The sequence below is a fragment of the Capra hircus genome, chromosome 13 (assembly GCF_001704415.2).
Source record: "Capra hircus breed San Clemente chromosome 13, ASM170441v1, whole genome shotgun sequence".
NCBI classification, from domain to species: Eukaryota; Metazoa; Chordata; class Mammalia; order Artiodactyla; family Bovidae; genus Capra; species Capra hircus.
Genome location: NC_030820.1, coordinates 59,917,644 through 59,987,971, shown reverse-complemented (window position 1 = coordinate 59,987,971; position 70,328 = coordinate 59,917,644). Strand labels below are relative to the sequence as shown.

Sequence of the window (70,328 nt, the reverse complement as noted above, 5' to 3'; positions counted from 1 at the left end):
AGAGCTAGAAGACAGGAGAACTGGAATGTCTTTGCCGCTCAGAGCCCACCCACCTAGAAACCACCCACCACAGGTCTTGACCTCACACTGCAACAAATGTGCCTTCTGAAGGCACTGGTCCATCTCCCCAGCCAGATGCAGCATCTCTGTTCCCAACCACTAGGGGGAGCTCCAGGACAGCTGGAGAAAGAGGCCCAAGGCTCATGCCTCTACCATCCCCCCTCAGTCTCAAGGAGTCGGGGTATGGGAGGGTAGGGGGCTTTGGGGCAGGCCATCCTGGGAGGGTCCTCAGTCCTCCTCCAGCAGGCAGGCTTTCTGCTTCTCCCCATCTTTCACCCTCCCGCCCCTCCTCCTGCCTTTCAATAAACAGCTGACATGGATACTGACTTTGCTTCTCTTCTCCCTGACCACCAGGGGCTGGGAAGGGAGGAAGGAGACTTCTATGACGCCTACTGTGTGCTGGGCAATTAGGTCCATTATTTCTCATGCGCTCCTCACAATAATCTTTTGAGAAAGTGGATGATTATCATCATTTTACAGGTGAGATGGGAAATTTCTCAGCCAACTTGACAAATATCTGTCCTCATCTCTGAGAAGGATGGGAGGAGGGGGTTCTGAGAGCCAGAGCTGGAGCTAAAAGTGGGATCTTTTCCAGGAAAATAAATACAGTTAGCCTCCTCTGGCACTCACTGGAGGCCAGGCCCTGTTTTCAGGGCCTTCCAGACAGGAGCCCACTGAACCTTCATGACAACCTATGAGGTGCGTCCTAAGTCGCTGCAGTCGTGTCCGACTCTTTGCGACGCGATGGACTGTAGCCCTCCAGGCTCCTCTGTCATGGGATTCTCCAGGCAAGAATACTGGAGTGGGTTGCCATGCCTTTCTCCAGGGGATCTTCCCAACCCAGAGATCGAAACTGTGTCTCTCCCATCTCCTGCATTGGCCGGTGGGCTTTTTACCACTAGCGCCTATGAGGTGGGTCCCAAGCTGCAGGCTTAGATTTCCACATGAATTCACCTACATGGTGAATCTCAACTCTGCTATGCCAAACCAATCTCCTTGCCATCCCTCCCGCTCCAGACCTGCCCTTCTATGCCGCCCACACCTGAGGAGAGTGGTGGCTCCAGCCATAACCTTGGAGTCATCTTGACTCCTCATAGCCTGAATCCAAGGCACCAGCCAGTCCTGTCAACTCACCCTTGGAGATGCATCAGTACCTCAGTGCTCCCCATCGTCTGCAAGGCCAGTTCCCTGGATGGAGCCACGGGGAACTCTCATCTGGATTATTGCACCTGCCTCTATGCGGTCTCCCAGCTTCCTGCTTCTGTGTGCCCATACAGGTGTGCAAGTATGCAACACGCACAGAGTTTGATCTTTACAGGGCATTCACACACATCCTGCATGACATAGGCTAGGCAGTGTGCCTTCTCTGCTTGGAATCCTCTCGTGGCTTCCCCCTCATTTGGAGTAAAAGCCAAAATCTTCCCTGTGGCCTGCAAGGCCTGATGCGATTTGCTGATACTCTTCTTGCGTTGTCTTCTCCTGCAGCCTCAGCTCCCACCATCCTGTGGGGCCTCAGATCCCACGTCCTGTCCCTCTCGAGCCAGACCAGCCTCCTGGTTGTTCTTTCAACATCAAGCCCAACATCTGGCTAAGCCCTTTGCCTAGCTCTTCCTCCCTGCTGGCGTGCTCCTAGTTTAGCACTCGGCCAGTCCCTTTACCTCCTTCCAGTCTTTATGCAAATGTCACCTTCTCAGTGAGCCTTTAAAAGGTGACCACGCCCCCATTCCCTGTTCCCTGTGTACTTTGGGTGTTTGCTTTCCTATAACATTTTTTATCACTTTTCAAATACCAGATAATTTTACTTACGTGTTCTATCATCGTTTGTTACCTGTCTATCCTTGCCATAATATGAGATCCACAAGGGCAAGGATCTTTGCTTTGTTTACAGACATATCCCAAGGGCCTACAACAGTGCCTGCCACTTAGTAGATACTCAACAGAAAAGTGTTGAATAGATCCACCCTAATTTTATGAATGAGGACTGTGAGGCTTAGAGACATTAAGCCACTTCTCCAAGGCCACCAGGTAGGGGCAGAGCTGGACTCAAATGCAGGCAATCGGCCTGAGGCTGCAGCTTGGGCCCCTGCACTGTGTTGCCTTTTGGTGTGAAGGCTCAGACTTGGGGGCACAACATCAAGTGCTCGCAAGTATATCCAGATGTTTGTTGCTAGGTGGAAATGTGGACAGTGTTCAGAGATTTTTTGTTCCAGAGAAGTTGGGAATCCAAAATTTTATATGAGGTGGCATTCATTTTAAACATCTGCTTCAGAATCTGAGCACTGCACGTGACAGATTTCTGGGACAGCTTCAGACTCTGAGCTGCCATATGTGACCATTGACCTTCTGGGTTTGCTCTCACAGCTGATTAGGACCAGGGATAGAATTTCATGCGGACAAGATTGTCCAGAAAACAGAGCCACTCCACTCCAACACAGAATATCTATGTCACGTAATCTTTTGTTTCCAGCTGCCACATGGGCAGCCAGCACTTGTCTGTAACTCCAGTAAGTCTCAGGCCTCCCCATAGCCTCGTCCCTACAGAGCATCCCATTTCGGAGGAGAATCCAATAACCAGAATTCATTCCCAGAAATGCCAACTCTCTCTGGAATCCCTGAAGAATGTTGAAAGAGGTTCACTCTCATACTTTGCTTAATGGGGTGTGTGCTGGGTGAAATAGTGTTTCCCCAAAGTTCATATCCACCTGGAATCTGTGAATGTGACCTTATTTGAACATAAGATCTTTGCAGCTATAATAAAGTCAGAATGAGGCCATATTGGGTTAGGATGGGCCCAAATTCAATAACATGTGTCCTAAAAAGAAGAGGTAAACTTGGATGTGACGCAGACAGAGGGAAGACAGCCACATGAAGATGGAAGCAGAGGGTGCACTGATGTGTCTACAAGCCAAGGAACACCTAGGTTTGTTCGTGGCAGCCAGAAGCTGGAAGAGGCGAGGAAAGGTTCTTTCCCAGAGCCTTCAGAGGGGAGCAAGGCTTGCTGACACCTTGACATCAGACTTTTGGCCTCAGAACTATGCAACAATAAATTTTTGTTTTAATTTATGGTACTTTGTATGCAGCAACCCCAGGAAATTAATGTGGGGTGTGAACTGGTACAGCCCACAAGAGAGGCAGCTTAGCAACATACAAATAGAAAGTAGACCCCCTACCTCTTGAGCAGGTAAACCTGAAGTTTCAATTCTACATGTTGGAACTGCAACATTGTAACAGAGAACATTTGGAAATAACTCACCCGTGTTTATTGACAGGGACTAGTTCATAAACCCTGGTAGCCTTACATACTGGGACTCTACATAAAAGAATGAGAAAGCACTTCATGAACTGATCTGAACTGATCTCCAGGTTAAACTGTTAGGTGAAAAGGCGCCAGGTGCAGCACTATGACCACCTCTAAGCCACTTGCATAAAAAGAAGAACAGGTATGGACATTGCTGGTATATGTGTAAAATCTCTCTTGACTTCGGTTGCCTTTGGGGAGGGCACTGGGGACTGGGTGGCTGGGTGGCTGGATCGGGGTCGGAGGGACCCTAGTACCACATGCTCTTTTATCCATTTTGAATTTTGAATGGTGTGAATATTACATTTTAAAAAATAATTAATCTTAACATTTTAAAAATAATATAACTGAATACACTTAATAAGGGAGAAGGTACAGATCTTCCTTGCAGAAGAATTTTTAATTAATAAATGCAGAAGAATTGAGAGAAATAGGGAAATCACCCTGAGCACACTGCAGGAATCATTGCTGCGGGTGAAACCCACCTATGAATGCTAAAATCAGTGGGTGAAACTTGAAAGCTAAACAGTAGATCTCGCGGTCTCAAAGTATCTCCTCTCCAAATATTTATTAACTTCCATAGGTGGGATGGTAGCGGCAGTTAACATGTGTCCACAGGTCCTTTGATGTTCCACAGCCCCGACCTCCACCCCGTCCAGCAGTGAAGCTTAGTTCCCCTCCCCCTAGAGTGTGAGCCAGACTCGGCAACTTGTTTTCTGAATGTGGAAAGAGAAAAATGGTGACCTCACAGTGGAGACGTCTGCCAGGCACTACCTTAAGCAAATGATCAACATTCGTGTCTCCAATATCAAGTTTAGTTGGTTTTATATGTTACCAAGTCCAGCCTTGCTCTGCTTGCCTCACGGCAGGTCAGTAATTCAGGGGACGGTGTTGAGGTAGGGAATAAAGACTTTACAAGGAAAGCCGACAAATGGAGAAGATGGCAGACTAATGTCTCAAAATAATGCTCTTATCAGAGTCTGGATGCCAATTTCTTTTATAGAGCAGAGAGGGGTGTTGGAGCCATGAGTTCCAGGAAACAAACTCACTCAGAAGGACAGTACAGATAGTGGAGTGCCGTTTATTACACCGGCGGGCCCAAGGCAGAGTCACCTCTTAGCCAAGGACCCCGACCAGCATTTGTGAAAATCTTTTATACCCCATGTGTACGTGTCTGAACCCACCACTCCAAATTCCTTGAGACTTACAAAAACCAAGGAAAATACAATCCCAACAACCCCATCATTCACGTGCTATGTGCTCATGTGCTCAAATAGTCAAAGAATTCACCAACAATCAATAAACCCGAGGTTACACTCCGACAGATACAGAAAAATTTATGGCCTGTCTGGAGGAGGGGGTGATTAGTGTATGTTTTCTCTTAGGCGATGAATAACCTAGATATGATCTTCAAGGTTCCCCTGTCTGGAGGGGGTCTTATCCTTCTGTTGTTGTTTTCATAGGCATTAAACACAGAGTTCAGAGCGCATTGGAAAGGTGGATGAGCATGATAAGCATGAACAGGCCTAAGATGGAGTCCAGGCCCTGTGAATTCCTTCTTCAGGGGGAGGAGGTGAGGAAGTCCATAAGTCTTGCAAGTATCTCCTGGAATGGCCAGTCCTGGGAGGGGATGTGTTAATTTCTTCTCTCTGGTAGCCATTCACAGGTGGACAGGGTCAGAATGTTTTCCTGAACAAAGGCACTTTGGCTTAACCTTTAGGCAGAGGGTTAGGGTTCCCCAAAGCAGGCCATTGTATATATACAGTATACTTTTAGTGAACAAAAGCAACACAGCTTAAACAAAGTAAAAGAAACAGATCCAACATATAGTTAGATTTTTGTTCTTCCCTGTAACATATGGGCCCCTGAAATGATGCGATGAGAAGCATACTTCACCTGTGTTGGGTTCTTCTCCAAATCCAGAACTTCAGCCTAATTATGGGAAAACCCCAATTGAAGGACATTCTACAAAACATGTGACAAGCTCTCCTCAAAACTGTAAAGGTCACAAAAAACAAGGAAAGGCCAAGAAACTGTGAATGATTGCAGGAGAGCAAAGAGACATGGCTGAAGGGTATGTAGAAGCTCCCCCTGCTGAGTTTGCAAGTCTTCTGTAAATCTAAAATTATTTCAAAAAAAAAAAAACTTTAAAAAATAATATAATTGTTCTGGTTAAGATGGAGTAACAGGAATCAGGTTCACCCTTCCCACTGGATGAACCAAGGAATCCTCCAGGAAAACCAGTACATGGCAGGAGACCTATAGTCACCCCCACTGACCTCCCTGAGAGAGTTTCAAAGCCATGGCATAGATTTCTATTCTCTGTCTCAATATGAACAAGTAGACAATCAGTAAGGATATGGAAGACTTGAACACTATCAACCACCTTGACCTGATTGGCCTTTGTAGGGGGTGCCACCCAACAGCACTAGAATACTCAAGGCTTTGGGCCTCAGTGGCTCCTGGAAACCCAAGGAGCCCATGCTGCTGCTGGTAAGTTGCTTCAGTCACGTCCGACTTTGTGCGACCCCATAGACGGCAGCCCACCAGGCTCCCCCGTCCCTGAGATTCTCCAGGCAAGAAGACTGGAGTGGGTTGCCATTGCCTTCTCCAATGCATGAAAGTGAAAAGTGAAAGTGAAGTCACTCAGTTGTGTCTGACTGTTCGCGACCCCATGGACTGTAGCCTACCAGGCTCCTCTGTCCATGGGATTTTCCAGGCAAGAGTACTGGAGTGGGGTGCCAGCGCCTTCTCCACGGGGACGCTAAATAGACTTACAGCTTATAGCTGCCTCAAGGGTGCCCTCTAGTGTTCCTGAAAGGTGATGGCGACTCAGCAGTTAGACAGCTTCCTTGCACCTGAGGGAAGCTGTTTCCACCAGCCTCAGCTCAGTTCAGTAGCTCAGTCGTTGTCCGACTCTTTGCGACTCCATGGACTGCAGCACGCCAAGTCTCCCTGTCCATCATCAACTCCCAGAGTTTACTCAAACTCAGGTCCATTGAGTCAGTGATGCCAACCAACCATCTCATCTTCTGTCGCGTCCCCTTCTCCCCCCTTCCCCCGTCTCCTCCCGCCTTCAATCATTCCCAGCGTCAGTCTTTTCCAGTGACTCAGTTCTTCACATCAGGTGGCCAAAGTATTGGAGTTTCAGCTTCAACATCAGTCCTTCCAATGAATATTCAGGTCTGATTTCCTTTAGGATGGACTGGTTGGATCTCCTTGCAGTCCAAGGGACTCTCAAGAGTCTTCTCCAGCACCACAGTTCAAAAGCATCAATTCTTCAGCACTCAGCTTTCTTCACAGTCCCACTCTCATATCCATACATGATGACTGGAAAACCCATAGCCTTGACTAGATGGACCTTTGTTGGTAAAGTAATGTCTCTGCTTCTTAATATGCTGTCTAGGTTGGTCATAACTTTTCTTCCAAGGAATGTGTTTTTTAATTTCATGGCTTCAGTCATCATCTACAGTGATTTTGGAGCCCCCCAAAATAAAGTTTGTCACTGTTTCCACTGTTTCCCCATCTATTTGCCATGAAGTGATGGGACCAGATGCCATGATCTTCATTTTCTGAATGTTGAGCTTTAAGCCAACTTTTTCACTCTTCTCTTTCACTTTCATCAAGAGGCTCTTTAGCTCTTCTTCTCTTTCTGCCATCAGGGTGGTGTCATATGCATATCTGAGGTTACTGATATTTCTCCTGGAAATCTTGATTCCAGCTTGTGCTTCATCCAGCCCAGTGTTTCTTATGATATACTCTGCATCTAAGTTAAATAAGCGGGGTGACAATATACAGCCTTGATGTACTCCTTTCCCTATTTGGAACCAGTCTGTTGTTCCATGTCCAGCTGTAACTGTTGCTTCCTGACCTGCATACAGATTTCTCAAGAGGCAGGTCAGGTGGTTTGGTATTCCCATCTCTTCCCACCAGCCTACGTGCCCTCTTATCTCTGAGATGGGAAGACCTGGGAGAGGCAGGGAGGCTAATGGGCAGCGTCCAAAGCCCAAACACCAAACACATCACCACCCAGAGGCTGTCCCTCCCTCCTGCGGGCTTGCACCTCCTCCCTTATTCCTGCTGGGGTGGTGGGGGGCATGTGTGTGTTTATTTCTCAAGTCCAGATTCAAGGGAGCTCCTCCACCTCACCCCTTACTGGATCAAAGAAGGGGTGACCTGGAGATACCGTCTGCCTCTAGGGGCGCTGTGCCAGGGCAGGGAGCTGAGATGCCCTAGGGTGTGAGAGAGAAACAAAGGATATTCACATGGGTGGGGAGGTATTAGCAGAGGTGGAGTGAGAGCCTGCTGAGGAGTCCAGGAGCCAGGAATTCAGCAACATTCATGCCCCAAACTCTTCATCCCAAATGAGAGCGGGCTGAGAGTGAGGCAGTCTACTGGGGTTCAAGTCTCTGTGTGAGCCTGGGCGTTTCTTAACCTCTCAGTTTCTTTGTCTCTGAAATAGGAACAACAAGGATACCAATCCCTTGAGACTGTTTGAAGACGTGAGTTTTCAGCCATGCCTGACACCCAGAAATGCCTAATATTAAATAAATGCCAGTTATTGTCGAGGAAGAACAGAAATCTGTGGTTCAGAATTAGCTGGCAATGCACAGGTTCTAATTGGAGATAACTCAGGCAAGGTCCTGCCCTCCAAGGCTTCACAGTTTAGAGGACAGGACAGCTTTGTAGGCAGACAGCAGAGCCATTGCTGTCACTGAAGGACGGGGCAATGTGGCATCACAGAGGACAGACTCGGGGAGACTGAGGGAGAAGCACACACCGCGCTTGTCTGCAGCGGACTGTGTGCTCACCACTTCTCATTATCTAACTCTTCTGGCCCTCAGACATCCATAAGGTAGTTGCCATGATTTCCAACTCCCAAAAAAGAAAACTGGCCCAGAGAGTTGAAGCATCCTGCCCAAGTTCACACAGATGAGATCAGAACCCACACAGCCCAGCTCTAGAATGTTCCATAACACTGGCATCTATAACTGTAGAAATAACCCAATCAGCACAGATTCTACCAGCTAATCGGCCTAATAAGGGATAGGTTTGTACTCAGAATCCCTCACAGGTCCACACAGACAAAGGCAAACATATATGGGTCTACCCAAATAAACACCAATTCCTGCAGTGGCAGATGCTGAGAAAATCCTCTGGAAAACCACCCCAGGGATGGTGTGCACTGTTAGAAAAAAAATGACTTCACAGACACATATATCCATACGCATATTGATGGGACCATACACAAGCCTTCTGATAAGCATGTTACATGAGTGGGTGTACACCAATATATATTCACGTGTACTCCAGTGGGGGAGTGATGACATTCTGTAGACATACCGACACAGTGTGTATTTGCACTTACGTTACTATTGATTTTTTTTTTTTTTTTGGCTGCCACATGTATTGACTATCTACAGTGTGTAAGTAAGTAAAGATAAGGCTCAGAGAAGTGAAATGTCCTTCCCAGGGTCACACGGCTACTAAATAGGTGATACTGAAGCTCTGGTCCTGTGATATTAGGAAGTGGAGTCTCTCTCTTCTGTTGTGCAGATGTGTTCATGAGTGAACACTCTGCACGACTGTGTTCATGGTTCCCACGCTGACATCCTCTATGACCTTGAACATATCACCTGTTGTTCCCAGCCACATCCTCACGTGTCCGTTCACAGGTGTGCTCCGTGGGTGTGTGTGTTGATGGGACCATTGACTGGTTCCGCTCCAAGTCTCAGCTTGGGTTGGCATCAACTGAGGGCTTCAAACTTCCTGTCTCAGCCTCACCAAGCCCCAGAGCACATGATTCAAAGCCAGGCCCTGGGCATCAGGCCATCAGGAGCCTGCTGATGGAAGAACTCACAAGGTTTCATAAGTATCTGGCCCAGGACATATGATCAGGGCAGGGACAAGGAGGGAGGAAACCAGGCTGTCCACTGGGTGTGCATCCGGGGAGTGTCCAGGACCGGGTTTGGCAGAAGAGCTGCCAGGACCTGGAATCGAAAGGGCACTTTGAGGATGCAGGCTGTGTGAGGGAGGGAGAGAGCAGGGCAGCCCCATCCTGGAGGCCCTGAGTGAATGGTGAGTGAAGGAAGGGGTAATACGTTAATGATGGAAAGAGGAAGGGAGTGAATTTATCTTCTCTACAAGCCTTGAGCGTCTCCCCTGGGCTGGCCCGGGGCTGGGCCTGGGGATGCTCGGTGAACAGGATGGACACAGTCCTGCTGAGAGCTGAGAGCTCCAGGGAGACCAGTCAGGCTGGAGGCCTGGGAGGACCTTTGACCCACAAAGTGGCTCAGACAGTGTGAGCAATCCTCAGCATGCTACAATGTGTGTGTGTGTGTGTGTGTGTGTGTGTGTGTGCGCACATGCGCTCACAGCCTGGTATCTGCCAATGCCTGTGAACACCAGTGCAGCCTCCTCCTTCCTCTTCCAGCCCCCACCTGCCCCTGCCCTGCCCTACATCGAAGCTGCTCCTTCCTATCAGCCCACACGCTGGACCCCAGGGCTAAAGACCTCCCAGCAGAGAGGCCCCCGGTGCTCTCAACGCCCACCTCTCCACCAGGAGCCCCAAGAGTTATGAGGAACACATGCAACCCAAAGTCACCTTCCTAGTCCTGTGTGCAAGGGGTGTGCCCAGGCATGTGCCCCGCATCCCAAGCACTGGAAACATTCTAGGGAGGCCCAAACAGGTGTGTAAATGGCACTGTGGCCACTGAGTCCCCACTCTGGGCACAGGCACTGTGCTAAGTGCTTTGGAGATACCCTGACCAGCCAGGCAACCTTAGGCATGGCCTTCAGCTTCTAATCTAAAAACTGGATTGATAATAACCACTTCCAATCTTGCTGTTCGAATAACTCAAAGCATCATGATCTCAATACATGACAATTATTTTTCCTCAGTCCTTGTCTTCCCAGCTATATCACCTATTCCTCAACAGCATCCACTGGGTCTCATATCTCTGTTTCTCCCAAGACATAACATCACGCGGGACTCACTGTAAGCACTGCTGAGCAAAGTTGCTTATTTTTCATATATAATCATATTGGCCCCTAGCCTTTATATAATCATACAATTTTGAGCTTTTATTATATGTCAGGCATGTGCCGAGCACTTTGCATTCATTCATTCAACAGTTATTAATTGGATACGTAGAAGGTGCTCCGTGTTCTAGACACGGAGAGGCAGCACCTCTGCCCTCAGGGTTTCTTCCTTCCAGTGAGGGCAGGAGGGACAGGCAACAGCAATTTGATTCACAGAGATCATTTCAAACCTTGACAAGTACTATGAATAAAATAAGACGGAGTTATGGTTTAGAAAGGGCTTCCCAGGTTGCTCAGTGGTAAAGAAACTGCCTGCCAATGCAAGAGACACAGCAGATGCGGGTCCAATCCCAGGGTTAGGAAGATACCCTGGAGACGGAAACGGCAATCCACTCCAGTATTTTTGCTTGAGAAATCCCACGGACAGAGAAGCCTGGCGGACTGCAGTCCAGGGGGTCACAGAGTCAGACACAACTGAACATGCATGCATGCAGACCTCAGGGACTGGGGTGGGGCACCGTGCTTCCAGAGTGCTCAAGGAGGGCCTCTCTGAGGAAGTGATACTTGACCTGCAACCTGGAGGAGGAGGAGCCTGAAGAAGTTCCAGACAGATGGAACAGCCAAAGCGAAGGCCCTGGGGCAGGAAAAAGTTGGTTTGTTCAAGGAGTAGAGAAAAGGACAAATGGCTGGAGTGGAAGGAATGAGGTAGGTGGAGAAGGAGATGACTCAGCAAGCCAGGCAGGGGTCTGAAACTGCTCCTGGGAACTGTGCAGATTCCTGGCTGATTCCAATCGGCTAGGCAGGGCGCTGATTGGAGGCTGAGTAGGGATTCCAGCCCAGGTCTGTCCATGCTGCCTCAGAGACACATCCATATGACTTACACCAACGTATGCACATCAGCACACACTCACTCTGCACTCTGACCCACAATGAGGCGTGTGGGCTTGACCATCGCTAAGTACCCAAATACAGAGTGACTAGCTGAGACAGCCTGAGATTCTAGTGTTTTCCCTATCTTTTTTTTTTTTTTTTTTTGCTGCACTGGGTCTTTACTGAAGTTCTCATACTTAGTTGCCCCGAGGCATCTGGGATCCTGGTTCTCTGCCCAGGGATCGAACCCATGTCCCCTGCATTGCAAGGCAAATTCTTAACCACTGGACCACCAGGGAAATCCTTCCCTGATGTCTTAAGGGACCAGGCAGGAGGGCTGGATGTTACCTTCACCCAGCCTTCGAAAAGCTCTGGGCCAAGGAAAGGTTAAATGGCAGGAAGAGGGGAAGGGCTTCCTGAGGAAGGGGTGTGGGAGATTTGGGGTGACCTATAGGGGTGCAGAGATGGGAGAAGATGATAGAGACAGCCCATCTGGGAGGAGAAGGAGAACCAGGATCAGACGGAGCAGAGGGAGTTGAGCATTTTCAGAAGCACAGCCCCTGACAAACTGACCTCTGGGCCTCCTTGCACCTCCCTAGGGTCACCTCCCAAGATGGGTCACTCACTGCCCACCACGGAGACAGCCAGGGCAAGACAAAATTTGGGGACTTCCTCTTCAACTTCTGCTTCATAGGCAGCTATAAAATGTGAAAAGATTCACCTGTCAGAGCGAGAGAAACATACAAATCTGCATGAAGTCACTTTCATTTTTTTTGAATCAGATAGATAAAGATCAAAAATTTCGATAACACCCTGTGCTGCCCAAGTTGCGGGGAAAAAAGCTCTCACACGCTTCGCATCAGGAGGTAGATTGGCACAATCTTAATGGAGTATCATCCAGAAATTTGCACCAAGAGTGCAAATGGACAAATTTTTTGAAAAAATAATTTTATTTATTTATTTTGGGCTTTTTTCTAGCTGTGGCAGGTGGGGGCTGCTCTCTAGTTGTGGTATATGGGCTTCTCATTGTGATGGCTTCTCTTATTGCATAGCATGGGCTTTAGGGCTCTATGGTTTGTACTAGATGACATGCAGACAAAGCCCTAGCCCTGAAATTCTGTGTCCTCCTGCTAGACCAAGCACCTAGAGAGCAGACACCGTGTCTTTTTGCTCTTTAATTTGATCAGTTCGCTTAAACTGAGTAGCTACCACTGCCAGACTCTGGGTTCTTCATTTCTTTCCCTCCACCCCACATTCCAGTGCCTGGCATGGGAGTTGGTGCACTGTAGGGATTCAGGACAAACTTCTCGCAAGCAGGTGGATTCTTTACCAGTGAGCCTCTAGGGAAGCCCTGCACAAACTTTTGATTTAGCTTCTGGGAAATTACCTCTGCCTTTCTCTCTACTCCCACATGGATGAACATCACAGCATTGTTTGTAACAGTGAAAGACTGGAAATAATGACATGTTCAATCACAAGGGATGGTTGCAATAAACCAGTACATCCCCACAAGGAAATATTACAAAGCTGGAAAAAAAAAATCAGGGAATGCTTTTCTGAACTGATGTGGAATAATCCACAAGACAAACTGTTAGATAAATAGGAAGAAAAAAGCAACCTGAAGGACTGTATGTATGACCCCATTTGCATAAAAAGGGGGAAATAGTCATAACTTATGTCTTAAAGGAAACACATGAGATTGATTGCCTCCAAAAAGAGGAACGAAGGGGCTGGAGACAGAAATGAGAGGGAGATTTTTAACCCCCTGTACCTTCTGAGTGCCTGAAGATCTATGGGTGGAGGTTTGTGACATTGTACGAGAGACAAGGATCAAGACCATCCCCAAGAAAAAGAAATGCAAAAAAGCAAAATGGCTTTCTGAGGAAGCCTTACAAATGGCTGTGAAAAGAAGAGAAACAAAAGGCAAAGGAGAAAAGGAAAGATATACCTGTTTGAATGCAGAGTCCAAAGAATAGCAAGGAGAGGTAAGAAAGCCTTCCTCAGTGATCAGTGGAAAGAAATAGAGGAAAACAATAAAATGGGAAAGACTAGAGATCTCTTCAAGAAAATTAGAGATACCAGGGGAACATTTCATGCAAAGATGGGCAAAATAAAGGACAGAAATGGTATGGACCTAACAGAAGCAGAAGATATTAAGAAGAGGTGGCAAGAATATACAGAAGAACTATACAAAAAACAGCTTCACAACCCAGATAATCACGATGGTGTGATCACTCACTAGAGCCAGACATCCTGGAATGTGAAGTCAAGTGGGCCTTAGGAAGCATCACTATGAACAAAGCTAGTGGAGGTGATGGAATTCCAGTGGAGCTATTTCAAATCCTAAAGGATGATGCTGTGAAAGTGCTGCACTCAATATGTCAGCAAAGTTGGAAAACTCAGCAGTGGCCACAGGACTGGAAAAGATCAGTTTTCATTCCAATCCCAAAGAAAGGCAATGCCAAAGAATGCTCAAACTACCACACAATTGCACCCATCTCACACACTAATAAATTAATGCTTAAAATTCTCCAAGCCAGGCTTCAACAGTACATGAACTGTGAACTTTCAGATGTTCAAGCTGGATTTAGAAAATACAGAGGAACCAGAGACCAAGTTGCCAACATCTGCTGGATCATCGATAAAGCAAGAGAGTTCCAGAAAAACATCTATTTCTGCTTTATTGACTATGCCAAAGCCTTTGACTGTGTGAATCACAACAGACTGTGGAAAATTCTGAAAGAGATGGGAATACCAGAACTCCTGACCTACCTCTTGAGAAATCTGAATGCAGGTCAGGAAGCAACAGTTAGAACTGGACATGGAACAACAGACTGGTTCCAAATCAGGAAAGGAGTACGTCAAGGTTGTATATTGTCACCCTGCTTATTTAACTTAGATGCAGAGTACATCATAAGAAAAGGTGGGCTGTGTGATGCACAAGCTGGAATCAAGATTGCCAGGAGAAATATCAATAACTTCAGATATGTATATGACACCATCCTTATGGCAGAAAGCAAAGAAGAACCAAAGAGCCTCTTGATGAAAGTGAAAGAGGAGAGTGAAAAAGTTGGCTTAAACCTCAACATTCAGAAAACTAAGATCATGACATCTGGTCCCATCACTTCATGGCAAATAGATGGGGAAACATTGGAAATAGTGGCTGACTTTATTTTGGGGGGCTCCGAAATCATTGCAGATGGTGACTGCAGCCATGAAATTAAAAGACGCTTACTCCTTAGAGACTTCCCTGGTGGCTCAGACGGTAAAGTGTCTGCCTACAATGCGGGAGACCTGGGTTCAATCCCTGGGTCAGGAAGATCTCCTGGAGAAGGAAATGGCAACCCACTCCAGTATTCTTGCCTGGAAAATCCCATGGATGGAGGAGCCTGGTAGGCTACAGTTCATGGGGTCACAAAGAGTCGGACACGACTGAGTGACTTAACTTTCAACTTTTACTCCTTAGAAGAAAAGTTAGAACCAACCTAGACAGCTTATTAAAAGGCAGAGACGTTACTTTGCCAACAAAGGTCCATCTAGTCAAAGCTATGGTTTTTCCAGTAGTCATGTATGGATGTGAGAGTTGGACTATAAAGGATGCTAAGTGCCGAAGAATTGATGCTTTGGGGCTGTGGTGTTGGAGAAGACTCTTGAGAGTCCCTTGGACTGCAAGGAGATCCAACCAGTCCATTCTAAAGGAAATCAGTCCTGAATATTCATCGGAAGGACTGATGCTGACACTGAAACTCCAAAACTTTGGCCACCTGATTCGAAGAACTGACTCATTGGAAAAGACCTTGATGCTAGGAAAAATTGAAGGCGGGAGGAGAGGGGGACAACAGAGGATGAGATGGTTGGATGGCATCACCGACTCAATGGACATGAGTTTGAGTAGACTCCGGGAATTGGTGATGGACAGGGAGGCCTAGCGTGCTGTGGTTCATGGGGTGGCAAAGAGTCAGACATGACTGAACTGAACTGAACCTTTTGAATTTTGTACCAAAACATAAATAAAAATACTTTCAAATCTGCCCTCTTGAAAATATTGTATTCTCACACATTTCCTGCTCCGAGTTAAGTTCTGTCCCCCTGGACAGAACGTCCTGGGAGAGAAAAAATACCTGTCTGCCAGGACAGGCGACCCAGGTGTGAATCCTGGTTCTTTTGTGGGCCCTTCAGATGACCTCAGGCAAGACATTTTCCTCTCTGGTTTGTACTAGATGACATGCATACAATGCCCCAGCTCTGACATCCTGTGTCCTCTTGCTAGACCAAAGACCTGGAAAGCAGACACCCTGTTTTCTCGCTCTTTTATTCATTCAATTCACTTAAACTGAATAGCCACCATCACCAGATTCTGGGTTCTCCATTTCTTTCCCTCCACTCAGCATGGCAGTGCCTGGCACGGGAGTTGGTCTCCTGTAGAGGTTCAGGAAAAACTTCTTAGCTTATGAATGAGAAATGGATGTTTGGGCAGATGTGTGGTGAATAGTGGATGGACAGTTTGATGGTAAACGATGGTTGAATGGATTCATCAATATACAGTAAATGGATCGATCTTTAAGACAACAGGCTTCCCTTGACTATGCAACCTTGCCCACAGCTACCATTCATTTTTGTACTCCATTTTGTAGCAAAAGTCTTTGAAAAAGTTGTTTGTACTCACTGTCTCTGATTCTTAGTCTCTCTTAAATCCATTCGGATCATATTTCTACCTTCCCATTCCACCTTCATTGAAACTGCTCATGTCAGAGTCACTAAGTTGCTATAAGCTCTTTTTTGTTATTACATCATCTGTTACATCAGATGTATACATGTTATTTTCCCTGCAGTATTTCCAGCCTTTAGCACAATGACTGGCAAGTAGTAAGTACTCAATATATATTTCTTGAATTAATATATAAATGGTTTGATTGATGCTGGAAAGATATATAGGTGGTGGTTAGTTGGATGGATGAGGGCTGAATGGCAGGTAGATGGAAGAATAAAGCTACAGTCGGAGAAAATTGAATGGATAAGCAATGGGGAATGGATTACAGGTGAATAGTAAATGGATGGATGAATGATGAATAAATAGGTGGAGGGATTTAATTCATTCAGCTACTATTCACTGAGTACTTACCTTGTGTCAGGCACTATACCAGGTACTGGAGATATACTGGTGAGCCGAATTAGCAGGTGCCTGCCCCAGGGGAGCTTACAGCTTAGCAGGGGAGACAGATACGTGCATAAATAATATATAATAATTATATATAATTAAACTGTACAAAAAAGATCTTCATGACCCAGATAATCATGATGGTGTGATCACTCATCTAGAGCCAGACATCCTGGAATGTGAAGTCAAGTGGGCCTTAGAAAGCATCACTACGAACAAAGCTAGTGGAGGTGATGGAGTTCCAGTTGAGTTGTTTCAAATCCTGAAAGATGATGCTGTGAAAGTGCTGCACTCAATATGCCAGAAAATTTGGAAAACTCAGCAGTGGCCACAGAACTGGAAAAGATCAGTTTTCATTCCAATTCCAAAGAAAGGCAATGCCAAGGAATGCTCAAACTACTGCACAATTGCACTCATCTCACATGCTAGTAAAGTAATGCTCAAAATTCTCCAAGCCAGGCTTCAGCAATACATGAACCGTGAACTTCCTGATGTTCAAGCTGGTTTTAGAAAAGGCAGAGGAACCAGAGATCAAATTGCCAACATCTGCTGGATCATCAAAAAAGCAAGAGAGTTCCAGAAAAACATCTATTTCTGCTTTATTGACTATGCCAAAGCCTTTGACTGTGTGGATCACAATAAACTGTGGAAAATTCTGAGAGAGATGGGAATACCAGACCACCTGACCTGCCTCTTGAGAAATCTGTATGCAGGTCAGGAAGCAACAGTTAGAACTGGACATGGAACAACAGACTGGTTCCAAATAGGAAAAGGAGTACATCAAGGCTGTATATTGTCACCCTGCTTATTTAACTTCTATGCAGAGTACATCATGAGAAACACTGAACTGGAAGAAACACAAGCTGGAATCAAGATTGCCGGGAGAAATATCAATCACCTCAGATATGCAGATGACACCACCCTTATGGCAGAAAGTGAAGAGGAGCTAAAAAGCCTCTTGATGAAAGTGAAAGAGGAGAGTGAAAAAGTTGGCTTAAAGCTCAACATTCAGAAAACTAAGATCATGGCATCTGGTCCCATCACTTCATGGGAAATAGATGGGGAAACAGTGGAAACAGTGTCAGACTTTATTTTTTGGGGCTCTGAAATCACTGCAGATGGTGATTGCAGCCATGAAATTAAAAGATGCTTACTCCTTGGAAGAAAAGTTATGACCAGCCTAGATAGCATATTCAAAAGCAGAGACATTACTTTGCCGACTAAGGTCCATCTAGTCAAGGCTTTGGTTTTTCCTGTGGTCATGTATGGATGTGAGAGTTGGACTGTGAAGAAGGCAGAGCGCCGAAGAATTGATGCTTTTGAACAGTGGTGTTGGAGAAAACTCTTGAGAGTCCCTTGGACTGCAAGGAGATCCAACCAGTCCATTCTGAAGGAGATCAGCCCTGGGATTCCTTTGGAAGGAATGATGCTAAAGCTGAAACTCCAGTACTTTGGCCACCTCATGTGAAGAATTGACTCATTGGAAAAGACTCTGATGCTGGGAGGGATTGGGGGCAGGAGGAAAAGGGGACGACAGAGGATGAGATGGCTGGATGGCATCAATGACTCGATGGACGTGAGTCTGAGTGAACTCCGGGAGTTGGTAATGGACAGGGAGGCCTGGCGTGCTGAGATTCATGGGGTCACAAAGAGTCGGACGCAACTGAGTGACTGAACTGAACTGAAACACATGTATAATTTCAAATTGTAACATGTGCTATGAAGGAAAAAACAGGGTGCTCTGAGTGAGAAAAACATAGATGCTGTTGTGGTTGAGTCATGTCAGACTCTTTGGGACCCCATGAACTGTAGCAGGCCAGGCTTCCCTGTCCTTCACTATCTCCCTTTCCTTGAAAAATGGCAATAAATGGGAAGATGGAGGTAGATAGGACTTGGACTGAGCTGCTTAATCTTAATGGTCTCAGCTAGCCACATACACCACCTGTTTCCAGACACAGGGCCCCCCTCACTGCCACCCGTATCTCTAACCTCAGGGACATCATCCTTTCTCTCCCTGCACTGACTCAGCACCTGCCTCAGCCCCAGGCCCCCTCCCCTGCATCGCTCCCCTCCCACCCACCCCAGCCCCACAGTGGCCCTGCCTGACTCTCTGTCCAGCCCCCACCCTGCTGAGTCACAGTCCTGGGGTAATCAGAGGACAGCTCCATGGGGCCCCAGCTCAAGCCAGCCCCTTGGCCATCCTCATCCTAGGAAGGCGTAAGATGCTCAGAAAGGAGGCCAGCAGATGCCAACCTATCGATGCTTGTGCCTGAGTGCAGTTCCTGATTCTCTGGGCCTGAAATAAAAGTTTCGGCTTAGCTGAGACTGGGGTCAAGGGTAATGGATTAGAGCTAAGTCTGTCTGCAGGACTGTAGCTCTGTCAGGAGCTGGCACTGGAATTTAGGTCAGGGGTCAAGATGGGAGGTGGGTGCCCCATCTACTTTCAGCACTCAGCCTGGGACCAGAGTCAGGATCTAGCCATGACTGGGGACAGTGATCAGGGCTTAGGCCACATCTGAAGGTTTAGGTCAAGATTTAGTCAGAGTCCACAGTCAGGGAATAAGGCTTGGTCTATGACCCGGGGTCAGTCCAGGGTACCGGACTAGTCTCCTCTTTCTCCAGGGAGGGGCTGAATGGGTGGGTTGGCCTGGACTGGTTGAGAAGCATCTTCTAGTCTAAGTTTCCGTGCCTCTGCCACTGGCAGACAGATGAACAGCACGAGCCACAACCCTCCCCTCCATCTCTGGCCCGGGCTAAGTCATGCCCCAGGGTCCAAGCCTGGCTCAGCGTCCCCAACAATACCTAACCATCCCCACTGTTACCCCAGGGTATGGGGTAGGGGTAACGTGGGGTGGGGCTAGGGCTGTGGGACAGGGCTCTGTGCCTGACCCAGGAGGGTGCCTTGCGCAAGGCTCTCTGATGCAACAGGCTGCTGGCTGAACACCTCAGCACCCTCCACCCCACACTCTGCAAGCTTTTCTCAGAAAGGGAAGGCCAGGCAGTGGCCTGGATTGAACACTCATAATCTCTTTCCTTTCCTGACCCTGGTGGTTTCAGGACAGGGAGGAGGCAGGTCAGAAAGAAGGCAGGACAGGGATCAGATGAGTCAGCAACTCAACGGGGCAGGACTCCAGGATAGCGAGGGGGCGGAGCCGGGGCTTCCTCCGCCCCCAGGGGTTAGGTAAAGGTGGGAGTGGGGATCCCCGGAAGTCCGGAGAGTGCCACCTCAACACACATAAAACCGTAATTATGTGACTGAACCCTGAGCCAAACAAGGTCACCAACTGTCCCAGGCAAGGTCAGAACCAGAAACGAGCTTTCCTCCTGGGTTCCCGGCTCCACCCACTTTCACTTGAAGAGGGCGTGGGGCTTCCCAGGGAATTTTCGCTCTTTCTTGTTGAGACTCCTGAATTGGTGGACTGACGTGAGCTTTTTGTTCAGTTGCTCAGTCGTGTTCTACTCTTTGCGACCCCATGGACTGTGGCAGGCCAGGCTTCCCTGCCCTTCACCATCTCTCGGAGCTTGCTCAAATTCATGTCCATGGAATTGGTGATGTCATCCAACCATCTTGTCCTCTGTCATCCCCTTCTCCTGCTTTCAATCTTTCCCAGCATCAGGGTCTTTTCTAATGAGTCAGCTCTTCCCATCAGCCAAAGTATTGGAGCTTCAGCTTCAGCATCAGTCCTTCCAATGAATATTCAGGACTGATTTCCTTTAGGATTGACTGGTTTGATCTCCTTGCAGTCTAAGGGACTCTCAAGAGTCTTCTCCAACACCACAGTTCTAAAGCATTAATTCCTCGACCCTCAGCCTTCTTTATGGTCCAACATGACTACTGGAAAAAACAGAGCTTTTCCAAAGACATGAGCTTTGGAGCCATACAAATCTGGGTTCAACACTCCCGCTTTACTGTGTGAACTTGGGCGGGTTACTTCCTCTCTCTGATACTTGGTTTCTCACTTATAATATGGGCATAAGCTTACTTTTAGCTCACAGGGTTGTAGTCAGGATTCCATGAGAAAGCAGATGGAAGGCACAGCTCAAGCATGCCACAGGGGGATGCTCAGCTCTCAAGGGCTGTCTGTTTGGGGGCAGAGATAGCAGCCTGGGCCCCATGGAAATAATATTAATCACATATCATCAAGTGCTTACCATGTGCCAGGAACTCTTCTAAGCTCTTTACCTGAATGAACTCACTCATATAACTCTCCATTTAATCCAATAATAGCTCTCCATAATGGTATGCAGTCCAGTAACCCTACCAGGAGGAATCTATCCTCAGTTCGATTTATAGATGAGGGCTCTGGGTCTCGGAGTAGTTAAGTGACTTGCTCAGTGTCATCCAACTGGGACCGGCCAAGGAGGCTGTGCATCCAAAGACCATCTGGCTCCAAATCCCGGTGCCTAGCCCCTCCCTTAGGCCAGTGATGTCACATCTCTGAGCCCCGGTTTCCTCACCTGCCTCTAGGGATGAAAATAGCAAGCTGGTGGAGAAGTTTGTGGAGGCAGAGATGTTGGATCCATGGGCACAAGAATCACATTTCTCATGAAGAAAACCCAGGCCCATGGGGTAGAGGTGGATCACCCAGCAAAGCCGTTGTCACCACAGGGCCCCCACTAGGCTAGTGCTCTGCCCAAGCGCTGGTTTTCCTGCCTTTCCTGGCGCCCAGCCTGAGCCAGATCCTGATGCTGAGGGATTTCTGCCGAGCCCCTGGGAAACCCTAGAGGAGGGGGAGGTGCCCAGTCTCCTAATAAATGCTCCCCAAGAGGAGCCCAGGGACCGAGTTGTAACTCTTGAATAATCCACAGTTTCTCCCAAATTGATTGGCCCAAATCCATTTACCCATCTGTATCATATAGTTTCATAGTATTTTTCTTTCAGTCAGGTCATTTAAAAAACAAACAAACCCGTAGGTAAAGTTATGTAAAAAGGAAAATTTCAATCACTGACCTCAACTGGAAAACTGCTATCATTTGCCATAAAGAGGAAGTAACTGTATAATTAAATATGAGGAAAGCAAAACAAAATTCTTAAATCCCAGCCAGACCTCATTTCTTGCTGAAGGTTCTGAACTGAGCTCTGCTCTCCCTTCCTTGCCAGTGAGGTGTTAAAAAGACAGATGCTGTTAAATGAGACTTTCTTCCCCAGTAGTTGCAAGAACTAGAAGAAAATCAGAAGGAAATACGCGTATCACAATATGATTCAATGTTATTTAACAGTCTTGAGACCCTAAAACCTCCTGGCATTGTATGCGTGTAACATATTGGGGAAAACCCTGACCTAATACAACTCTCTTCCTATTTTACACATGAGAAAATTAAGGCTCCCAAGGAGAGGAGGTGACTTGCCCACCATCTCACAAGGCAAATGACTTCAGCCAGACCTGGAATGCAACCAGAACTCTTCCTAAGCCATCATTTCACTTTTGTGGGGAAAAACCTAAAGAGGAACGTTTGAAGGACACCAATGGTGGAATTTCAGGCTTGGAGCAGGAACCAGGGAGGTCTGGGTGCAGAGGAAGGAAGCAGGAGTGGCTACTATGACAGCCATTCACGATCCTTTCTCCCTTCCTCCCTAGAGTTCCTCCTGGAGGCACCGAGCATCCTCAGAACTACAGTAAACAGAAATGCAGCCTGCTTGGCTCAGGCATCTAGGTAGAGGGATGTTCTGAGCCTGGAGAGAAGGAAATTCATGAAAGCCAAACTCTCTTTTCAGAAAAGTGCACATATTTTGCATTTAATTTGAGGAGGGAGTGTTGGTTACCATCTATTTTCTCACTTTTTAACAAATGCGTATATCAGATTTATATTCCAGGCACTTCACAAACACTGTCATTTAATCCTCACAACAAACCAATATTCATGTGTTAGTCATTCAGTTGTATCTGGCTCTTTGTGACCGCATGGACTGTAGCCCCGCCAGATTTCTCTGTTCATGGAATTCTGCAGGCAGGAATACTGGAGCGGGCTGCCATTCCCTTCTTCAGGGGATCTTCCCCACCCAGGGATTGAACTCAGGTCTCCTGCATTGCCATCTGAACCACCAGGGAAGCCTGACAAAATAATGAAGTAGGTACTATTATTATCTTCATTTTACAGATGAGGAAACTAAGACACAGAGAGCTTAAGTAGCTTACCCCAATCTCCCTACTCAGGAGTGGTGAGATTTGAACCCAGAAAATGTGGTTTGACTATGAACATAAGGATGCTTCAGTGCATTTAATCCTCAGGACCACAATGCGAGGAAGGTATCATTAATTTCATGTTATAGATGCAGAAACTGAGGCTCAAGATGGTTTGGCATCTTTGTTGTAGACTCAACAGGCTCTTCACATTTTGCTATACTCCTTGGATTCTGAGCCAAGGATTCTTAGTCTCAGTATGACAGCATTTGCTGCAGGTAACTATTGACCATTTAATGGGGCTAGAGTGACTGACAGGCTTCCTAGGTGGCTTCATGGTAAAGAATCCACCTACCAGTGCAGGACCCACAGGAGACACAGGCTCAACCCCTGGGTCAGGAAGATCCCCCGGAGGAGGAAATGGCAACCCCCTCCAGTATTCTTGCAGGAAAAATTCCACGGACAGAGGAACCTGGAGGGCTACAGTCCTTGGGGTCACAAAGAGTCAGACACGACTTAGTGACTGAGCATGCACACAGGCGCAGGGTGACAGAGGAACTGAACTTTTCATTTTTTTGAATTTTAAGTTTAAAACGAGTGAAACAGTTTCTCCATTAAACACTACTTAACTGTTTTGATACTTTAACTTACTATAACCACTGACAATTTTACTTTAGTCACTGACAGTTAGCTTCCATGTTGATTTGTATCCAAACTAAGTGTAAAATATATGCCAGATTTTAAAGTTTTATTTATTTTTGTGCATGCTGGGTCTTTGTTGCTGTACACGGGCTTCCTCTGGTTGCGGCGCTTGGGGCTACTCTTCATCGCAGAGCGCCAACTCCTCACTGCTATGGTTTCTCTTGCTGCGGAGCACTGGCTCTGGGCTTGCAGGGTCAGTAGTTGTGATGCATGGGCTTAGTTGCTCCACGGCATGTGGAATCTTCCCACATCAGGGATCGAACCTATATCCCTTGCATTGGCAGGTGGATTCTTTACCACTGAGCCATCAGGGAAGTCCTGTACCAGATTTTGAAGACATTACTATGAAAAAAAATTCAGGTTATCTCGCTAACAATTTTTTACCATCTGTTGAAATGATCATAAACTATATATATATATATATATATATATATATATATATATATATATACATACACAAATAGGATCAAATAGACTATATTATGCATAATTGAAAATTTGAAACTACATATTCGGTTCATGCTGTGTTCTATTGAAAAGTCCTGGTCTAGAGAATTGGGATTTGATACCCCTAACTGTAGGTCCCCAGACCTGGGGTCCATGCCCAAGGTACAATTCCAGTGACCATACCACAAGTGTTAGAGGAGGCTGTCAGGTTGCAAAGATTGTGAAATGTCCCTGGACACTGTGGGGACTGGAGTCAGTTGCCCCAGATTCAAATCTCAGATCTGCCTCTTATAATAAGCTGGGTGGTCTTGACTCATCTATAGACTAGAAGTGACACTGCCCATTTTACAGTTCTGTAAGTGCCCCAGGGCCATTGCACATACTTTTTCCTCTGTCTCTTCTCACATGCTTCCACTCCCTATCTTTTTTAAGATCTTAGTTTAAATATCACCTTCCTGATAAGTCTTACTAAAAATAGCCACCTCTCAGTCTTATCTGATAGAGAATAAATCTATGCTATTTATTTAAGAAAACACATGATGCATAATCTATTTTAAATGATTCTGGTTTATTGATTTTATTTTCCTGAGAGATGTCTGTCTCCTCCACTGATTTATAAGATCAGTGAGGGCAGGGATGAGTTGGTCTTGTCATTGCTGAGTTCCCAGCACTTGGATCAGGGTCTGACACAGCATGAAACAAAAGTTATGACTGTATAAGCAAACCCAGCCACAGCTTGGTTTCAGAGAGGTGTTGGGAAAACAATATGCCAATCTTTCCTTGCCCCCTAGAGCTGTGGATGTGTCCATAGGAGTCTAGGTCCTGGTGTAGAAGATGAGTTCATTCATTCCTCCCAGGTTTGGGAGTCTCCAGGGTTAAATGGAGAAGGCAATGGCAACCCACTCCAGTACTCTTGCCTGGAAAATCCCATGGAGGGAGGAGCCTGGTGGGCTGCAGTCCATGGGGTCGCTAAGAGTCGGATACGACTGAGCGTCTTCACTTTCACTTTTCACTCTCATGCATTGGAGAAGGAAATGGCAACCCACTCCAGTGTTCTTGCCTGGAGAATCCCAGGGACAGGGGAGCCTGGTGGGCTGCCGTCTATGGGGTTGCACAGAGTCGGACACGACTGAAATGACTTAGCAGCAGCAGCAGGATTAAATGAGACCTGAGAACAGCCTCCTGCTGTGCCCTGAAGACTCTGAGACACAGGTGAGCTGGTCCCTGGAGGTCTGCAACCAGGGAAACAAAGGTGACTCCACTTGCCTCCCATTAACCTCTGCCTGCAGGAGTTTTTTTTTTTTTTTTGACATTGGTGAATTCAAACATCATGGCCTTAAGGAGACTGGACTCTCTGGGGCTGCATAGGGATGCTTCACCAAACAGCAAGTGGCACCAGGGCTTCCCAGCCTGGGGTGCAAGTCCTATTATAGGTACCATTCCTCTCTAAGCCTCTACAGTCTCCCACTCTGTTTACTGAGCTTCCACCATTCGGTGGTAAAGAATCTGCCTGTGATGCAGGAGACACAGGTTTGATCCCTGGGTCGGGAAGATCCCCTGGAGAAGAAACTGGCAACCCATTCCAGTATTCTTGGCCGGGGAAATCCCATGGACAGAGGAGCCTGGTGGACTACAGTCCTTGGGACAGCAAGAGTCAGACACGACTTAGCGACTGAACAGCAGCAGCAGTACTGCGTGCCACAGAGTTCAAAGCATTTGACACGTGTTAACTTATTTAATCCATTTCCTGACGTAGCACAGTGGGTTTGGCAGAGTTAGAGTCTGGGCTCACTTACGCAGACTGGTTCCAGGGTTTTGTTGTTGTTGCTCAGTCGCTCAGTTGTTCATCTGACTCTTTACGACCCCATGGACGGCAGTATGCCAGGCTTCCCTGTCCTTCACCATCTCCCGGAGTTTGCTCAAACTCATGTCCATTGAATTGGTGATGCCATCCAACCACCTCATCCTCTCTCGTCCCCTTCTCCTCCTGTCTTCAATCTTTCCCACAAGGGTCTTTTCCAACAAGTTGGCTCTTCACACCAGGTGGCCAAAGTATTGGTGCTTCAGCATCTGACCTTCCAGTGAATATTCAGGGTTGATTTCCTTTAGGAGGGACTGGTTTGATATCTTTGCAGTCCAAGGGACTCTCAAGAGTCTTCTCCAACACCACAGTTTGAAAACATCAGATTCCAGGGTACTTCCTCTTAACTTCCAGGCTACAGTGCCTGCATCAAGTGAGTGCTGTGAAGCCCACTGGACCCCAGGCCTCTCCAGGGCACCACAATGGTTCTGTTGAGCCGGGAGTCAGCCCCTAAAGTCTGTGGTCTTTGCAAAGCTCCTGGGTTGTTTTCTCATAGCTGGGCCTCAGGCTGCCCTAGAATGGGGGAGAATGGAGCTTCCTGCTGGCCCAGGGTTCTCCTAAACATTCAATAAAGCACTGGTGGGAAAGTGCTTTATTACCAGGGAAGTACCCAGGGAACTGTTAAGGTTTGCTTTTTTTCTCCTCCACTCATCCTGAGAAAGGGTGTTCTTCCTTCCATTTAACAGATGGGAAGACTGAGACTCAGAAAAGCAAAATGCTTTTTCCAAGGTGATAGGGAGAGCCAGCCTCTGGCATCGCTTTCAATCTTCGACCGCTGAGCGGGAGGGGTCGGGGGTGGAGGCAAAACACCCCTAGAGGGCCATGGGGCGGGGTTCCGGGACTGCTAGCTGTTCGCGGAGGGGCGGGGCGCGCTTGGAGGTGACAGGCGGTGGGGGCGGGGCTCGGGGGGAGGGATGGTGCAATCCCCGGCCTGAGGGCATCAGGCGGTGGCTGATTAACTCAGGTTTACATCACCCGGGCCGGAGCTGGAGCCCTGCTCTCCGCGCTCCCGAGACACTCGCAGCGGAAGCGGCGGCGGCTCCGCACACGTCCGGCTGCTGGGGACCGAGGCCAGAGCCGCACCCGGAGCCGAGCTCGGCGGCGGCGGAGCAGCACGGGCCACCGAGGGGTGCCAGGCGACCCTGAGCTCTTTCTGCGCCAGGACCCCGCCGCGTGCTAGGGCAAGGTACTCGGTGGGGGCGGGAGGGGCGGGCAGGCGGGGCGGCTGAAGTTGCCGCGAGTGACACACACACACACAGACACACACAACTTTTAAGGAAGCCCGCCATCCAGGGAGCGACGCTGGCTGAGTGTTCCCGCTGGGTCCAGGTGACGCGGCTCCGCAGGGCGCGGGGTCGCCAAGTGTGGCCGATCTGGCTGCGGGACGGTGGATCCCCTCGGGGCGGGGAGGCGTGTCCCGGGGAGGAGGGTGTGCGCGGTCCGAGTCTGTCTGAGTGTGGGGCGGGCAGGAGAGGTGTGTGGTTGGGTGCGGGGAGGTCCGTGGTTGGGTGCGAGGAGGTCTGTGGGGTCCCTGGGTGTCGGGTGGTCCCGAATACCTGTGAGAGTGTTCGTGAGGATTTGCCGGAGTCCGCGTGGGCCGGTGGGTTCCGGGTGGGGCCGTGTGTCCGAGGACCATGCGGAGGCCTGGGCACTGGGCGGCAGGTACTGGCCGTGCCGGGACGCACTGGGGTGCCTGTGGGCGGGGCTGGTGCGGGGTCAAGGGCGGCCTGGACGCTGTGCGAGCGCACAGATGTGCCGGGTCTGATGACCACCGGTTCGCCAGCTGTAGGATGCGCGCGTATTCTGTTTCTGCCAATGGTGTGTGGTATGCCTGTTGATTCTGGGGTGTGCGGGCAAGGCCGCTTATCTCAGCGCCAGGGCCCAGCCTCCTTCCCTTTGCCGGTCCCCTCCCAGTCCTCTAGCAGCCCCTCGGTTTCCGCTCAACCTTCTGCTGGGGGTCGCGGGCGGGGACCTAGCGGTACTCCTGCCGCCGCGCCGCTTCCGCTCCCAAGGGAGGAGCCCAGCTGCTGAGGGTGTGGCGAGTCCGCCCACTGCCTTCTCGGTGGGAACTTGGGGTGGGGGTGGGGGGTACAGACTGAGCGTGTGGCCTTGTTGGTATCCGTCCTACAGTCGTGAGTATAGTTGGGAGAGCTCTCGGTGCGTGTGCTTGCACCCTTGCCGGTGGAGGGCCAGCTGTGTGTCCCGTGGCGGGCCGGTTTGGACGAATGTGCCTGGGAGGGGCGCGTGTACACCTGTCTGCCCTGGATTATGTGACTATGTGTGTTTGGTGTGACCCACCCTATTCCCCTGAGAGGGTCAGGGACCAGCAAGAGGTAGAAACTAGGGGCTGCCTGCATCCTACTGCAGAGATTCTAATCTTGCCCTGTGGCCTGCAAATTCCTATATTCATCTATAAACTCAGTTACCCCATCTGTCCAGGCCTCCGCAATGGTCCTCGGACACACGGCCCCACCCGGAACCCACCGGCCCACGCGGACTAGATAAGGCCACAGCAGCCTGGGGTACAGATGTAGCCATGGGAGAGTCACTCCAGAGAGTCTCGCTTTGCAGGACACAAAACATCTACACACCTAGAGATCATCTTGCTTTACTCTTGGAAGAACCAGTGCAGTAAAGAGTGCTATCCTAGCCTCAACCCTGAGGAAGTTTCTGAGACTCCCAAAGGTAGCACTTCAGCATCTTCAGCTGTGAATAATAATAGTAATGAGGCAATGGTAGTGACCATTTCCTGAATTAACAGTGCCTGGCAGTGACAAGCGGAGAAGGCAATGGCACCCCACTCCAGTACTCTTGCCTGGAAGATCCCGTGGATGGAGGTCCCTGGTAGGCTGCAGTTCATGGGGTCACTAAGAGTCGGACACGACTGAGAGGCTCCACTTTCACTTTCACCCTGCAACAGGGCCATGTTAATTTATTTGTATTTTCATTTCATCATCACAAAATCTTACGGGCTTTGCATCCTGTTTCCACTTTACAGATGAGGCACAGAAAGTCTGAAAAACTTGCCTAGGGCTATCCAGCCAGGAAGGGTCAGAGACAGGATGAGATCCAGGGACTATCTGATGACAGCCACCCCCTACTGCATTCTCACCAAAACGGGATTATGCCTTTTCATTCAAGACGGTGGCTCCCTCCCTCCCAAGGCAGCCCATGCATTTGGGAGCAGCAAGACTGGAGAGGTGGGCATCAGCCTGAGAACTGTCTCTGAGTGATGTTCCCGCTAATCCTACCTGGGACTGTTGGGAAGGTCTTTACTTGGCTGCAGTCCACTGTCCTTAACACCTCATACCTGAGCTCCTTGTTCCTCCCCTGGAGCCTGGATGGGTGGGCAGATGGGTCCTGGAGAGAACCTTTCTGCCCTAACATGCCATTGCCCTCTCCTCTTGGCACCACACTGGCACACAGTGACATAGCTGTGTGGGGGCGCGGTGGGGGGAGGTGCTTCCTGTGCAGTTGAGTAACTGGATCCTGGGGCTTCCAGCCACCTTGCCTCCCTGCCTCATTCTCACCTGATGGTAAAACTGAGCTGGCTGGTGGACTAACTCCGCACGCAGATCCTGTGATCCTGGTAGCTCTTTGGCCATCGGTTGATTGCAGACGAAGTTCACATTTGAGAAAAGAAATAAACTCCATCTGTTTTGAAGTACCCAAGCACTAAGTAAATGTAGAATCTTTATTTTAAAATACTGAAATTGAACATTCCCTTGCCTCCCTACTAAATCCCTTCCACTCCTGGAGTCTCCCAGAAGGCCAGAAGCTGCTGTGGCCAATTTAGCCTGGATTCTTCTAGACCTTTTCCTGTGCATTTACACACTTGTGTATACAAATAGGGCTTCTCTGATGGCTCAGATGGTAAAGAACCTGCGTGCAATGCAGGAAACCCACATTCAACCCTGGGTTAGGAAGATCCGCTGGAGAAGGGAACGGCTATCCACTCCAGTATTATTGCCTGGAGAATTCCATGGACAGAGGAGCCTGGAGGGCTACAGTCCATGGGGTCACAGAGAGTCAGACACGACTGAGCTACTAACACTTTCACACATATCATATTACACACTTGTGGGGTTTTTAAACAAATGAGATCATTTCATGTATTTCAGAGCTAGCTCTGTTCACTTGACAATACGTTTAGTCATTCCAGAAACATCCATTCATATGTACATTCAGTATATACCTCATTCATGCATCATCCTTCATCATCCATTCTCTTCCTCTCCCTCCTCCCATTCCTCCCTCCCTTTCAGGGGTAATAACTGCCTGTGCTACAGCACTCAACAGAGACAGTTCAAAGTCTTTCTTTCTCTTCTCACCAATCATCAAGTCCATCTCTCCTCTGTACTTTTTTTTTCACTTAACAGTTCACTCTGGAGATTTTTCCAATTAGCACATAAAGGATTTCCTCAATCTCTTAAATGGCTACAACTATTTTACGTATGGTGAAATATAATGTATTTAACCAGTCCTAACAATGGATGTTTAATTGATTCTATCATATGGGCTGTAGGAATAACTTTGTACTAGCACCATTGCATCAGTATATAGAGAGTTCTTGAGCATTTTTTAGAGCTGTATGGTATTCCACTATGTGGCTGTATCATGATGGCTTGACCAACCTCCAACTGCTCAACATGTGGGAGAGTGTCCTACTTTTTGCTGTTAGACACAAGACACTGATGAGCAGTCTTTCATGTATTTAATTTTTTTGGTGAGCATTTTATTTGGAAGATAAATTCTCAAAAGTGGGACACCGAGTCAAGGGTATATGCTTTTGTTTATTTAATGCACACTGCCAAGTCACCCTTCATAAAGGCTGTGCCAGTGTAACCTCCCACCAGCAGAGGAAGAGAGGAGCCGCCGAGTAGCCTGACTTCAGTGCCTTTCTCCCCTTCTCTCTAGATGCGAGCAAGCCCTCTGGCTGTTCCAGCAAATGCCCCCTCCAGAAAGAAGCGGTTGGAGCTGGATGATGACCTAGACACTGAGTGTCCCAGCCGGAAACAAGCTCGAAGTGGGCCCCAGCCCAGGCTACCCTTGTGCCCGCTGACCCTGAACCCACCACCAGCTCCTGTTCATGCTCCCAATGTGACCACTCCCTCCAGGCTTGGACCCTATGTTCTCCTGGAGCCCGAGGAGGGGAGCCAGACCTATCGCGCCTTGCACTGCCCCACAGGCATGGAGTACATCTGCAAGGTATATGTCCCAGAGGCCATCTCCATGAGCATCACCAGGGCTGGGAAAAGGCTTTGGCTCCAAAGAATTGCCAGGGCTGAGGGCCCCTTATATTAATTTAGTTTGTGTTTACTGGGGAAGCACGCAGTGAATACCCAGGCCAAGCCAACACCAGAAAGGTAAACCAGATGGTCCCAGCCCTGGGGGAATACAGAGCTTAGGCTGTATAGTGTGATAAATGTTGTTGGGGTGAGGCTTAGGGGCCAGAAGTGCAAAGAGAAACCTCTAGTATGTTAGAAAGCAGAGTCAGAAAAGGCTGAGGAGGAGTCAGCCAAGGAGAAGTGGGAAAAAGGGGTTGCAGGAAGGGGAAATAGCTGTCAGAGGCCAAGAGGAGTGAACATGGCACTTCAGAGCATGAAAAGGACTTCATTATGGCTAGAGCAGGAAAGGGATGCAGACAGGGCTGACAGACGAGAGCTGGCAGCCGCGGATTGTGAAAGCATTACGAAGAAGCCCCGTGAGGCTGTGGGGAGCCATTGAAGGTATTTGCACCAGGGAAGGATGAGATATGGTAGACATTAGAACTCCTGGGACCATGGAGGTCATTGGGCCTACTTGTGACCATTTTATAGATGGAAAAACTGAGGTCAAGAGAGAAGGGCCGTGTATAAAGCCGCATGGCATCAGACGTGGATCCTAGGGCAAGATCCAGGGTTCCTGACAGAAATCAGGGTTCTTGACAGAATTCAGGCAATAGGCAGAGCCTCGTGACCCCTACAGGACACTGCCAGGTCTCAGCCCACAAGGACAGAGATGAGAAAGCATTTGTTGCTGTTGTTTTAGTTGCTAAGTCATGTCCAATTCTTTTGCAACCCCATGGACTGTAGCCTGCCAGTCTCCTCTGTCCGTGGGATTTCCCAGGAAAGAATACTGGAGTGGGTTGCCATTGCCTTCTCCAGGGGATCTTCCCAACCCAGGGATCAAACCTGCATTTCCTGCACTGGCAGGCGGATGCTTTACCACTGAGCCACCGGGGAAGGCCCTGAGAAAGCATAATCGTAGGTATTTACTGTGCACGAGGTAGTCTATTGATCGTGCAGTCTGCATCCTCTCTAATATTCACACAGTCTATGAGGTAGTTACTATTATAGGGCCCATTCTACAGAGAGAGGACAGGTTCTGAGGCTCAGAAAGCTGTGGTTACTCGAAAGTGAAAGTGTTAGTCAGTCAGTTGTGTCTGACTTTTTTCGACCTCTTGGACTCTAACTCACCAGGCTCCTCTGTCCATGGAATTCTCCAGGCAAGAATACTGGAGCGGGTAGCCACTCCCTCCTACAGGGGATCTTCCCAACCCAGGGATCAAACCTAGGTCTCCTGCATTGCAGGCAGATTCTTTACTGTCTGAGCCACCCAGGAAGCCCGGGGGTTACTTGCCACCTCACAAAGCCAGGAGGTGTCAGAGCTGAAATTGGGCTAAGGCAGGTTCAACCCAGAGCCTTGGACCTCATGCTAGGACAGGCGGTTCAGATACAAGCAGGGCAGGTTTGCTCTGGCTGGCAGAGGTAAGGAGGATAGGGGAGACCCAGGTACACAGGGAGGGGTGGAAGGGAGCTGGGACTCCTTGGGAAGGCACAGAGAGGCAGGGGGACTGACGCCTCCATCCAGTTGGCCGGGGGATGAGAGGAAGCAGCAGCAGTGGCTCCAGTTCCTGCTCATGGGGGTGCAGTGGGTGGGGCCACATCTGGACATCAGACACCAGCTTACCTGGGCTCTGGCTGCTTGATGCAGGTTCCGAGGTCTACCCCAGGTATTCTAGGGAACCCATGAACTCTGGGTCCCCTTCCTGTAGCATCACAGGTTTTTTCTGGTCCATACTGAAAGGCATGACCATGGCAAGCTGAAGTCATGACCCCAGACACTCAGGAACATTTAGGGCAATCTACTGGGAGTGCCTGTCCCTACACCCAGCATGAACTGTGGGAGCTGACCTTCTGTTTCCACATTGCCTAGGCTTTTCTGGTCGGCATGTAGAAAGATCAACATCCTGTCTTTCTAGGCTATCGCCTTATTCATTAATTCAACAAACCCTCAGTGAGCACTTATATACTCCGTGCATCATGCAATATGCACCACATATGGCTAAAAAGTGGGCCAAGCTGTGCCACCACAGTTCATGCTGCAGGTGAATGAGTAACATATGTATCAGGTGATCTTAACTGCTACGGAGAAAAACTAGGAGCTAGGAGAAAGGGGAGAGAGAAGGCGAGAAGGTGCAGGTGATCTTAGGTGGGAAGTCCACCTTGGAGGAGGTGACTTGAATAGTGTCTTGAACTGGGGGAGCCAGCCCTGTGGGTATCTAGAGGAGAATGCTCAGGTAGCAGGAAAAGCAAGTGTAAATGCTCAGAGGCAGGGACGCGCTTGCCTCTCTGATTTTTAAAAAAGTCTCCGTCTGTGAATTGTCTACTCAAAGCCACCCCAATTGCTTTAAGACATGTACTTACATCTTTTCATGGATTAAATGTGTATATGCTTTATTTATTTTTATTGGCTATATGTCCTAGACAAAATGACAAGCAAAGGGTTTAAAGGCAGATAAACCAAAGTGCATAGACTGCTCTGCCAGTGATGAGCCATGTGGCTTCCAAGTCACCATCCTCTGAACATCCTTTCAGGACTATGGAATGGCTTCCATCTAATGTCCATAAGCCCCTAGCATCTTTCCCCATAACTTCACCATGCTCACCACAGGCCCCACCTTCCTTCACATTCCAGCCACACTGAGCTTTGGCTGGGTTTCTGGAGCAGCTCAGTTTCTTTCCTACTTCAGGGCCTTGGCACTGCCTGTGCCTCCCACCCGGAAATCTTACTCCTTGGGCATCTCAGTCACTCAGGTCACTTCCCCAGAGTCCCTTCTGGACTATACTCTCTAAAATAGGTGTCTCCTGCCAAAATAGTCTTGATTCCAGCATTCCTTTGCAATGCTCATCAGAATTTGTAAGTATTTAGTTTTTTGGCCTGTTTAACTGTCTCATGTATTGGACTGTGGGCACCAGGAGGGCAGGGACCGTGGCTGTCAGTCAAGTTATAGTCCCAGTGGCAGGCACAGGTGGGCATTCAATGCCTGCTTGTGGGATGAAGGAAAGGGTGGGTGGGAAGTGAATGCTAGAGAATGGTAGCCACGATGGATGATGAGGACATAACGTTACTTCTGTATTGTCTGCTCTTCCAGATTCCTCTTGTTTTAGTTACTTTTGTTCTGGTTACCTGATATCTTTTTGAATTATCTCAAGTTTAAGAGCACATGAGCTTGTAGCTAAGAGCACAGATGATGGAGAACAGGGATTTAAATCCCAGCTCTGCTCCTTGCTGGTCACGCAGCCCTCAGCTTGGTCAGTATTGAGTGACATGCAGTGGAAGCGCTGGGCACAGGGCCCAGCCCACAGTCGTGCCTAAGGGATGGGCTGTGACCTGCTGCACCCTGCCCCCTGGAGTCCCCACCCATGCTCACACCACGCTCTGCCCACAGGTGTACCCGGCCTGCGAGAGCCTGGCGGTGCTGGAGCCCTATCGGAGGCTGCCCCATCACGGCCACGTGGCCCGGCCGGCGGAGGTCCTGGCCGGCCCGCAGCACCTCTACGCCTTCTTCCCGCGGCCGCACGGGGACATGCACAGCCTGGTGCGCCGCCGGCGTCGCCTCCCGGAGCCCGAGGCCGCCGCGCTCTTCCGCCAGATGGCCGCCGCCCTGGCGCACTGCCACCAGCACGGGCTGGTCCTCCGCGACCTCAAGCTACGGCGCTTCGTCTTCACCGACCGGGAGAGGTGAGTGTGGTGGCCGAGGAGGCCCCTCAGTTTGGCCTTGACTGATGTTCTGGTCACACTTAGATTGAGGTGATGCATTTTTTGGCAAGAATACCACAGAAGCCATGGGGCCTTCTCAGCCGGTTCTATCAGGAGATTCAGGCTGTTGAGGGGAACTGCTGTGATGTTAACCTTGGTCTTTGGTTCCAGTGGCTTCTGCCAAGTTGTCTATTGGAAGGCTCCTAATTTACCCTTTGTGTACCTTGGGTAATTTTTTGTCATTGTTATTAAAAACCTTGAGGGTTTTTTTTTTTTTTCTTTACCTTGAGGGTTTTTAAGGCTTTGTGTGTGAATATCCTGTTTCTGCTCACACTTTTGCCCACTAATTTCACCTGCCATCCATTCTATAGCAGTTACGCTTATGATATTTGCCTAAGGGTGGTTTTCTTTTCTTTTTAAAAATTTTACTATTTATCTGGCTGCACCGAGTCTTAGTTGCAACATGTGTGATCTAGTTCCCTGATCAGAGATTGAACTCTGGGCCCCCTGCATTGGGAGCTGGAGTCTTAGCCACTAGACCACCAGGGAAGTCCATGAAGGTGGTTTTTCCTTTTACAGATGGTATTTCCTTTTACATTTTATACCAAAATGACCATGCTTTGAGTAACAATTAGAATGTAAGTTTTATAATGATTTTTAAGCTAATATGCAGCTTTTCAAATAATTTCAAGCTTAAGGTGAGTACAACACCCCCAGACCTCCCAGAAGTGAGAAAAGTGCTTTCTTCCTTTTTCAAGGCAAAAGTTTGAGAAGCACCATCAGTAAATGATAGATAATGGAATCATCCTGGGGCCAAATTCTGGCTCTACTTCTTTAACCTGCAGTTTTGCCTTGAGCAATAGCTTCATCTGCCTGAGCCTTGACTTCTTTATCTGTAAATGGGCCAATAATGCTGTCATCTCTGCTCACCCTCAGTGCAGTGATTGACAGGACTGGTCAGCATTTTCAGACCAGCACCCAGGAAGTAGTGCCACAGGAATAAGATTAGTAGCGATGGCAATGCTATGCTTAGTATTAAAGTAATCTAGAGCACTCTGTGGGAGTTACTTAAAGCAGAAGTTGCTAAGGTTGGTCCACACACACTTTTTTTTTCCTTTGCATCCCATACCTGTTCATTAGTGGGTTTATTTGTTTTGTTTTTTGCTTGTTTCCTTTTCTTTCTTTCTTTCTTTCTTTTTAGTTGAAGGATAATTACAGTGGTGTTGGTTTCTGCCATACATCAATATGGGTCATGTTTGTTTGTGTTTTTAATTGAAATTGGTTGCCAACTTTTTAAAACCTGTTTTTTTTTTTTTTCTTTAAAATATGATTTCTGGGTTCTTTTGTGGAAAAGGGGTTCCATGGAGGCACCCTGGGAACCATATGAGCAGCTTATAGCACTGGCTCTGGGCAGGAGAGAGCCAAGGTTCAGTCTCAGTCCTGCTCCTTTGGCTGCAAAATGGCATCGTCCTCACAGGCTGCATGAGGGTGAAATGAGGTGTGATAGATACAACCTTAGCTCAGGGTGAGGTACGCTGTGGACACTCCCAAATATTAACTGTAGGTTTGTGCTGAGACGGTTAGCACAGTCCCCACTTCCTGTTTCTCATTCTGTTTCCTGCCTAGACCCCAAGTTTCATCTGGCTTCAGAGAGTTTTAATGCCCTCAGCCCCTCAGCACAGCCCCACTTCCCCAGCCCCCAAGTCAAGGTTCAGGCAAGTGAAGCCATCGCTCAAGGCCAAATTGCAAGTTAACAAGTAGAACCTGAATTTGACCCCAGAGACATTTGGAAAAATGTGTTCCTCTCAGAGTCCTAGTTCAGATTTAATTGCTGTGTGACCTTGAGAAATGAATAAACCTCTCTGAGCCTAGACTTCCTCATCTGTAAAATGAGATCAGCCAACCAGCCTCACAGGACTGACTCATGTCTGACAAATGCCAGCTGGTACTGGGGAACTGTGTGCCACTCAGGTGGAAGTGTGGGGTGGTAAAGGAGGGGTGTCCCACTAGCTGACTCCCTGTCTCTCTGCCCGTGTAGGACGAAACTGGTGCTGGAGAACCTGGAAGATGCCTGTGTGCTGACTGGGCCTGACGACTCCCTGTGGGACAAGCACGCATGCCCAGCCTATGTAGGCCCCGAGATCCTCAGTTCCCGAGCATCCTACTCAGGCAAGGCGGCAGATGTCTGGAGCCTGGGTGTGGCACTCTTTACCATGCTGGCCGGCCGCTACCCCTTCCAGGACTCAGAGCCTGCCCTGCTCTTTGGCAAGATCCGCCGTGGCGCCTTTGCCCTGCCTGAGGGCCTCTCGGCCCCCGCCCGCTGCCTGGTCCGCTGTCTCCTCCGAAGGGAGCCAACTGAGCGGCTCACGGCCTCGGGTATCCTGCTGCACCCTTGGCTGCGGGAGAATGCCATCCCTGCAGCCCCACCTCGGTCCCGCCACTGTGAGGCTGACCAGGTGGTCCCCGAAGGGCCGGGGCTGGAGGAAGCAGAGGAGGAGGGAGAAAGAGAGATGGGTCTCTATGGCTGATGTCACCTAACTGGACTCTCAGCTGCAGACAGCGGGTTGAGTCTGGGGTATCTCTAAGCTCTCTTCTGCCTCTTTGAGCTGAGCCAAACCTTAAGTGCCTTCTGGGAGGGAGAGAGAAGGAGGTGTGTGCAGAACATGCTGGACACACACACCTGTGCAGATGAGCTCGTGCCCCACCGAGTCCTCCTCAGGAGCTCCCTGTGCCAAGCCCTGTTCTGGATGCTGGGAACACAGCAGTGAATGACAGAGACAAAGTCCTGCTCAGAGCTGACAATACTTTCCATGCCCATGAGTCAGTGTCTGCACTGAGCACCCGCAGTGCAGGGGTTGGCATCCACTCGTGCTGATGCCCAGGCACCTCTGACGTGGGACAGACCCTGTCACAAACAACCCAGCTGCCTTTGTATCTCATGCCTTTTCAGAGGAATGGAAGCATCCCTGTGCCAAAGGCTCCAGGCCTCTCCCCTGTGATTCAGGACCCTAGAACCCAGACCAGGCTGGGAATTGTCCTCCCAGCAGCTCTGTCCTCTTGGCCAAGGGCTTCTCCATCCAGGCTTGAGTGAAGGATTTGGGCTGGAAGATCAGGAGTGCAAACTGTGAGGCTGGTCCTCATCTTACTGAAAGAGTAATTTGGAGTGAGGGTCCAGGCCTGTCCACCTCTGTGGACCAAGCACCAAGGCCAGGCAAGTTCTGTCCCCTGGCCTCCTGGAAAGTCTCAGGTTCAGGACCCTACTTTAACACTATGGGTTTATATGCCATGAGTGTGTATTTTTTATCTTGTGCCTCATAAAGAAATTATGAAATGCTGTCATCTCTCTTGGATATTTCATCCATCTTCTCCTCCCCATCTCTTATGAGTTTTCCGTGCATCTGAAACCAGCTTCAGGGTGAAAGGTCAGAGGCCTTGTGTGTCAATCTCAGCTGAGTGGTTTGTGAGAATAGAAGACCCAGTTGGTCTTCTCTCATTCACTCTGTTCTTTCTGGATGTTCTGATGTCTCAGGGTACTGTTTGACTGCAAGTCACTGAAATCTTGAGTTAAAGTGGAAAGAAAGAAGGAGATGAACGAGGAAGTCAACAGGCAGGGAGGGGATAGGCTTCAGAGCTCATTTATTCATCTGGTACAGTTGGTAAATAATCTGCCTGCAATATAGGAGAACTGGGTTCAATCTCTGGGTCAAGAAGATTCCCTGGAGAAGGAAATGGCAACCTACTCCAGTACTCTTGCCTGGAAAATCCCATGGAAAGAGGAGTCTGGTGGGCTACAGTCCCTGGGGTCACAAGAGTCGGATACAACTTGATGACTAAACCATCACGGAGCTGTTAGAAAGGAGCCTGGCTCCCCATGTTCATTCTGTCTTGGCTCTGTTGTCCCAGGTAACTGCTGGCACAATGGCTACAACCATCTGTGGGGTCACCTAAGGCAGACCCAAGACCAGAGGAAGGGGGAGGGTGGTACCTGAGAACTCTTTACTCTGGAGTTAGGCTGCCTGGAATTCAATCTTGGCTCCAACACTCACTAGTTGTTTGACCCTTGACAAGTTTCTTAACCACTCTATACTGCAGAGACTTCATCTGTAAAATGAGAGATAATAGTACCTAACTCAAGAAAGTTGAATGGGTTATTTTATTTAAAGCACTTAGAATTAACAGTGCCTGGCAATGGCAAGTGGAGAAGGCAATGGCACCCCACTCCAGTACTTTTGCCTGGAAAATCCCATGGACGGAGGTGCCTGGTAGGCTGCAGTCCATGGGGTCACGAAGAGTCAGACACGACTGAGTGGCTTCACTTTCACTTTCCACTTTCATGCATTGGAGAAGGAAATGGCAACCCACTCCAGTGTTCTTGCCTGGAGAATCCCAGGGATGGGGGAGCCTGGTGGGCTGCCATCTCTGGGATCGCACAGAGTCGGACACGACTGAAGCAACTTAGCAGCAGCAGCAGCAGCAGCAGGCATAACAGGCCCTCAATCAGAGTCAGGTATTTCTCTCTATAGCTTTTCTATGGGATGAGGAAAGCTTTCCTAGGAGCATTCTGAACAGACTTGCCCACATTCCTCATTGGCCAGACCTGGGCCATGTGCCTTCTCCTGATCAATCACCAGCAAGGGAAATGCAGTTATGCTAATTATCATGTCAATTCTCCAGCAGTTTCCCTGGGGCTCATGCTACATATAGGGAGTTGGGATGGTGGGGGAAAGATGCTTGCACAAAACCAAATTCTGAGAGGGAGGAGGAATGGGAAAAAGTGCAGAGGAAGAGAACTGCAGAAGCTCCCTCAATAGCTTGCTAACTGCAGACAGGTGAGGGAGGCTATCCTAGATTGCCCAGCCATCAGTTGACCCTCCAACTGACTGAAAATGCAGAGTTCAGTTAGGTTGACCCAGACCAGAAAATTTCCCCAACTGACCCACAGGATCATGGGCTAAATAAAATGATGATTGTTTTAAGCCATTGAGTTTTAGTGTTTTGTTACACAGCAAATGCTGATATAGACAGGGACAAATCAGCCTCCTCTCTGTGCACCCACCATCACCCAGAAGAGGGCCCAGCTGTATCTAGGGTCTCATGGAGCTGCCTCCAACCTTTACCCTTCCATCCAGCCTCCAAAAGACCCTGCCCCAGCTGATGGCTGGGCAATCTAGGATAGCCTCCCTCACTTGTCTGCAGTTAGCAAGCTGTGCCCAAGTAGCAAGGGCAAGAGGGGACAGTTCATATAAAACGGGGGCTGCCAAGTGGCAGGTCTTTATCTATATTACACAGAGACTCATCACCATCTCACAGCAACCCTATGAAGCAAATGCTTTTGTCATGTCACTGACAAGAAAAATGAGGTTCAGAGAGAGCAGAAGATTCATCCCAAACCACACAACAGAGAAAAACTCACCTGGTTTTTGTCTTGAAGCAGGAGATTTTGCCAAGTCCACTCTGAGGCAGCTGTATGAGAACTATCACATAAAAATGTAAATCCTCTCTCACCAAGCAATGCACATAGCCACACACCTGGCTGCAACTAGTAGGGACTTTCATGTTCTGTTTGTATTCTTTGGATGATCACTGTGTAAGAGATTTACAATATCAAAGGTAACGCATATGTGTTACTGGGAGGGAGGAACTGTTAGACATTTAATTGGGGATTTTCTCTGCAACTGGGAGCTAAACACAAAAGATCACACCGTGACCTGCCCAATTATTCATTCAACTAGCAATTCAACAACTATTCCTAATGCCAGTTGTAAGGTAGGCCCCAGAGAGATGGATGCAACATGGTCATGCCCTCATGGACTTCAGTCCAACAGAGAAGACAGATGTTAAACAGGTAACCACACAAATGAAGAAGTTAATTCTATCTGTGGTATGTTCTTTGAGGCAAAGACAGGCATCCCCACTGTATCCCGTGCTCCCATACATGCCCTGTCTTCCCTTTCAGCCAACGGGACAAGTTCTGACCAATAATGTGTGTGTAGAAGTGACATAAGGGTGGTCACTTCTGGGCTGAATCAATTGAGAGCTGGTAGGCCTCCATACCAGTCTTTCCCTTCCACCTTAGGCCTCATGTTCCCTTAGCTATAAGACAGAGGAGATCCAACCAGTCTATCCTAAAGGAAATCAGTCCTGCATATTCACTGAAAGGACTGAAGCTGAAACTCCAATACTTTGGCCACCTGATGCAAAGAACTGACTCATTTGAAAAGACCCTGATGCTGGGAAAGATTGAAGGCGGGAGGAGAAAGGGACAACAGCGGATGAGATGGTTGGATGGCATCACCGACTCAATGGACATGAGTTTGAGTAAACTCCGGGAGTTGGCGATGGACAGAGAGGGCTGGTGTGCTGCAGTCCATGTGGTCACAGAAAGTCGGACACGACTGAATGACTGAACTGAACTGAACCAAGAGGAGGACTACCAGATTCACACTGGATTTTACTGAGCAAGAAACGAAGCTTCCTGTGTTAAGTCTACAATTTGGAGTTTGTCTGTTGGGCACTTAGTATTAATTACCAAAAATAAGAAAAACTTGCTACAAGAGAAGGAAGGAGAATTCTCTTCCCCGGTAACTAGGCTGTATCAGTCTTTGCTGCTTTACAACTCCCTAAACGTCATGGTTTGTGATTGTCTGGGTGAACAATCAATGTGATGCTGGTCACTCCTGCAATTGCAGACAGCGGACAGCTCCACGGGGCAGCTCAGCCTCACTCACTTGTTTCCAGGGAGCCTTGGCTGGGGAGGATCACTTCTGCTCCATGTGGTCTTAGTGCCGGCTCCTTCATGTGGTGGTTTTGGGGTTTCAAAAAGCAACAAGGGGACTTCACTGGTGGTCCAGTTGTTAAGCATCTGACTGCCAATGCAGGGGACACGGTTTCAATCCCTGGACTGGGAAGGTCCTACATGCCCAGGGGCAACTAAGCCCCTGTGCCACAACTGCTAAGCCTGCTCTCTAGAGCCCTCGAGCTGCAACTACTGAAGTCTGTGTGCCTAGGGTCTGTGCTCTGCAATGGGAGAAGCCACTGTAATGAGAAGCCCCTGTACCACAAAGGGTAGCTTCCTCTCTGCAAAAAAATAGCCCCCCGCTCGCCACAGTTAGAGAAAGCCCACATGTAGCAATAAAGACCCAGCACAGCCAAAGATAAATAAATACATAAATAATAATAATAATAAAAACAATTTCCCTAGGTGATGCTGTTGAGCATCCAAGTTGGAGAACCTCTGTGTTTGGAGAAAGCCTGCCTCCTCGGGGACTCAGAGAACTCATGTTAGCTCCTCTCTGTGTCTGTAAAATTGGTATAACCTGGGCATAAATTCTACCTGCCTGTGATGCTAGGATGGGCTCACAGATGTGGGGAGCTTTACTGGGTCAAAATCTGAACCACCACCTTAGTTGTGCCAGCTTCCCATGGAAAGAGGCATAGCCCTATTCCGTCCTTGCTCCCTCTCCACTCACCCTGTTTTGTGGTTCTTCACAGCACTTAGCACCACCTGGCAGGACATTCTCCTCTGTTTGTCTGTGTAGGTTTCATAAGTCTAAGTATCTGCTTCGCTTATAATTGTCTCCCTGACTCCAATAACAGTGCCTGGCACACAGAGTCGCCCAATAAATGTTTGTGAGTAAATGTGCAGATCCTACATGCCCAGAGCAGAGCCAGGACACTTATTAGGCATGGTTAATGTTTACTGGGCACATATGACATGCCAAGCATGGTTCTAAGTGCTTTATGTGCCTTATCTCATTTGATATGTGATAGCCAGATGGCCCTCAGTGATCCGTAGCACCTGGTATCCATGGGTTTGTATCATTCCCTCCTACCCCAAGCTGGGGTGACAGTAACTAATAGGAAACTAAAAATAAAGAGCATGACTTAAGGATAGACCATATATTATGGCTTCTTCCTTGCTCTTCTGGATCATCTATTCTAGGAAAAGCCAAATGCCACGTTGCTAGGACACTCAAGTAGCCTATGGAGAGATGCATGTGACAAGGAACTTATGCATTCTACAATAACCAGCACCAGCCAAGTCTGTGAGTGGGCTTTACTCCTCCAGCTTCAGTCAGGCTTTCAGATAACTGAAGCCCCAGCCAACATCTTAACTATACCTCCTGAGAGATCTTGCGCTCAAACTACCTAAGAAGCTGCTCCTGAAATCCTAACGATAGGAGCTCTGTGAGATCTTCACGTTTATTATCGGCGTCCCCAGTGGCTCAGATGGTGAAGAATCTGCCTGCTAAGGCAGGAGACCAGAGTTCGATCCTTGATTCAGTAAGATTCCCCTGGAGAAGGGCATGGCAACCCACTCCAGTTTTCTTGCCTGGAGAATTCATGGACAGAGGAACCTGGCGGGCTACAGTTCATGGGGTCACAAAGAGTTGGACACGACTGAGCAACTAACACACACATAGGACTGAACCCAGGCTTGCGTCATCACAGAGTCTACCCAGTGAGGTGAAGGATGTCCAAACTGAATGCCAACTCTTCCCGTGAAGGAACAAGGCTACAACCAGAACACTGAAAAAAATGCATCTGCCTCCAGTACAAATGTGTTCTGGCTGAGAGGAACGTGAACCTAGGAAACCAGCAGGCTCAGAAGAGAAAAGCCAACAGGAGTGAAAACCAGCAGAAACAGACACTCAGAGTTCAGCTAGCGATACTATCAGATACATATGATAAAAGAGAAATATTTAATGCACTGAAATCTATAACAAGCTTGAAACTATTTCTAAAGTATAAGAAGTTATATCAAGTAATGTAATGATGAAAACCTAAATGGATTTGAACTTCTAAAATGAAAAATACAATAACCAAAATAAAACATTCAACAGATGGGTTAAACCACAGATTAGATGTGGCTACGAGGGAACTAGTGAGATAGAAAGCAGACATCAATCACAGATTTAAGAGAGTCCATATGTTTTTACACACAGACACATCATAGTGAAAATGCACAATACCAAAGACAGAGATTTTAAAAGCAGTCAGAGGGAAAAGAAAAAAACAGAGATTACTTTCAAAAGAACAGCAGTACAACGTGGATGAACCTCAAGAACATTATGCTAAATGGAAGAAATCAATGACAAAGAACCATATATTGTAAGATTAAATTTATATAAAGTGTCCAAAATAGGAAAATTTATAGAAACCAAAAGTAAACTAGTGCTGGGGGGTAAGAGAGTAGGAGATAGAGAGTGTCTGCTAATGGATACAGGGTTTCTTTGGGGGTGGTAAAAATGTTCTAAAATGAGATGGAGATAGTTGCACAACTCTGTACTAAAAACCATTAAATTGTACACTTTAAATGGGTGGATCTTATATAATTTATTTATTGGTAAAGCTATTTAAAGAAGGAACAGCAGTTAGACTGACAGGTGATGATGTCTCAACACCAACCATGGAAGTTGGAAGACAACAGAATGCTATCTTCAAGGTGCCCAGCTAGAATTCCATATCAGGAAAAATGTCTACCAAGAGTGAGGAAGCCCAAGGGCTTCCAAGGTGGTTCAGTGGTAAAGAGTCAGCCTGCCAATGCAGGAGACATTGTTTCAATCCCTGATATGGGAAGATCTCACATGCTAAGGAACGACTAAGCCCGTGGGTCACAACGGTTGAGTCTGTGCTCTAGAGCATGGGAACCACAACTACTGAGTCTTTGCACTGCAACTCCTGAAGCACCCTAGAGTCGGTGCTCCATAACAAGAGAAGCCGCTGCAGTGAGAAGCCCGTGCAGCTCAACTAAAGAGTTAGCCCCACTCGCTGCAAACAGAGAAAAGCCTGCATGGCAATGGAAACCCAGCATAGCCAATGAATAAATAAATAAAATTATTTTTTTAAAAGAGTGAGGTCTAAATAAAGATTTTTCAAACAAAAACCAAGAAAGTTTGTCACCGGAAGACTAACCCCACAGGGAATTGTAAAACAGCAGTTCTCAAACTTGTCTTTTCATGAGGCTCACCAGAGAACATTAAAAGCTCCTGATGTCTGGGCCTACCCCAGACATTCTGAATCAGTTGATCTGAGATATTAATCTGGACATAACATTTTTAAAAGTTCCCCAAATGATTCAAAAGTATACCTCAAGCTGAGAACCTCTGTTTTTTGGGATCTATTTCAGGCAAAAAGAAAGTGATCCCAGAAGAAAGTCTGAGATTCCTTCATTCATTTAACATAATCTGTGGGGACCTATCAGGTGTTGGGAACTGTGACTAGACACCAGGAACACAGCAATGAGCAAGCAGACAAAGGTCCCTACCCTCTGAAAGAAGGAAACAGACAAAAACAAAAACAAGATAAAGAAGTAAAATATGCTATTAAATAGTAATATATGCTTTAGGAAAAAGTGAACCCAGGAAGGAAAAGATAAAATGTTGGATGTATGTGCATGTGTGTGAAATTTCAGATAGAGTGGACAGGAAAAGGCTTTTGGTAAATGATATAAAGACTTTTGGCTAAAGACATAAAGGGCAAGAACAAGCCATGAAGCTATCTGGGCTATGGGAAGTGCAAAGGCCCTGAGATGGAAGGGTGTCTGCCTTGTTCCAGGATCTGGAGGCCAGTGGGTGGACTGAGCCAAGGGGAGAGTAGTCAGAGAAGGAGCCACAGCACTCTGTAGGACCTTTGCTTTTACTTTGAGAAAGATGAAGCCTATGGGGAGTGTTCTGAGAGGTGGCATGGCTTGATTCTAACAGGGCCTTCTGGCATCTGGGTGAAAGTGGACCTTAGTGACCAAAAGGGGATGCAAAGAGCCTACTCAAGAGGCTGGAGCATGGTGCTGGAGGAAAAAGGATGGAGGTGGATTGGGATGGTGGGTGGAGGAGGTGAGAGGTGACAGATTCTGGATCTATTCTGCAAGCGGATCCCATAGGATCTGCCAATCTACAGGATGAGGGGCGGGAGAAAAGTTCAAGGGTGGGAAGACAGGAGGATGTGAAGAGCTTCCAGCCTGTGTCCAGCAAAAGCAAACTTCATTCAGTTCAGTTCAGTCGCTCAGTTGTGTCTGACTCTTTGCGACTCCATGAATCGCAGCACACCAGGCCTCCCTGTCCATCACCAACTCCCGGAGTTTACCCAAACTCATGTCTATCGAGTCGGTGATGCCATCCAGCCATCTCATCCTCTGTCATCCCCTTCTCCTCCTGCCCTCAATCCCTCCCAGCATCAGAGTCTTTTCCAATGAGTCAACTCTTCACATGAGGTGGCCAAAGTATTGGAGTTTCAGCTTCAGCATCAGTCCCTCCAATGAACACCCAGGACTGGTCTCCTTTAGGATGGACTGGTTGGATCTCCTTGCAGTCTAAGGGACTCTCAAGAGTCTTCTCCAGCACCACAGTTCAAAAGCATCAATTCTTCTGTGCTCTGCCTTCTTCACAGTCCAACTCTCACATCCATACATGACCACTGGAAAAACCATAGCCTTGACTAGACGGACCTTTGTTGGCAAAGTAATATCTCTGCTTTTCAATATGCTATCTAGGTTGGTCATAAATTTCCTTCCAAGGAGTAAGCATCTTTTAATTTCATGGCTGCAATCACCATCAGCAGTGATTTCAGAGCCCCAAAAAATAAAGTCTGACACTGTTTCCACTGTTTCCCCATCTATTTGCCATGAAGTGATGGGACCAGATGCCATGATCTTAGTTTTCTGAATGTTGAGCTTTAAGCCAACTTTTTCACTCTCCTCTTTCACTTTCATCGAGAGGCTTTTTAGTTCCTCTTCACTTTCTGCCATAAGGGTGGTGTTATTTGCATATCTGAGGTTATTGATATTTCTCCTGGCAATCTTGATTCCAGCTTGTGCTTCTTCCAGCCCAGCATTTCTCATGATGTATTCTGCATCTAAGTTAAATAAGCAGGGTGACAATATACAGCCTTGATGTACTCCTTTTCCTATTTGGAACCAGTCTGTTGTTCCATGTCCAGTTCTAACTGTTGCTTCCTGACCTGCATATAGGTTTCTCAAGAGGCAGGTCAGATGGTCTGGTATTCCCATCTCTTGAAGAATTTTCCACAGTTTATTGTGATCCACACAGTCAAAGGCTTTGGCACAGTCGATAAAGCAGAAATAGATGTTTTTCTGGAACTCTCTTGCTTTTTCCATGATCCAGCGGATGTTGGCAATTTGATCTCTGGTTCCTCTGCCTTTTCTAAAACCAGCTTGAACATCTGGAAGTTCACGGTTCATGTATTGCTGAAGCCTGGCTCGGAGAATTTTGAGCATTACTTTACTAGCATGTGCTGCTGCTGCTGCTGCTAAGTCGTGTCCGACTCTGTGCGACCCCAGAGATGGCAGCCCACCAGATTCCCCCGTCCCTGGGATTCTCCAGGCAAGAACACTGGAGTGGGTTGCCATTTCCTTCTCCAATGCATGAAAGTGAAGTTGCTCAGTCGTGTCCGACTCTTAGCGACCCAGTAGACTGCAGCCTACCAGGCTCCTCCATCAATGGGATTTTCCAGGCAAGACTACTGGAGTGGGTGAGATGAGTACAATTGCACAGTAGTTTTGTTGCAGGAAGGGGGACCCTTTCCAGGGCCCGGAACTGGGCTCTTGTCTAACACTTGGAAATGAATTGTCCGAGAAGACACATGTGTGATGAAGCAAGAGACTTTATTGGGAAAGGGCACCCGGGTGGAGAGCAGTAGGGTAAGGGAACCCAGGAGAACTGCTCTGCCATGTGGCTTGCAGTCTCGGGTTTTATGGTGATGGGATTAGTTTCTGGGTTGTCTTTGGCCAATCATTCTAATTCAGAGTCTTTCCTGGTGGCACACGCATCGCCCAGCCAAGATGGATGCTAGTGAGAGGGATTCTGGGAAGTGGACGGACACGCGGTGTCTCCTTTTGACCTTTCCTGAACTCCTCTGGTTGGTGGTGGCTTACTAGTTCCGTATTCCTTACCAGGATCTCCTGTCATAAAACAACTCGTGTGAATGGTTACTAAAGGGCCTGGCCAGGGTGGGTGGGCGGTTTCAGTCAGTGTGCTTCCCCTAAAAGTGTGAGCATTCTTTGGCATTGCCTTTCTTCGGGATTGGAATGAAAACTGACATTTTCCAGTCCTGTGGCCACTGCTGAGTTTTCCAAATTTGCTGGCATACTGAGTGCAGCACTTTCACAGCATCATCTTTCAGGATTTGAAATAGCTCAACTGGAATTCCATCACCTCCACTAGCTTTGTTCATAGTGATGCTTCCTAAGGCCCACTTGACTTCTCATTCCAGGATGTCTGGCTCTAGGTGAGTGATCACACCATCGTGATTATCTGCGTCGTGAAGCTCTTTTTTTGTACAGTTCTTCTGTGTATTCTTGCCACCTCTTCTTAATATCTTCTGCTTCTGTTAGGTCCATACCATTTCTGTCCTTTATTGTGCCCATCTTTGCATGATATGTTCCTTTGGTATCTCTAATTTTCTTGAAGAGATCTCTAGTCTTTCCCATTCTGTTGTTTTCCATTTCTTTGCATTGATCACTGAAGAAGGCTTTCTTATTTCTCCTTGCTATTCGTTGGAACTCTGCATTCAAATGGGATTATTTTTCCTTTTCTCCTTTGCTTTTCGCTTCTCTTCTTTTCATATCTATTTGTAAGGCCTCCTCACACAGCCATTTTGCTTTTTTGCATTTCTTTTCCATGGGATGGTCTTGATCCTTTTCTCCTGAACAATGTCAAGAACCTCAGTCTATAGTTCATCAGGTACTCTGTCTATCAGATCTAGTCCCCTAAATCTATTTCTCACTTACACTGTATAATCATAAGGGATTTGATTTAGGTCATACCTGAATGGTCTAGTGGTTTTCCCTACTTTCTTCAATTTAAGTCTGAATTTGGCAAAAAGCAGTTCATAATCTGAGCCACAGTCAGTTCCGGGTCTTGTTTTTGCTGACTGTATAGAGCTTCTCCTGAAAGAGATGGGAATGCCAGAGCACCTGACCTGCCTCTTGAGAAACCTATATGCAGGTCAGGAAGCAACAGTTAGAACTGTACATGGAACAACAGACTGGTTCCAAATAGGAAAAGGAGTACGTCAAGGCTGTATATTGTCACCCTGCTTATTTAACTTAGATGCAGAATACATCATGAGAAACGCTAGGCTGGAAGAAGCACAAGCTGGAATCAAAATTGCCAGGAGAAATATCAATAACCTCAGATATGCAGATGACACCACTCTTATGGCAGAAAGTGAAGAGGAACTAAAAAGCCTCTCAATGAAAGTGGAAGAGGAGAGTGAAAAAGTTGGCTTAAAGCTCAACATTCAGAAAACTAAGATCATGGCATCTGGTCCCATCACTTCATGGCAAATAGATGGGGAAACAGTGGAAACAGTGTCAGACTTTATTTTTTGGGGGTCTAAAATCACGGCTGATGGTGATTGCAGCCATGAAATTAAAAGATGCTTACTCCTTGGAAGGAAATTTATGACCAACCTAGATAGCATATTGAAAAGCAGAGATATTACTTTGCCAACAAAGGTCCGTCTAGTCAAGGCTATGGTTTTTCCAGTGGTCATGTATGGATGTGAGAGTTGGACTGTGAAGAAAGCTGAGCGCGGAAGAATTGATGCTTTTGAACTGTGGTGCTGGAGAAGACTCTTGAGAGTCCCTTGGACTGCAAGGAGATCCAACCAGTCCATTCTGAATGAGATCAGCTCTGGGATTTCTTTGGAGGGACTGATGCTGAAGCTGAAACTCCAATACTTTGGCCACCTCATGTGAAGAGTTGACTCATTGGAAAAGACTCTGATGCTGGGAGGGATTGAGGGCAGGAGGAAAAGGGGATGACAGAGGATGAGATGGCTGGATGCCATCACTGACTCAATGGACGTGAGTCTGAGTGAACTCCAGGAGTTGGTGATGGACAGGGAGGCCTGGTGTGCTGCGATTCACGGGGTCTCAAAGAGTCAGACATGACTGAGTGACTGAACTGAACTGAACTGATAGAGCTTCTCTATCTTTGGCTGCAAAGAATATAATCAGTCTGATTTCGGTGTTGACCATGTGGTGATGTCCATGTGTGGAGTCTTCTCTAGTGTTGTTGGAAGAGGGTGTTTGCTATGACAAGTGCGTTCTCTTGGCAAAACTCTATTAGTCTTTGCCCTGCTTCATTCCGCATTCTAAGGCCAAATTTGCCTGTTACTGCAGGTGTTTCTTGACTTCTTACTTTTGCATTCCAGTCCCCTATAATGAAAAGGACATCTTTTTTGGGTGTTAGTTCTAAAAGGTCTTGTAGGTCTTCATAGAACCGTTCAACTTCAGCTTCTTCAGCGTTACTGTTTGGGGCATAGGCTTGGATCACCATGATATTGAATGGTTTGCCTTGGAAACAAACAGATCTTCTTTCATTTTTGAGATTGCATCCAAGTACCTCATTTTGGACTCTTTTGTTGATCATGATGGCTACTCCATTTCTTCTAAGGGATTCCTGTCCACAGTAGTAGATATAATGGTCATCTGAGTTAAATTCACCCATTCCAGTCCATTTTAGTTTGCTGATTCCTAGAATGTCGATGTTCACTCTTGCCATCTCCTATTTGACCACTTCCAAGTTGCCTTGATTCATGGATCTAGCATTTCAGGTTCTATGCACTATTGCTCTTTACAGCATCGGACCTTGCTTCTATCACCAGTCACATTCACAACTGGGTATTGTTTTTGCTTTGGCTCCATCCCTTCATTCTTTCTGGAGTTACTCCTCCACTGATCTCCTCTAGCATATTGGGCACCTACTGACCTGGGGAGTTCCTCTTTCAGTATCCTATCATTTTGCCTTTTCATACTGTTCATGGGGTTCTCAAGGCAAGAATACTGAAGTGGCAAGAATACTGAAGAAAATTTCACTAAGTGAAGTGGCTCAGTCGTGTCCGACTCTTTGCGACCTCATGGACTGTAGCCTACCGGGTCCTCCGTCCATGAGATTTTTCCGGGCAAAGGTACTGGAGTGGGTTGCCATTTCCTTCTCCAGAGGATCTTCCTGACCCAGGGATCTAACCCAGGTCTACCTGCATTACAGGAAAACGCTTTACCCTCTGAGCCACCGGGGAAGCTTCATTAGTGGCCCAATTAAAAGGTGGAGAGTTAACCGCCGAGAGGCAGCGTCCAGCTGGCTAAGGGTGGGTTCCTGAGGCTGCCCAACCTGCATTTAAATCCGACTACGTGGCCTCGGGCAGATCAGAAACAGAGCCTCGTTTTCTTCTGCCAAAGGAGTAGGGACCGGCAAGCCGACCAGTGCTGGGGCTGCTGAACTGAGCAAGGGCGGTCTCCGCGCCGCGCTCCGCCCTCCCGGTCCAGTCCCCGCCTTCCAGGCCTAGTCCCCGCCCTCTCGGCCCAGTCCCCGCCCCTCATGGCCCCGCTCCTCCCCGGCGCTGCTGGCTGGACCCAGCGGGTGAGTGAGGGTCACAGTGTCCGTGTCTGGCCGAGGGCGGCGTGGGAACGCCCCGGACGGCGGGACAAGAGCGCCCTGGATTCCCGTGACCCGGGGCGGGGGCCGCCGCTGGATGGTCGGGCGGGGGTGGCGGGGAGACCTGGATCCGGGGACAGTCTTCCGCCCCACTTCCGGAGCCGCCACTTTCACTTTCTTTTTCGCTGAAGCTGCCGCGCTCCTTCTCATGACTGACAGGGGCCGCCGCGGGCGGGAGGGAGTTGGGCTGAAATCCCGCACCCCGGAGGGCGCTCCCGCTCCCAGCAGGGAGAAGGGCTCCGGCCCAGCGCCCTGGCTGTGCGGCGCCGCTCCTCCCCTTCCCCGCAGCCAGGCCTGTCCAGTTTCCTCTGTCTCCCAGAGCCGGCTCGGCTTGGCGCTCCCTCTCACCTCCCACCCATTCCTCCTCCCAGGCCCCATCCCCGGTCTTCGGGTAATGTGATGCTACCCGATTGCCACCCGGGACCCTGAGGCACCAAGAAGGCCCGGGCCGCGCCAGAGGCCACCGGCTGGGGCTGAGTTTCTCGTGGTCTGCCCGTCCTCCCAGGTGACTGGGAGATAGCATTTCCCCGGAGCTGCAGCCCGCCCCCCTCCGCGGGGGAATGGGCACAACCACGCCAGATGGACGAGAAGATCAAGAAAGGTGGGCACAGCCTGGGGGCGGCTGAGAAGCTTCGGGTGGGAGGTGGGCCTTGCCAGAACGCGGCCTCTCCTCCAGAAGGGCCTGGGAGAGAGGTATTAATCTGTCCTCCTCCTGCCCACTTGCCTCGCAGATTCCTCCCTTGCAGGCCGGTTGCTTCCAAGGGCATCTTGTCATTCTTTTATTTGATGTCCCTAAGGCCTTCCATGGGCCAGCTCTGCTGAGAAGAGGGTGGGGAGCTCCCAGAGGGCAAGAGACCACCCATGCTAGTGGGGGAACCAGACCTCAATTGACCTGAATACCAGGGTCTTTGCCTTCCACCTCGCACCTTCCACTCAGGTTGGAGAATTTAAGTTAGGTCATGTCACCAACCTGCTCACATACCCCTGTGTTTGTTCTTAGAACAGAAGCCTAGAGCAGTTGGGTAGCCTGCATGCCTGCTGACTTTGCTCACTTCTGCTTTTGCTCATCTCTGCCTTCCCCCATCTGCCCCCTTGCTCATTCTGCTGGAGCTTCATCAGCTTCTCTGTTCTAATCCGACCATTTCTTGACCAAGGCCTTTCATTTTCTCTCTCCTTGGAACACTTTTCCCCAACCAGGTCTTGACATTATCCAACACCTCCTGCTTCAGGTCTCAGCTTCAGTGTTACCTCCTCTTCTCTTTCCTCATCTTATCCTGTTCATTTCCTTGCCAGCATGAATCACAGTCTGAATCTTTTGCTTTTGTTAACTTGTTAGTTGTCTTCTTACTGGGCTGGGAAGTCCATGAGAAGAGGGCCCCGTTTATCTTATTCACTGCTGAAGCCCAGTTTCTGTGACAGTAATTGGCAAACAGTAAGACCTCAATCCTAAAGGAAATCGACCCTGAATATTCATTGGGAGGACTGATGCTGAAACTCCAATACTTTGGTCACCTGATGCAAAGAACCAATTCATTGGAAAAGACCCTGATGCTAGGAAAGATTGAGAGCAGAAGGAGAAGGGGGCAACAGAGGATGAGATGGTTGGATGGTATCAACGGATATGAGTTTGAGCAAACTCCGGGAGATAGGCAAGGACAGGGGAGCCTGGAGTGCTGCAGTCCATGGGGGTCACAAAGAGCTGGATACAACTTAGTGACTGAACAGCAAGAGCTCAATAAATGTTTGTTGGATAAACAAGTGCAAGTATGGGGGACCTGGGAGCATGAAGGGAAAACAGAACCAAACAAGCAGGGGTGGGGAGTGTCAGCGAAGGCCTCTCAGAAAAAAGGGACTTTTAAGCTGGGTGCTGAAGGATGTGTGGGAGTTTACCAAGAAGACAGAGAGGAAGCAGCATGTATAAAGAATCACCTCCTTCCTCACCCTCTTTACCCCCAAAGAAAAATAAACCCTGTGCTAACCTGCTTCCACTGTGGATTTCAGCTGAGGAGGTAGCCCAGAGACTCAGCCGAGCAGTGGCTGGTGGGGATGAACAGGTGGCTATGCAGTGTGCCATCTGGCTGGCAGAGCAACGGGTGCCCCTGAATGTGCAACTGAAGCCTGAGGTCTCTCCGACACAGGACATCAGGTGAGGAGTGCGTGGCTGACCAGGAAGCCCAGGGTTCGGAGCTTCCTGAACCCCAGTGGGCTGCAATGTAGTGTTGGCCTGTAGAACAGTTAGAGCTTCCCTGGTGGCTCAGTGGGTAAAGAATCCGCCTGCAATGAGGGAGACACTCCAGTATTCTTGCCTGGAGAATCCCCGTGAACAGAGGAACCCGGTGGGCTGCAGTCCATGGAGTCACAAAGAGTCAGACATGACTGAGCAACTGAGCACATAGAACAGTTAAGTTATCCTTAATGGCAGGTTCTTGTGTCAAGAGCTCTAGCTTCAAACCCAGCTGTCACAAATCAGCTCTGCGATCTAAGGCAGGTCATTTCAACTCTCAGAGTTTTTTATTTTTTATTTTTAAAATTTTTATTTTTACTTTATTTTGCTTTACAATACTGTATTGGTTTTGCCATACATTGACATGAATCAGTCATGGGTGTACATGAGTTCCCAATCCTGAACCCCCCTCCCACCTCCCACCCCATATCATCTCTCTGGATCATCCCCGTGCACCAGCCCCATGCATCCTGTATCCTGTATCGAACATAGACTGGCGATTCGTTTCTTACATGATAGTATACATGTTTCAATGTCATTCTCCCAAATCATCCCACCCTCTCCCTCTCCCACAGAGTCCAAAAGTCCGTTCTAAACATCTGTGTCTCTTGCTGTCTCGCATACAGGGTTATCATTACCATCTTTCTAAATTCCATATATATGTGTTAGGATACTATATTGGTGTTTTTCTTTCTGGCTTACTTCACTCTGTATAATAGGCTCCAGTTTCATCCACCTCATTAGAACTGATTCAAATGTATTCTTTTTAATGGCTGAGTAATACTCCATTGTGTATATGTACCACAGCTTTCTTATCCATTCATCTGCCGATGGACATCTAGGTTGTTTCCATGTCCTGGCTATTATAAACAGTGCTGTGATGAACAATGGGGTATACGTGTCTCTTTCAATTCTGGTTTCCTCGGTGTGTATGCCCAGCAGTGGGATTGCTGGGTCATAAGGCAGTTCTATTTGCAATTTTTTAAGGAATCTCCACACTGTTCTCCATAGTGGCTGTACTAGTTTGCATTCCCACCAACAGTGTAGGAGGGTTCCCTTTTCTCCACACCCTCTCCAGCGTTTATTGCTTGTAGACTTTTGGATCGCTGCCATTCTGACTGGTGTGAAATGGTACCTCATTGTGGTCTTGATTTGCATTTCTCTGATAATGAGTGATGTTGAGCATCTTTTCATGTGTTTGTTAGCCATCCGTATGTCTTCTTTGGAGAAATGTCTATTTAGTTCTTTGGCCCATTTTTTGATTGGGTCGTTAATTTTTCTGGAATTGAGCTGCATAAGTTGCTTGTATATTTTTGAGATTAGTTGTCAGTTGCTTCATTTGCTATTATTTTCTCCCATTCAGAGGGCTGTCTTTTCACCTTGCTTATAGTTTCCTTTGTTGTGCAGAAGCTTTTAATTTTAATTAGATCCCATTTGTTTATTTTTGCTTTTATTTCCAGTATTCTGGGAGGTGGATCATAGAGGATCCTGCTGTGATTTATGTCAGAGAGTGTTTTGCCTATGTTCTCCTCTAGGAGTTTTATGGTTTCTGGTCTTATGTTTAGATCTTTAATCCATTTTGAGTTTATTTTTGTGTATGGTGTTAGAAAGTGTTCTAGTTTCATTCTTTTACAAGTGGTTGACCAGTTTTCCCAACACCACTTGTTAAAGAGATTGTCTTTTTTTTTTTTTTTAAGAGATTGTCTTTAATCCATTGTATATTCTTGCCTCCTTTGTCAAAGATAAGGTGTCCATAGGTGTGTGGATTTATCTCTGGGCTCTCAGAGTTTTTTTTTTTTTTTTTAAATTAAAAAATGGAGCAGTAATAGTAGAGCTGTTAATAGGGTTGTTAGGAGGTGTATTAGAATGATAGGTCTCATAGAACAGGAAAAAACATATTAACAGTGGCATAAACAAGTTTGATGGTAGGCACTCCAGATGTGGAAGCTCTGCTCTCTGTAGTTCTCAGAGCTCCTGCTTCTTTTGTTTTATTATTATGCCATTCATGACCTCCTTTCTCAGGTTCACCTTATGATCCAAAATGGCTCTTCCCGTTCCAGCCATTGCATCACCATTCTTGTCAATAGGAAGGAAGAAGGGCACACCCTCCCACTCTCCTCTTAAGAACACAGCTCACAAAATTGCACACACTTCTTCCACTTAACTCCCATGGCCAGAACTTTTTTGCACAGCCACATGCAGCTTGAAGGGAGGCTGTCTGCCCCAGGAGACTTAAACTTGATGCTGAAATACTCAGTACAGTGCCTGGCACATATTAAACACTCAAATGTTTTTTTCCTGCTGTGTAGTAAGACACTTTTACAGTTTCTAATTTTCAGTATTGGATCCCATTTGATTTTTTATTGAGATATAATTGACAGACCCTATTCATCAATTTAAAGTGCATAGTTCAAGGCTTTTAGTATATTCACAGTTGTATAACCATCACCATAACCAATTACAGAACATTTTCATCATCCCATTAAGAAACCCCATACCCATTAATAGACACTCCCTATCTCCCGAGTTTTCTTTCCTCAACCCCTCAACCTTAGGCAACAACTAATTTACTTTCTTTCTCTAGAAATTTGCCTACTTTGGGAATTTCATATAAATGAAATGGAATTATACACTATGTGGCCTTTTGTGTCTGGGCTTCTGTCACTTAGCAGCATGTTTTCTAGATTCATCCATGTTGTAGCATGTATCAAAACTTCATTCCTTTTTATGACTGAATAATAATCTATTGTGTGGTTATACCATATTTTCTTTATTAATCAGTTGATGGACATTTGGGTTGTTCCCACTTTTTGGCTAACATACACAATGCTGCTATGAACATTTGTGTACAAGTTTTTATATGGACATAATTTTTTCCCCAGTTTTATTGAGATATCATTGACATATAAAACAGTTAGTTTAAGGTATTGTGACTTACTTACAGTAAGAAGGGTATATTCTTCCTGTTCTTGGCACTGAGCTGCTAAAACCCTTGGAATTTCTTCAGCTATGAGAATGATAAAGGTGCATTTTGTTATGTTAGTGAGGTGACTCTTGGACTTGCCCTAAATTGCCTAAGGTTGGAGGCTGGTCATAAGAGGAGCCAGCCCTGTGGTTAAAGAATTGGAACTTTCAGTCTCATCACCCTGATCTCCAGGGGAGGGGAAGAGGGCTGAAGGTTGAATCTCAGTAGCCCATGGATTAATCAGTCATGCCTATGTAATGAAGCCTCCATGAACACTCAAAAAGACAGGGTTTGGAATTTGGAGAGAATGATGCCCTTTCTCACATACCTTGATCCGTACATCTCTTCCATTTGGCTATTATATCCTTTTATAATATAGTAAGTAAATATTTCTCTGAGTTCTGTGAGCTGTTCTAGCAAAATAGTCAACCCATGGAGGAGGTCGTTGGAATCCCTAATCTGTATCCAGTAAGTCAGAGAACAGGTGACAACTTGGGGTTTCGATTGGTGTATGAAGTGGTGGGGGCAGCTTTGTAGGACTGAGCCCACAGCCTGTGGGAGCTGACACTGTCTCTGGGTGGAGAGGGCCAGAATCAAGCTGAATTGTAGGATGCCCTGCTGGTGTCTGAAAATGGCTTGGTGCTATGTGGGAAGGCTTCCCTCTCTTTCCCCTTCCACGTGTTGGAAATTGAGCCTCAGAACCATTTTAGGTGTATGACATATGCTTTAATATCCACGGTAAGTTTAGTTAACATCCATTGCCTGACATAGTAACAAATTATTTTTTTCTTGTGACAACTTTTTAAGACTTACTCTCTGAGCAGTTCTCAAATATACGATATTGTTAACTATGGTCACCATGCTGTACATCTCTTCTCCAGAACTTGCTTATCTTAAAACAGGAAGTTCGTAGCTTTTGGCCACCTGCACCCCCACGCCTCCCCAGTCGTCTGTTCTGTTTCTCTGACATTGATTTTTTTAAATTCCATATATAAGTGGTATAATACAGAATTTGTCTTTCCCTGTCCGATTTATTTCGCTTAGCACAATGTCCGTGTTGTTGCAGATGCCAGAATTTCCTTCTTTTTATGGCTGAATCATATTTCATTGTGTATATATATGGAAACAACCTAAGTAAAGAAACTGTGGTGTGTATGTATACAATGGATACCTATTTTCATTTCCCATTCTATGGGTTGTCTTTTCACTGTATTGATAGTGTCCTTTGAAGCACACGTTTTCAATTTTGATGAAATACTGTTTATCTGTTTTCTCTTGTTTGTGCTTTTGATGTCATCTAAGAAACCACTGCCTCATCCATGGTCATAAAGGTATACCCTTATTTTTGTTTTTAAAGAGTTTTATAGTTTTAGCTCTTGCATTTACATCTTTGATCCTTTTTGAGTTAACTATGGTGAACTCAAACTGTAACTTTGTTACGGTGAGAGACAGAGATCCAACTTCATTCTTTTGCTTGTGAATATCTAGTTGTCACAGCACTGTTTGTTAAAAATAAAAAGACTGTTTTGTCTGTGTTTAATATCTTGGCACCTTTGTTGAAAATTATTTGACCATAAGTCTAAAGTTTACTTCTGAAACCTAATTTCTTGTCTTTTGCTCTATATGTCTGTCCTTATACCAGTAAGACAGTTTTGATTATTATAGCTTTGTAGTAAATTTTTAAAACAGAAGCATAAGTACTCCAACTTTGTTCTTCTCTTTCAAGATTTTTTTTTGACTATTCTGGGCCCCTTGAATCTCCATATGAATCTTAGTGTTAGTGTGTCAATTTCTGCAAAAAAATGTGAGCTGGAATTTTGACAGGGATTACATTGCATCTGTTGATCAATTGGCCATTTGATTTCAAATAAAATACTTGTATATCCATTTCTTGATATATCCACTTAAGATGGTATCTGTGTACATATCTTGTCATGAAAAATGAGGAATTTAACATACTCATCTCACTGATCCCTTTTCCTAACTTCCTGGGTTTTCTTAGTACTGTAGTAGAAGTGCTCCCAGTTGACCTCCACTTGATTCCCCCAATTAAATGACACTATAGTTGCTGCTGTAAAACATACCACCACACACAGCTTGTTTATATCAGTTGTGCTTGTTATTTCCATATTATAATTTAATAGCTGTTATATCAATCAATAAAACACGAGTGCTAAAAGAGAATTTTGTCTATGAAAACTTAAACTGATTGCTTTAGAAAGACAAAATAGAGATGAGGCACCAAAAAAAAAAAAAGCCATTCATTTGAGGGTGAGTGAATTGTGAAAAAAAAAAAAGGTAAAAATCCAAAAGGGCTCTCTGTACTCAGATGCTTTGAGAGTCTTACGTTCTTGCTCCACTTTAAAGAGGCTGATACTAGAGATCAGAAACCGTTGTATAATGGGTATAGTTCATACAAAAAGAAAAAAAAAATCATGGGAAACTCCAGTAGCAGATTTGTACTAAATAAAAAAAACAGTGGCCTTTTTGCCTAGAGATTGGCCACTGAATGTGCATTTGTATCCTGTAAGGTAAAATTAAGTGTTGGAGTCTGCAACTGTGTCTGCATTTCTCTGCTGTAATGAATTTTCTGACTAACTGATCACTACTGATCTGGTGACGGCAGAAATGAGGGCTCCAACTGTGCTTCTCTGTTACTGGTGTTAAGGTTATAGCTTTTATTTTATTTTTTAAATTTTATTTATTTTTTGATTCTTAGTTGTGACACACAGGATCTTTGATTTTCATTGTGGCATGCAGAATTTTTATTTTAGTTGCGGCATGCGAACTCTCAGTTGTGACATGTGGGCTCTAGTTCCCTGACCAGGGATCGAACCCGGGCCCTCTGCACTGGGAGCTTGGAGCCTTAGCCACTGGACCACCAGGGAAGTCTTGGTTATAGCTTTTAGATTTTGTTTTCTAAGTAAAATTAAGGCTTCTATGCTTTGCTCTAGGTTGATACTAAAAACGTAAACCCAGTAAAATAGCATTTACAGTATTTTGATTATGGAAATATTACTCAGTATAAAATAAGTAGTGCAGTTGACACTGTATCTTTCATGTTTCAAAACCCCTGTTGCTTGAAGAAGAATGTCTTGAAGGTTAAGATCTTTAAATTTCCTTTCCTTCTTTAAATTCCCTTTTAGTTTTCCATTCTGCATCAGACTCAGCTATTCTTGTTTCTTGTGTTCAAAGACTTTTCATGTGGAGAAGTGGATGGTAAACGTTTGTTGTCTTTACGTGTCTAAAACTTGCTCATTTCATTGATCGTTGGCTAGATGTTGAAAATCTTTATCCTGAGAAATTTTGAGGGTATTTTCTGTAGTATTTTAAAGCAAGTCTCAGATTTTAGCTCATTCATAAGTACCTTGATATGTCTTTAAAACTAATGGCTTAAAAAATAACCTCAATACCATTATTACACCTGAAACATTAACAACTCCTTAAAATCCTCTGATATTCTATTTGTATTAAACTTTCCTCGATTATCTCATTAGCATTTTTTATAGTTGGTGTGTTCTAATTAGGAGCCAAATGAGAATCGACACACAGCATTTCTTAATGTTATCTGAATCTCTTTTACCCACTTTCTCTATTTTTAGTGGCATTAATTTTTTAGAAATCTGGTTTTTGATCTCCAGAATTCTCCCACATTCTGAGTTTACGAATTGCCTCCTTGGAGTGTCATTTGGTATTTCTCAGTTTCCTTGTGAACCTGTAGATGGGTCCTGTGAAGGTTAGATGAGTCAGGAGTTACTGTTAGATTCCCAGCAACTCTTCTTCATTTTCTGATTGTTTTTTGTTGTTCTTGCTTTAAGGATGCACCATTTTCCCAAGTTGCTCTGGAGGTTCTAAGCGGGCTTTTTCCTGTGTCCTGAAATCAGTTCTGTTTTTTCATCTCAGCCATCCATTTTCGTGCCATTGGTCTTCCCAAACAGTTTTTACACCTTTGAGAAGGTTGGTGTTTAAAACCACTTTCTCTGAAATACTTCTGTTTGGATTTCAATCCTGCCTCTTAACAGTTATTGTTTACTCAGCAGAGTCACTATAACCTCTCTGTGCCTCTTGTTTTTATCTGTAAAATAGGGGAGATGACAGTACGTGTCTCATGGGTTCATTGAGAGAACTGAGTTAATACGTGTTAAGTGCTTTAAAGAGTCTTAGCAAAAAAAAAAAAATAAATAAATAAATAAACATATTCAAACCAATAAAGAGTCTTAGCATACAGTTAATAACAGCTGCTGTGGTTTGGTTAAGGAGCCAATAATAGCCAGTAATACAAGAGACTGGAGGGGCCAGCGCATTAAGGCCCTTGATGCCACAGTGAGTTTGGGTTTTATTCTGAGAGCCGTGTGGAGCCATTGCAGGGCCTAAGCAGCGAGTTCTGATCCAGGAGGAAGCGCAGGGGAGTGGGAATCCAGGAGCTAGCTGGTGGTTGAGCTTGGACCTTTGTCCAGAGCCCTTGCCCTCCCTGCAGGCTGTGGGTGAGTGTGGAGGATGCACAGATGCACACGGTCGCTATCTGGCTCACCGTGCGGCCGGACATGACGGTGGCCTCCCTCAAGGACATGGTGAGTGAAGGGGTGAAAGGGAGGGCAGAGGTTCCCCTTTTGCCCCCACCTGTCTCTGCTCTGCTCCTCCCTCCCCACGCTTCCTGTCCACCCTCCCTGACAGGTGTTCCTAGACTATGGCTTCCCGCCAACCCTGCAGCAGTGGGTGATTGGGCAGCGGCTGGCTCGGGACCAGGAGACTCTGCACTCCCACGGTGTGAGGCGGAATGGGGACAGCGCCTACCTCTACCTACTGTCTGCCTGCAACACCTCGCTCAACCCTCAGGAGCTGCAGCGGGAGAGGCAGTTGCGGATGCTGGAAGGTAAGGCTCTGCTTCCTGGTGACGTGGACTCCCCTGTGGTCGCAGAGCAGGAAGGAGCGAGGAGCAGAGCACAGGGGCTTTCCATCAGGGACTTGCCTGGAGGACCTTATCCATAGTGGGGAAGAGAGGACAAAGGACACCCCAGGAGGGAGCCACCTGGGGAACCCTTTAGAGAACAGCCAGTCTGGGGGAGAAGGGCTGAGTTCAGTTCCCACCCTGGCATTTATCAACTCCTTGACCTCAGGCAAGTTCTCTCCTATCTCTCCTCCTCAGTTTTCTAAATCTGTAAGTTGGATGTAATAGCTAGTTTTTAAATTTTTTACTTCTTATTTTGAAATATTTCAGACCTACAGAAAAGTTGCAAAATTGTACAAAGAATTGCATAAGGAATTCCCATGTACCTTTCATGTGGATTCCCCAAATACTAATATTTTGACTGTATTTGGTTTATCATTGTCTCCATGTAAAATTATTTATTAATGCCTAAATAATTTTTGGAACTGTTTTGAGAGTAGATTGCAGACATGATGTCCCTTTTCCCTAAATACTTCAGTTTATATTTCCTTAAAAAGAAAAAGGTCATTTTCTTCCATTTATTGTACAGTTAGCAAATTTAGGAAATTAATTTTGATACATTACCACTATCTAATGTGCAGATCTTGCTCAAATTTTACCAGCTGTCTCACTCATGTCCTTTATAGTGAAAGACCTGGCTCTTGGCCTTGGTGTTTCTCAGTCTTTTTCAGTCTTTGATCTCTGGTCTTGACTCTCCAGGCCAGTTTTGTTTTTAGCTTTTCTGTCCTATGTGCCCTTGGGAATGGATTCAGATTCAGTATTTTGGCAGGGCCACTTCAGAAGTGTTGTTTATCCCTCTTGGTGTGGACACTTGTGTGGACACTTAGGCCCACAGGAGATCTGTTTTCAAGCAGGGTTCTTAAGCCGGGTGGACCTAGGAGCAGTGGTGGGTGGAAGGAGGGACTTTCACCCTGTGGGAGCCCGGATGCTCAGCCATGGCTGGGCGCACCTGGCAAGACGGAGCTAGAAATTCCTTGGAGCAGAGGGAGAGGATAGAAGGGGGGTTTCCTGGCTGGCTCAGGGTGTGGATGATATTGGCTACATGGATCCACCACCCCTTGAACCCTTTTCCCCAGATCTGGGCTTCAAGGACCTCACGCTGCAGCCACGGGGCCCCCTGGACCCAGTTCCCCCAAAGCCTGAGGCCCCTCAAGAGCCGGGTCGGGGGCAGCCTGATGCAGTGCCAGAGCCCCCGCCGGTAAGCTGTCCCACATGTGCCCCTGTGCCCCGCGCCCCCCCCATTTAGTCTCCCTGCCATCACTGCTCCTCTACCCCCAGGTGGGCTGGACGTGCCCCGGCTGCACGTTCATCAACAAGCCCACTAGGCCCGGCTGCGAGATGTGCTGCCAGGCGCGGCCCGAGGCCTACCAGGTACCCGCCTCGTACCAGCCAGACGAGGAGGAGCAAGCACGCCTGGCCGGTGAGAAGGAGGCGCTGCACCAGTTTGAGCAGGTGGGCGCCGAAGTCCCCGGAAAGACACCTGGAGCCTGGACGGGGGAGGCATAGGCCAGAAAGGGAGACACATCCACATTGCTCCTGCCCCCGTTGCTGCCCCCTTGTGGTCACGCCGATGGTGGTGACCCTACACTTGACTGTGACCGGCCTCTCCCTGAGGTCATTCATACTATCGCTGAGACCCTCTTCCCCGGCTGTGATGCACATCCAAGCTTATTTGTGCTCCCCCCTCCTCCGTCCCCGTGAGCTGTGGCGCCACCCCTGGCTTTGACTTACTTTCCCATCGTGCACTCAAGAGTACCTGGCTCTGACCCCAGCATCCTAGACAAGACCCAGACCACGCCCCCGCTTTATCCAGCTGTGACCTAGGTCTTGCTCCATTAGCCCTGACCTCATCCTGAATCCTACTATTCCTGACCCCCACCCCTCCACCCCTTCCTTCCTGGCTGTAGCCCTCCTAGACTTCCTGAGAGCCTGGACCCAGCCCCTCGCTGCCCAGTTGGAGGCTGACCCGCCCCTTGTTCTGCCCCATCACACCGTCGTGTTACACACTCACAGATTACGTAGATACGTAACCCTGAGCGGTTTCCCATTCTGATCCGATGTCCCCATCCCGCCCTTGGACCCAGTGCTGGCCGTGACCTCACTGCTGGTCCCATCTACAACCCTGGCCCAGACCCCGGCCTCTCTCCCGCCTTGCTCTGCTCCCTCGCTTTATCACCACCCCTCAACCCCTTGCCTTTCCCCCTGTAGCTACCCCTGCCATACTTCTCGGCAGAAATGGGAGCCCTGCTACCCCTGACTCCCCACTCAGACCCAGACCCCATCTCCCCCTGACTTGACCCTAGGTTTTAGCCTTAAACTGCCCCTGCCTGGCCCACCTCCTGCCCCACCCCTGTGTTTGGTCGCCTCGCTCCTGGTCCCACCCTTATCATCATCTCCAGAGCTTGCTCACTGCCTGCCCCATGCCCAGCCCCACCCTAACCCCAGAATCCTTCCATGAGCCCCCCTTTGCCTCCCGTTAGGTGGTCTGACCCATCCCGCCCCCCCCCCCCACCGGGTCCCGCCCCCCCCACCCGGTCCTGATCCCCACCTGGTCCTGCCCCCTTCCTGGTCCGCCCGCCCCTGAGACCCTGACCCGCCCCGCGGCCCCACCCCCGTGTGCCCAGCTGAAGCAGCAGCAGCAGGAAAGCAACTATGACAAGCACGTGCAGCTGGATCAGCGGAGCCTGGTTCTGAACACCGAGCCCGCCGAGTGCCCCGTGTGCTACTCGGTCCTGGCGCCCGGCGAGGCCGTGGTGCTGCGCGAGTGTCTGCACACCTTCTGCAGGTGCGGCCCCGGCGATGTAGTACCCGAGGCTGGAAGGGGGTGGGGCCCAGGACTCAGAGCTAGTTGGGCATCCTCACAAACTTGGGAGGTAGGCACCAGTTCCTCGTCTTGCAGAGAAAGGATGTGAGGTACAGAGAGGCTGCACAGCTCAGACATTCTGGCGCCAGAGCCGGCACCTTTCTGTACCACCGCGGGACCCATGCAAGGGCGGTGAGTCCCTTGCCTGACAGCCTGGGCCAGCCCCGCCCTGCCGCCTGCTGGTGGATAGTCTGCCCTCTGAGGCTCTCCTCCTGGCCCTGGATGTAGAGAGCATGTCCTCCTTCACAGCACACATTTGATGAGCTGCTTTCGGTGCCAGGGACTGGACTAGGCCTGGGAATCCCCAAATGCCCACAAAAGCTCAGTTTCTGCCTCCTGAAGCTTACTTTCCCATGGGCAGGCGGATGTTAATCAGATAATCACTGATATAATTGTAAATTGTGTCATAAGTGGCAGTGGCTTTTAATAAGCAAAGGAGGCCCTGCCCTAGAACAGGTCAGGGAAACCCCTGGGGAAGCCGTGCTTGAGCAGACCAGGGGATCCACGGTGGGTATGTGCCTGGCCTGCCTGCAGCAGTAAGGAGTCAGTGTGTCTGGAGCAGAGGGATGGAGCAGGTGAGGCATAGGGACAGAGAGGTATTAGAGAGGGTGAGTCACCAGGGCTCTCCGGTTTGCTCTGGGTGGGGTCGGATGGGAGGCTTTGAGGAAGGACGTGGCCGATCCAGGGACTCCAGTGAGAGGCTTCTACAGTTCTCAGGTGAGGGGTGAGGCAACCTTGGCTGGAGCAATATGTATAGCAGTGAGGTGGACAGACAAGGTGGGTTGATGGGAGGCACCGGAAAAAGGAAGAAATTGGGGAGGAGCCAGCCTGTGGTCAGGCCTCACCATTCGTGGGCCGGAGTCCTCATGGGTGGGGTTCAGATGACCCCTAACTCCCACCCCTACCCCCTCCTCCCCCTTCCTTCAGGGAGTGTCTGCAGGGCACCATCCGCAACAGCCAGGAGGCCGAGGTGTCCTGCCCCTTCATTGACAACACCTACTCATGCTCGGGCAAGCTGCTGGAGAGGGAGATCCGAGCGGTAAGGCCTGGGGGACGGAGGGGCAGCCCCCTACCGCCCCCCCACCCCAGGGAACTAGGCTGGGAGCTGGCTGGTGGGAATGGGTTTGAGAGTCCCAGTCTTGGGTTCCAGACATTTATCAAGAGCCTTCTCTGTGTGGGATCCTGGCAGCCCAAGTAGTGGTCAGGATAGAAATTGGGGGAAATAGCTAGTAAAGAAACCACCCTTGTGAGGAAAAGACAGCAGAGAAGTTAACAACAGTGGGGAGAGGACTTCTGGGGCCAGATGGCCCGGGTGACCTCAAGGGCAGATACACAGCCCCTCAGTGCTTTGGTTTGCTCATCTGAAGTGATAGCAAAAGTGTTAGTGGCTCAGTCGTGTCCAACTCTTTACGACCCGGTGGGCTGTAGCCCGCCAGGCTCCTCTGTCCATGGCATTCTTTTTGGCCACGCCTCACGGTTCCCAACCAGGGATCAAACCGTCACCCCCTCCACTGGCAGCACAGTCTTAACCACTGGACCGCCAGGGAAGGCACTAACCTGTTCTTTGGATAGAGTTTGTCAACACTGCTGTGTTGGACTTCATGGGTTGGGGGCTTCCTGAGGGTGGCCAAGAGAGCATGCACCAAGGTTGTGGTCTGCTGGCAGCTCCTGAGCCCCGAGGAATACCAGCGGTTTCTGGACCTGGGCATCTCCATTGCGGAAAACCGCAGTGCCTTCAGCTACCACTGCAAGACCCCAGACTGCAAGGGATGGTGCTTCTTTGAGGATGATGTCAATGCGTTCCACTGCCCTGTGTGCTTCCATGTCAACTGCCTGCTTTGCAAGGTGGGGACAGGGACCCACCCTGCCCAGTCACTCTGGTCCTGCCAGGAGCTCAGTGCAAGTCCAAGCTTATTATGGGAATAAGAGAAGGGAGCTGGTATACTGACCTGGTTCCCATGGCTTAGAGCTGCGTGTCAGTGGCCGGGTGTGGCTTGAGTTCTGACCTGAGCCTAACTCTTAGATTGAGCCCTGAACCTGGACTGACCCTGGCCCAAGACTGAGCCCAGTCCTGCCCTCTGACTAACCCTGAGCCTAGTCACAGGCCAATCCCAGCCCTGGCCTCAGGCTGTCAACCTCTGTCCTGAATGAGCCCTGACCCCAAACCCAGACAGCCCTACCTAACCCTCACTTCAGGCCATCCCCGACAGTATTCTCTTAGCAGGTGACCACTATAGAGACTGGTCTAGAGCGGGTAGACAGGGCCGAGCCTGGTCGCAGTCCAGTAAGCTCACTCTTAGAACATTACCCCAGCAACCAGGGCAGAACTCAGCTGGGGACAAGGGGCTGTGCCCTGGGGGAGAGGTGCTTTAGGGATTTCTGTGCCTGTCAGGACTTAAATAGGTATATATGATTATTATCATATGTGATGACCCTTGCTTCACCACCCTGGCCTCAGTGTCCTCTTCTATAAAATGGGTATGTGGTTTACAAAGGAAGGCTCTGTCACTGACACTATCTAGGCATTAAGTGCTTGTGCGGATGCCTGCTTTGGCCCTAACTTTCTGGGAACTTTCTCATCTTGAGCGCCTCATCTGCTCCAGGCCATCCATGAGCAGATGAACTGCAAGGAGTATCAAGATGACCTGGCCCTGCGAGCTCAGAACGATATGGCTGCCCGGCAGACGACGGAGATGCTGAGAGTGAGACTGGGTCAGGGCTGAAGGCCGAGGATCTGAGTTTGGGGAGCAATGGGGGCTTCTTAGTCAGGGCTGTGGTTCATGCAGCCCTGGAGGTTCTGAGCGCCTGCTGGCATTTCTCCCGTCCAGAGACAGGACTCAGGACACGTGGTCAGGTGGCGGGCAGCAGGGAGTGTCAGGGTGAAGGGAGGAGACTGCAGACACAGGAGAGGAGGCTGCATGCAGCTGGGCCTGCGTAGAGCAGCATGGGAGAGTGAATCTGAGACTCTAGAGGGTGGCTGATTTCTCTCTGCAGTGGGGCGAGGGCCAGGGAGCGGGCTGGCTCTGAGGTCAGCACCTTCTCTGCTCCAGACCATGCTGCAGCAGGGTGAGGCCATGCATTGCCCACAGTGCCAGATCGTGGTGCAGAAGAAGGACGGCTGCGACTGGATCCGGTGCACTGTCTGCCGCACTGAGATCTGCTGGGTCACCAAGGGCCCCCGCTGGGGCCCCGGGGTGAGTGCCCTGAGAGCAGAGGGCTCAGGAGTACTGGGGAAGGGTGCCCGAGAGTAGAGTTTGGACAAGTCAGCCCATGGGCCAAGTCTAACCCCAGTGCCTGCATTTTTGAAGTTCGTGAACTAAGAAAGCTTTTTGCATTTTTTAAAATGGTTGAACATATCAATACCTATGGCTGATTCATGTTGATGTTTGGCAGAAACCAACACAATACTGTAAAGCAATTATCCTTCAATTAAAAATAAATTAATTTCTAAAAAAAGAGGGAGGCTTGAGGCTAGAAAGCCTGGGTTTTAACTTTTCCACAAACTAATTGTGCGTATATTCTTGATTAAATGAGAAAAATAAAAGAAATACAATTTTAAAAATGGTTGAACGTATTAAAAGGAGCATATTTTGTGACATGTAAAAATTATATGAAACCCGAAGTTTAGTGTCCATAAGTACGGTTTTGTGGGAGCCCCGCACATTCATTGGCATACAGTCTGTGGCTGCTTTTGTGCTACAAGGACAGAGCCCGTCTGGCTGGCAAAGCCTCAGATAACTGTCTGATCTTTTACAGAAGTATTTGCCCACCACTGCCCTAGAGGGTGCATGTGGGAGTCTGAAGTGGAGGAGTGGGTCCCTGGCTCTGGCGCACACTGACCGTGTGGTTATGCTGTTACTCCCTTCTCTGAGCCTCAGTTTCTTCTGTAAAATGGAGATGATAGCAGAGCCCATCTCAGGCTTCCTGTCAGAATCAAATGGAAAACATGCGAGAGCAGTGGTATCTGTCATCGTGAGGAGTGTTCCTGGAGTTGGGGCTGGTGGTGTTCATGTCCAGGCAGGCAGTGAGACTGGTAGAGGTGGAAGGAGCGCTCCCTCCTGCCGCCAGCGCGCTGACCCCCTCCAAATGTGCAAAAATTCATCAGGTCCTTTGCGGCTCTGGTTCTCAGGTTGGGTAGATAGAGACCACATAATTGAGGGTGCTACCAGAGACCAGAAAAGCCTTGAGAGCTGCCTCCATCTGGTAGCTGAGGCTATGAGGATCATTCTTAGCAGCAGAATGTGCCCAGGCCAAGACCCAGGGTGGGCGAGTGCGCTTCGTGTGTGATGGGGTGCCTGGGGCGGGGGAGGGGCACTGCTCTCTTCTCTGCCCTGACCTTCTCTCTTCTCCCCCCTCATTCCCTAGGGCCCGGGAGACACCAGCGGGGGCTGCCGCTGCCGGGTGAATGGGATTCCGTGCCACCCCAGCTGTCAGAATTGTCACTAAGCTGGGATGGCCTGGTCCCCCTGCTGACCCAGCCTCACATCTACAGGCTTCTGTGAGACAGGCCTGGTGCTTTGGCTCTGATTTCTGGCCGGGAAGATGCCTTTGCGCTCGGCTGAGACAGGGGCCCTGAAGTGGCCAAGGCCCCTGAGCTGTGTGGATGGCCTTGTTTGCTGTGGGCATTGTAAGGGCCCCGCCTGAGCTGGCCGTTGTCCGTGGCTGCATCTGCTCCAGTGCCTTTGTCCTTCCCCTGGGGCTCACCAGCCATACCTTTCATCTCTCTGCGGCTCCCATCTGTCTGACCCAGCCTTAAATATAGCCCCAGCCAGAGGCCTTGCTGGATGGAGCCTCTGAGAGCTCTGGATGAGTCCATACACCCCTCATCCACCACGCTCGTCTGCTGAGCACTCAGCCTGCGGCCTCTCCTACTGGCTTTCTGGGGGTGACTTTTCTCTGGCTTTGCTGTTGGAGGCCTGGGGGCCTCTTAGAATTGCTGCTAATTCTGCTTAGAGCCAGGAGGGAGACCTGGCATCCTGAAGACAGCCCAGCCAGTTTAGCTTCTGCACTCCCTCTTCGCTGCCTGTGTACACTGATTAAAACGGTTTTCCAGGAAGGCCTGAGTGTGATGTCATGAGAGAGAGCAGAGGGGTCATGGGCTGGGACTCTGCACCGAGACAGGCAGGGGCCCAAGCTCTCTGGGAATTGCAGTCAAAAGTTGATGTGTCACCCCTGTCAGTGTAGAACGAGGGTGCGAACAGAACACAGGGATCCTTGCTCTGGACTTGGCACCCCTGTACCCACTTGAGGGCAGCATGCTCTGGGTCAACCTTGACCTGGACAGGCAGCTTGCACTGTGTTGAGAGTCTGCCAGCTGGTGTCTGCAGGTGTGTGTGGGCTTCAGGCGGGGAGGCAGGGGCTGGGGCAGCAGCTACAGGCTGGCAGGAAATTCTTGCTGTGAATTTCTAGCCTCTCAGTGGGCATCCACTGTCAGGGAACAGAGATATTTCAGGAAGAGGTGAACGTGCCGCTATTGCAGGGTGATGCTGTGAGCATTTTTAACATCTGCGATAAGATGGCACATTATTGGTCCAGTGCTCTTTACTAGACCTATTCTGTGCTGGTCAGATGACTAAAATATGGTTCTGGGTGTTCATTCTGGAAGTTTTTACCTCCTACTTGGACCCCTCTAACTCCCCCCTGCCCCCAATGAAGGCCAGCACACTGTCTGAGCCAGGATGTGGAGCATCATTACAACAGGTGGAGGGCATCTTTGCGGCTCACAGTCTAGACTCCAGGCTCCAGGATTCTTGAAAGTGTTAGTCGCTCAGTCATGTCCAACTCTTTGGGACCCCATGGACTGTAGCCCTCTCTGTCCTCTGTCCATGGGATTTTCCAGGTAAGAATACTGGAGTGGGTTGTCATTTCCTCCAGGAATCTTCCCAACCCAGGTCTCAAACCTGGGTCTCGCATCTTATAGGAATATTCTTTACTGTCTGAGCCACCAGGAATTGGGGGATGTCATTTGGAGGGAGAGGAGGAGAAGGGCTTATTCTAGACCCTAGAAAGGAACTGCCATTCTGGTCCTGGGTGCCAAGGCTCAAGAGAGTTGACCTCAGGCTCTGTGAGCAGAGAGGTGAGATAATGTGAGCGCTTTCCTGCTCTGCATCAGCTCATAAATCATGAAGGCTTTCCCTCCCTGGAAGTAAGGAGGAGTCAGGCAGAGCCACTGACCAGAGGAAACAGCAAGCTGAGCTGAGCTGGGCCCCAGGAGAGCACGGGGCCCACCCAGACCAGAACCAAGTGCTTGCTCTCACCAGCTCCTCCAACCTCCCTCTCTTGCCAGGG

General features: G+C 48.3%; 3 protein-coding genes across 6 annotated transcripts in view; all 3 read left to right on the top strand.

Annotated features, from left to right (window-relative positions):
* NRSN2 (neurensin 2) overlaps positions 1-380 on the top strand; it is a 6,415-nt gene extending 6,035 nt beyond the window's left edge. The window contains exon 3 of the mRNA XM_018057668.1: positions 1-380. This exon is cut by the window's left edge and continues 1,522 nt beyond it. The gene's annotated coding sequence lies outside the window, so the exon portion shown is untranslated.
* TRIB3 (tribbles pseudokinase 3) lies at positions 26,479-37,918 on the top strand. The gene is made up of 4 exons (XM_018057667.1): positions 26,479-26,745; positions 30,477-30,767; positions 34,273-34,565; positions 36,622-37,918. The coding sequence occupies exons 2-4, from the start codon at positions 30,477-30,479 to the stop codon at positions 37,109-37,111; spliced, it is 1,074 nt and encodes a 357-aa protein (XP_017913156.1). The 5' UTR covers positions 26,479-26,745; the 3' UTR covers positions 37,112-37,918.
* RBCK1 (RANBP2-type and C3HC4-type zinc finger containing 1) lies at positions 50,915-69,097 on the top strand. Of its 4 annotated transcripts, XM_018057665.1 has the most exons (13): positions 50,915-50,965; positions 51,543-51,641; positions 53,042-53,186; positions 60,707-60,800; positions 60,904-61,102; positions 62,254-62,375; positions 62,456-62,629; positions 63,802-63,962; positions 64,968-65,079; positions 65,706-65,885; positions 66,644-66,742; positions 67,091-67,234; positions 68,406-69,097. In XM_018057665.1, the coding sequence occupies exons 2-13, from the start codon at positions 51,620-51,622 to the stop codon at positions 68,484-68,486; spliced, it is 1,533 nt and encodes a 510-aa protein (XP_017913154.1). In that variant the 5' UTR covers positions 50,915-50,965; positions 51,543-51,619; the 3' UTR covers positions 68,487-69,097. The 4 variants fall into 4 exon arrangements, 3 of the variants coding, with proteins under 3 accessions (XP_017913154.1, XP_017913153.1, XP_017913155.1); XR_001919049.1 differs by lacking the exon at positions 50,915-50,965 and having other exon boundaries at positions 51,412-51,641; positions 66,644-66,752; positions 68,406-68,489; XM_018057664.1 differs by lacking the exon at positions 50,915-50,965 and having other exon boundaries at positions 51,412-51,641; positions 67,130-67,234.

What these genes read in the sequence shown, in the direction of transcription:
- TRIB3 (XM_018057667.1), top strand. Translation starts at nt 30,477, where the DNA reads ATGCGAGCAAGCCCTCTGGCTGTTCCAGCAAATGCCCCCTCCAGAAAG. An exon ending in GCATGGAGTACATCTGCAAG is followed by an intron (nt 30,768 to 34,272) that starts GTATATGTCCCA and finishes CTCTGCCCACAG; the next exon opens with GTGTACCCGGCCTGCGAGAG. An exon ending in GTCTTCACCGACCGGGAGAG is followed by an intron (nt 34,566 to 36,621) that starts GTGAGTGTGGTG and finishes CTGCCCGTGTAG; the next exon opens with GACGAAACTGGTGCTGGAGA.
- RBCK1 (XM_018057665.1), top strand. Translation starts at nt 51,620, where the DNA reads ATGGACGAGAAGATCAAGAAAG. An exon ending in CGCTGCACCAGTTTGAGCAG is followed by an intron (nt 62,630 to 63,801) that starts GTGGGCGCCGAA and finishes CCGTGTGCCCAG; the next exon opens with CTGAAGCAGCAGCAGCAGGA. An exon ending in TCAACTGCCTGCTTTGCAAG is followed by an intron (nt 65,886 to 66,643) that starts GTGGGGACAGGG and finishes CATCTGCTCCAG; the next exon opens with GCCATCCATGAGCAGATGAA.